The sequence below is a fragment of the Ranitomeya variabilis genome, chromosome 2 (assembly GCF_051348905.1).
Source record: "Ranitomeya variabilis isolate aRanVar5 chromosome 2, aRanVar5.hap1, whole genome shotgun sequence".
In the NCBI taxonomy this organism is placed as follows: domain Eukaryota; kingdom Metazoa; phylum Chordata; class Amphibia; order Anura; family Dendrobatidae; genus Ranitomeya; species Ranitomeya variabilis.
The window spans coordinates 237,285,209-237,351,885 of record NC_135233.1 but is presented as its reverse complement, the minus strand read 5'-3'; the positions used below and the strand labels follow the sequence as shown (position 1 = coordinate 237,351,885).

Here is a 66,677-nt window from a genome sequence, read left to right as displayed (position 1 = left end):
ATGTAATGGTGGCCACATTGTTGTAAAGTTGTAATGGTGGCCATAATGCTGTTGTAATGGTGGCCATATTGTTATAGAGATGTAATGATGGCCATATTGTTGTAGAGATGTAATGGTGGCCATATTGTTGTAGAGATGTAGTGATGGCCATATTGTTGTAAAGTTGTAATGGTGGCTATATTGTTGTAAAGTTGTACTGGTGGCCATATTGTGTTAGAAATGTATTGGTGGCCACATTGTTGTAAAGTTGTAATGGTGGTCATAATGCTGTTGTAATGGTGGCCATATTGTTATAGAGATGTAATGATGGCCATATTGTTGTAGAGATGTAATGGTGGCCATATTGTTGTAGAGATGTAATGATAACCATATTGTTGTAGAGATGTAATGATGGCCAAATTGTACAGTTGTAATGGTGGCCATATTGTTGTAGAGATGTAATGATGGCCAAATTGTTGTACAGTTGTAATGGTAGCCACATTGTTGTAAAGTTGTAATGGTGGCCAAAATGCTGTAAAGATGTAATGGTGGCCATATTGTCGTAGAGATGTAATGGTGGCCACATTGTTGTAAGTTGTAATAGTGGCCATATTGTTATAGAGATGTAATGATGACCATATTGTTGTAGATATCTAATGGTGGCCATATTGTTGTAGAGATGTGTTGGTGGCCATATTGTGGTAAAGTTGTACTGGTGGCCATAATGCTGTAAAGATGCAATGGTGGCCATATTGTTGTAGAGATGTAATGGTGGCCACATTGTTGTATAGATGTATTGCTGGCCATATTGTAGAGATGTAATGATGGCCATATTGTTGTAAAGTTGTAATGGTGGCCATATTGTTGTAGAGATGTAATGATGGCCATATGGTTGAAGAGATGTAATGGTGGACATAATGTTGTAGAGTTGTAATGGTGGCCAAATTGTACAGTTGTAATGGTGGCCATATTGTTGTAGAGAAGTAATGTAGGCCATATTGTTGTAGAGATGTAACGGTGGTCAAATTGTTGTAGAGATGTAATGATGGCCATATTATTGTAAAGTTGTAATGGTGGCCATATTGTTGTAGAGCTGTAATGGTGGCCATATGGTTGAAGAGATGTAATGGTGGACATAATGTTGTAGAGTTGTAATGGTGGCCAATATCTTCATGGCTGATTTTGAATCCAAATTTGTATATACACACCCTCTCTTCCAACAGTATTGTATGCTGTGGAAGAGCTATATAGATGACATTTTTCTTATATGGTGTGGAGACATAGAATCCCTATTGTCTATTCATGAGTTTATTAATCAGTGTGTTGGGAAATTAACATCCACAATACAATATGACCATGAATCGATTTAGTTTTTGGACACTCAAATCATTATCAATGAGGACGGATCATTATCTACTGAGTTATATGTCAAACCGACCGATAAAAACATTTTATTGCTTTTTACAAGTTGCCATCCTCATCACATCAAAAGGGCTCTTTCCTTATCACAATTTCAGAGGATAAACCGCATAGTGTCTGACTGTTCTCAACGTTCTTTGAGATTAAATGATATGGCCTCTAAATTTCGCAATCGAGGTTACCCAGATATTCTTCTTTATTATTCATCTGATGTCTTACCTCCCAAGCCATCATGTTCTAACACACGGAGGATGGCATTTGTGAGTACTCACCACCCTTTTATGCGGTTATTCCATAGGATCATACACAAACATTGGCCATTACTTGGTTTATCATATCCAGATATTCCAGAATTTCTTACTTCCCCACTTATGTGCCATAAAAAAACGCCCAACCTATGCAATCTCCTTGTCTCAGCTGATGTTGGTAGCTCCAAAAATGAAATGAGACAATCTCTTCTTGGCTCAGTACGGAAGGGAACATTTCCCTGCTTACATTGTCTCCAATGTTCAAACATTATTAGAGGAGATACAGTCACTCATCCGAGATCTGGTAACCGTTTTTCGATTCGCAATTACTACAGTTGTGATTCTACTTATGTCATTTATTTCATTAAGTGTCCCTGCGGTCTCGGATATGTTGGGGAGACTACCCAGCATGTCCGAGACCGCATATCTCAGCACAAATCAACCATTCGGTGCAAAAGGACAATGTTGCCCATCCCAGCCCATTTCATTTTGCACAACCACAATGTTTCACAGCTTCGATACCAGGTTATCGATAGTATACCTATAGCAAGAAGAGGTGGTAACAGAATATTGAAATTAAAGGAGAAAGAAGCCTACTGGATTCATACCCTTCAAACCTTAGAACCCAATGGCTTAAATAGGGAGTATGAATTATTCTATTGATATTTCCTTTTTAATAGGGCCCAACAGGTACTCTTGTGTATTACAGCATATTGTCTGTTTCCAGTCTTATTGTATTCACATTATATATTCCTATACAGATGGGCACTCACATCGCATCTTATATGGTCAAACTTTTTAATAATTAGTTACATGATTTGATATCATTTACATGTATTATTATGATTTTAACTCTATTTTTCTGTTTCTCTTTATCCTATAGACATAGTCCGGTGGATCTTCACATACTTGGTGCATGTTATTTTTCTACAGGTTTGTGGGTTCTGTCCTTCTTTTCTCCTTTTCTACAGTCCCCTTATTTTGTGTCCTTTTATAGTGGAGTAGCCATGTCATCATTATTGTGAACCTATTGCCCCGTATTACAACAGCTGACTTCTCAAGAGCCCCTTATATATTATTATATAATTATAATATTTCCTCCCTTTTTTAATCTATTTTTTATATTAAATGTAGTGGTTCTTGCTCCGACCATCATTTGGATATATCGTATTCTTCCTTCGTTCGGTTTTTCCTTTTCTTTTTACACCATTTACATGGCTACACCTTCTAGCGCTGTTGCCCCACTTCCGTCTGCTTTATCACTATAGCGCATGCGCGCTCTGATGGATTGGCGCGTGCGCAATGGCTCTTCTAGCCTTTTTCCCATCTTCCGGTTTTTATTTTCCTTCCGGTTTGCGCTCGGCGTTCCCACTATAAAAAGATGCCAATACCTATATGCGCCACACCTTTCTCCTATGGCGGCTGTATCCTGGATCCCGCGTTTCTCAAGTCACTAGGTATTATTACTCTATATTCTCACGGTTGTACCTTTTAGGCTATCTTTGTTTATTCAATCTCCTCTATATCACTCATTCTTATATACCTTTATTTTATTGTTTCAGTTTCCTTTCCTGTACCACCATACAGGTAATTTTCTTAGACTTCCACTTCCCCTGGTTCATTAGATCCACTTTAAACCTGTTATATATGTTCCATTGCTGAGGTTAATATACCTATTATTCTTATTGCTGCTTGATGGCTTATAAGAGATCATTATAAGACTATAATATGTTTATTATTGTTTTTTATTTATGCTGATTGTGAAGTCACCTTCTGTATAGTTTTGATAGTATCTATATGGATACACTATGCGCTATTCATTGTTTTGAGTCATTAAGTGCTGGATACACTATGCGCTATTCATTGTTTTGAGTCAGTAAGTGCTGGATACACTATGCGCAATTCATTATTTTGAGTCATCAAGTGCTTATACTTTTTTTATTTCCTTCTGAAATATTATTTTTGACCAGCATATTTATACGGATATTGTATGCAATTTTGTTTATGTCTCTGATGCATGTATTAATTTTTATTATTTCTTATTATTGTACTTTCATAGATTATCGCCTTGATAAAGGCCAATTGTGGCCGAAACGTAGGCTTACTGTATGTCTGGTCTTCTACAATAAAGAAATATATTTATTGGCAAACGGACTTTTTGATGTCCTCAGATTGATCTTTATTATTATCAAATTGTACAGTTGTAATGGTGGCCATATTGTTGTAGAGAAGTAATGTAGGCCATATTGTTGTAGATATGTAACGGTGGTCAAATTGTTGTAGAGATGTAATGGTGGCCATATTGTTGTAGAGTTGTAATGGTGGCCATATTGTTATAGAGATGTAATGATGGCCAAATTTTTGTAGAGATGTTATGGTGGCCATATTCTTGTAGAGATGTAATGATGACCATATTTTTGTTGAGATATAATGGAGACCATTTTGTTGTAGATATGTATTGGTGGTCATATTGTTGTAAAGTTGTAATGGTGGCCATAATACTGTAAAGTTGTAATGGTTGCAATATTGTTGTAGAAATGTAATGGTGGCCACATTGTTGTAAAGTTGTAAAGGTGGCCATATTGTTATAGAGATGTAATGATGGCCAAATTGTTGTAGAGATGTAATGGTGGCCACATTGTTGTAGACATGTATTGGTGGCCATATTGTTGTAGAGATGTAATGGTGTCCATATTGCTGTAAAGTTGTAATGGTGGCTAAATTGTTATAGACATGTAGTTGGTGACCATATTGTAATTGCCACTCTACCCTGTGCCAGTCATTTCACTGGTTACCCATCAACTCCAGAGTTCAATATAAACTTATCACTCTCCCCACAAAGTGTTCCACACTTCAGCACCACCCTACATCTCCTCCCTCGTCTCAGTCTACCGCCCTATCTGTGCACCTTCTGTTCTGCTAATGACCTACGATTAGCATCCACAATAAGCCAAACCTCGCACTCCCGTCTTTAAGACATTGCAACTGCGCCAATTCTTTGAAATGCATTACCCAGAACACTTCAATTAATTGCCAATACAGTTTTAAGCATGCCCTAAAACGCATTTCTTCACACTAGTGTACCCCTTCACTACACTTGTCTAACTATCCCTGTTTCCCCCTGTTGTGCAGTGGGGATGGTGCAGTGCGACAGACAGGCAGTGACCCAGAAAAGTTCAAAACAAAGTCTCTTTTAATGGTCAGCGTACTCACAGATAGAAAGCAAAATAGTATCCTCCGGATCGCAGCCAGGAAATAAAGCAGCCCGCAACCAATACCAGTTACCGTGGGCGACTGCACCACTATGCACGCTGAGGGGTGCCAGGCCTTTTTGCTCCACTTGGCTCCTTGTTGCCTCACACAATCTGAGCTCTACAGAGCCCCCTGCTCTGCATGCTTGTAAACAAAACAGCTTCCGTGCTTTCTGCCGCAGCTCACCCAGGCCAGGTTAGTGGCGGAGAAAATGCTGTACCACCAGGTTCAGGACGTGAGCCATGCAAGACATGTGTGAGCTTGCCTCTTCGTGGGGCCGCCAACCGGTTCACACCATTATCGGACACAGTCTTCCCTGGATGTAGGTTCAGCGGAGACAGCCATTGCTCAAACTTGGCCTTGAGAGCTGTCCACAACTCTTCAGATGTATGAGTGCGATCTCCAAGACATATCAATTTTCACACTGCCTGATTGCGGTGAGCTCTGGCTGCGCTGTACGGAGGTGGTGGGGGTTAGCTTTGCACTGTTGGAATGCATGTCTCATTAAGGCAGAGGTTGAGGGTGCAGGTGGAGGCTCTATAGGAGGTAGAGGAGGAGGCAGAAGCAGTGGAGGAAGTGTGAAATATAGAGGTTTATCCTGCAAGCCTTGGGGATTCCAAGACTTGTGGAGCAGCACCTGTCCCCACAGCCACCAGAGTCACCCAGTGCCCAGTCAGAGAGATGTAGCGCCTTTGGCCATGCTTACTCGTCCAAGTGTCTGTAGTGAAATGCACCCTGGCGGACATAAATATAGTCAAGGAACGGGTGATGTTATCTGTGACATGCTGGTGTAGCACAGGCACAGCTTCTTCTCAGACCCCTTAACCCTTAATTGGCATCAATTCTTCTGCTATTAAACCAGACTACTGAGGATGTTCAATATTATTCCATGTGGTTCATTTATTTCTCATGGCATTTAATTACTATTTATTTTTGTAATTGTTTATTGTGCTCTATATTTAATTTTTGTGTACAATTATACTTTGGTAAAGGCTATTTGCTATTATATTATTATTATCTATGTATGTGAATGGCTAAATACAGCTCTGGCAAAAAATTAAGAGACCACCACATCAAAACCCTGTCATGGGCAACCCAATCTCCAGACCTGAACCCAACTGAAAACCTCTGGAATGTAATCAAGAGGATGATGGATAGTCACAAGCCATCAAACAAAGAAGAACTGCTTACATTTGTGCCAGAAGCAGTGTGAAAAACTGGTGGAAAGCATGCCAAGATGCATGAAAGCTGTGATTAAAAATCATGGTTATTCCACAAAATATTGATTTCTGAACTCTTCCTGAGTTAAAACATTAGTGTTGTTGTTTCTAAATGATTATGGACTTGTTTTCTTTGCATTATTTCAGGTTTGAAAGTCTGTACTGTTTTTTTTTATTTTCACCATTTTTCTTTGTCAGAAAAAAAAAAATACAAAATTTATTGCTTGGAACTTCGGAGACATGTTGTCAGAAGTTTATAGACTAAAAGAACAATTTACATTTTACTCAAAAATATAGCTATAAAAAGAAAAATCAGACAAACCGAACATTTTGTAGTGGTCTCTTAATTTTTGCCAGAGCTGTATATCTTTTGAAGTCTATAATGTGTGCTTCTAAATTACTGAATGCTGGGTATTACTGAATGCTGGGTATTATGTAATTCCTTCCCCTTTTTCTTGGGTGACTAAACTTTTGCCACCCAGTTTAGTAAACAGTCATGTTAATCCCTGTTACAGCGTTTGACGTCATATACCCCCTGTGCAGTTCCCTGCTGCTCATGGGTTCCCTTATTCATTATAGCCTTATACTTCATACATATCTGTTCCTCGTATATTCAGGATGTAGATCCATCCTTGAACTGTTGGTCAATTACTCACGGCAATCTTTAACATGCCATCTCTACATTTCATGCAGATGTGCCACAAGCATGTGCGGCACCTCCGTTGTGGCGTAGCGGGCCTGGTGTTTTGCCATGGTGATGGGGGGGATGACGTACATCTTCTCTCCCAATATTCGTGGAGCGTGCCAGCCCATCCGGACACAGGGCAGTAACACTGCTTCTTGCGCAGATGCGCCCCATGCATGCGCTGCACCCTAGCTGTGGCATCACGGGCCAAGCGTGTTGCCGTGGTGATGGGAGGTGATGACATTTGTCCTCCTTCCCATCACTTGCGTCACCGGAGGGGAGCATCATGCTGGGCTAAGCACCTATTCGCTAGGGGTCCACACTTTTGTACATAAATACTCCCGGCCCTTTTTATTTAACCACGCCTCCTAACGAAGCCAAGGCGGTGAAACGCGCGTCGAGGCTCCAGCGTGTCCCACCTGCACTCCCGCACTTTGATCACATCATGTCTCAAGGTAATATTTCATTGTACCATTTTTATATTTAAATAACTTCTACTTTGCATCTGAAATTTTGATATTTAGCCAGAAACTTGATATACATTCAGCACTTTACTTTTTATGCTCTCCCTTAAGGTCAAAATAGGCTATTATGCCAGAACCTTGCTGCCCAGATCATTAACCAGACCTATTGGTTTACTGGCTAAACTGATTTCTTGCTGGTATTTGTTATACATTGACCTAATCTTTTTCATATGTGTGGTTGTTGCTATGGGACACATGTTTTTCTTCCCAGTGCGCAATTACTTTTTTATACTTATTTGCACTGGTTTTCCTTTAGCTGCTGTTTTTGTCTTCCAAGATCACTAATTTTGTCCGTTACTGTATGTAATAAAATTTATATTGAGTTGCAAAATAAACCCATCTTTTTGGATTTTTTGTTATATACTATTTTTCAGAATTATTCAGATACTATACTAGGATTATTTATTCAGAGATCCTCACTTTGATTTTTCCTGCCCTGACAGCACAATACAGTCCGCGTGAGCCTCAGATATGTGTCTCATCAGGATGAACTACCCCCCCCCCCCCCCCGGGGTTAACGTCTGGTGTTGAGGGTCAATGTACTGCCCGGACCCTACTTAGGGTACCGTCACACATTGAAATTTTCATCGCTGCGACGGCACGATCCGTGACGTCGCAGCGATCGTATGATCATCGCTCCAGCGTCGTAGACTGCGGTCACACGTTGCAATCACGGCGCTGGAGCGATGCCGAAGTCCCCGGGTAACCAGGGTAAACATCGGGTAACTAAGCGCAGGGCCGCGCTTAGTAACCCGATGTTTACCCTGGTTACAAGCGTAAACGTAAAAAAAACAAACCGTACATACTCACCCGTCGGTGTCCTTCAGGTCCCTTGCAGTCTGCTTCCTGCTCTGAGTGCAGCCGTACAGTGAGAGCAGAGCGCAGCACCGCTGTGATCTGCTCTCTCACTTTCCGGCCGGCACTCAGAGCAGGAAGCAGACTGCAAGGGACCTGAAGGACACCGACGGGTGAGTATGTACGGTTTGTTTTTTTACGTTTACGCTTGTAACCAGGGTAAACATCGGGTTACTAAGCGCGGCCCTGCGCTTAGTTACCCGATGTTTACCCTGGTTACAACCGAAGACATCGCTGGATCGCTGTCACACACAACGATCCAGCGATGTCAGCGGGTGATCAAGCGACGAAAGAAAGTTCCAAACGATCTGCTACGACGTACGATTCTCAGCAGGATCCCTGATCGCTGCTGCGTGTCAGACACTGCGATATCGTAACGATATCGCTAGAACGTCACGAATCGTAACGTCGTAGCGATGGAAATTTCAATGTGTGACGGTACCCTTAGTCTTGGGCATCAGTACAGATATCCTCCTCTTGACTCTGTGAAGCTTTTGAGTACACTTCTGATGACCATGGCATAGAATGTGGGAACAACTCTTCAGACTCACCCATCTGTGGTTCAGTACAGACAGTTGTACGGATGGAGAATTGGGACGCAGGGGAAAGCAAGGGTAATTTGGGTGCCACCCACCTCTGTGGACTGTACTTGGTGTGAAGTTGAAATGGAGGAAGAGGAAGAGAGGCCACTTGAAGCTGTGCTTGCCAGCCACTTGAGCACATCCTTTTCTGGGCCTCATCAACAAGGCATACCACTGTGCGTCTGTCAAAGAAAGGTGGTGGAGTAGCCCGTTCAGTACCAGAAGTTGTCAGCTGTCTTTGCATAGGACGTGATGTTGTTGGTTCACTAGTGCTTTCACAAACATTACCACTTACCCCATGTACACCTTGAACTCCAAGCCTAATCCCCCTTCCACCACAGCCTTGCTTTTTCCCAGTCATGTTGCTCAGAGAGTGTGGTAGGAGCACATTATTAGCAACAAAAAAATAGATTTTAAACTTTGCACCAGCTCTGCAAACAGCTGAATTTCAGTGTCAGTAAATGACAAAGTGACATATGGTGTGCTGAATCGCATTAGTCACAGAGGAGAGATTTTTTTGAGTGTGGATGAGGCCTGTATGACAAAGAAGATGTGCTCCAAACAATTTTAAAATTAGATCTCCCCTACTGTATGATGTTAGTAACAGAAAAATGTTTGGGGGCCTGTGGAGGAGACCTCTATAACAGACTAGAGGCTACAAATAATTTGAAAGTGAGATGTCCCCTTCTGTATGACTTTAGTGACAGAATAATTTTGGGGGGGCCTGTGAATGTGACCTCTATAACATATACTAGATGTGACAAACAACTTGTAAGTGAGATATCCCCTACTGTATGACGTTATTACAGAATAATTTTTGGGGGGCCTGTGGATGAGGCCACTATAATATATACTAGATACGACAAACAATTTGAAAGTGAGATGTCACCTACTGTATGATGTTGGTAACAGAAGAATTTTTGGGGGCCTGTGGACGAGGCCTCTATAACATACACTAAATGCTACAAACAATTTGAAATTGAGATGTACCCTACTGTATGATGTTAATAAGGCTTCTTTCACACTAGCGTCGTGTATCGCTCGTCACTATGCGACGTTGCGGCGCACCGACGCTAGCAGTGAAACGACTTCACAATGGGGGCAGCGGATGCAGTTTTACAATGCATCCGCTACCCCATTGTGAGGTGCGGGGAGGCGGGGGTGGAGTTCCGGCCGCGCATGCGCGGTCAGAAAAGACGCTGAGGACGCACAAAAAAAGTTACATGTAACGTTTTTTTGTGCCGACGGTCCGACGCAACCGTCGCATGACAGTTGCTACATGTGGCAATGCATCGCACTGCATTGCTATTTCACGTCTATGGAGAAAAAACGCATCCTGCAAGCAATTTTGCAGGATGCGTTTTTTCTACAGAACGACGCATAGCGACATGCAGTGCATGACGCTAATGTGAAAGAGGCCTAAGAGAAGAATTTTGGGGGCCTGTGGATGAGACCTCTATAACATAGACTAGATGCGACAAACAATTTGAAAGTGAGATGACCCCTACTGTATGACGTTAGTAACTGAACAATTTTTTTAGTGTGGTTGACGCCTGTATAACATAGAAGATATGCTCCAAACATTTTCAAAATTGGCTTTAGCATGCTGTATTACGTTGGTAAAACCCTGAACATTTTTTTTTTCTATTTTCAACAGCTCTGCACACATAACAATTTCACCACCACAAAATTAGAACATGGGATACGGCGGGCTGTATCATGTTTAGCAACACAAATTTTTTTTTTAATGTGCGTGAGGTCTGTAGACAGCTAAATTTTAACTCCAAAAACTTACAATATGGTGTTAGGGTTGGCAGATTGCACTAAATAAAAATAAATAATAAAGTGCAAATTGCAACCCGGGGTCCACTGTGCAGAGATGTATAACTGCTGCTAGTGAGCAATGACAGAACAAAACAGCGAGCGATTACTTGAACACACTGAGTTGACGCCACACAGTGTGAATGGAATGCTGAGTACCAAGCTTCGTTACAGCACAGAGTGGTACAGGCCAAAAGAATACAAAGTGCAATACCCTGTTAAACATCATAGGGATATGGTACGTGGATTAGACTTGCTCTGAAACTAAACATCAATCGTCAATCGCACACATAAGCGAAACAGATGCAAGCTGGAGGAAGGAACTTCTATGATGCTAGATTTCATACCCTGACTAGAGGGTTGAACTTGGCCTTTAGCTTTATTATGCTAGTCGCATACATGTAGGAAACAGGTGCTACGTCAAGAGCTACTTGCCCCCACTGATGCTCTCTGCCTGCCAACGTGTACAGTCCCAGAACTTAGACTGATTCACACAACACGCAGACAGAATGGTAGAGTATCCACACTCATTCATCATAACAATCATGATACTAGCATGCACCACTGAGACTTTTAAATGCAAGGCTCCACCCCAAACACTCATGCCCAGCCAGCTGTGACATCGCCCACAGGCCAATCCGGAGCTGCCACATCACCAGAGCAGCTGACGTCCGACCACCAATGAGAAGACGGCACATCACGGACATGCTCAGTAAGGTGATCACTGCACTTAAGAGTCCGGAGGGCAGGACTGCACCAGAACATCACTGATTCCTATAGACTTGTCTGGAGAATCAGCCATAACCAAGTAAATACCACGAGCCTGAGCAAGACGCTGGGGCTGATGTCTGTGCTGAGCAGCACCGGCCAGGGCTGAATGGGAGACCACAGCACCAGGCAATGCTTGGGATCTATCCTGCACAGTGGGAGAATCCTGACGCCTAACAAATGGGATATAGTGGGCTGTGTAACGTTTACGAACAGAAAATATTGTAATTTTTTCTTCATGTGCATGAGCTATGCAGACTGTGGAATTTCACCGGCACGCAATAACAAGGTGAGATATGGCATGGTAAATCACGGTAGCAACTGCCCAAAAAATAACAAAAAATCAGGCCCAACAGCTCAAATCAAAGAACAATGTCACTATAGCACAAAATGAGAAAGTGGGATATGGCATGCTATTTCACATTTAGCTAGTAAAAAAATAAGATTTAGAACACTATACTTGTGCAAGGAGCAAAATAGAAGCAGTGCACAACACACTTGTATGACATGTGCCCTACTGCCTTTGTCTGTGGACCTCAGTAATGGCAAAAAAAAAAATTGCTGGAAGGTCATTTTCACAGCCACATAGTACACTACCTAGCTAAACTGTCTGAGTAAGAAACAACCACCTAGCTAACTAGCTAAAATCTATCTGCTAACAGGGCCAGCATGAGAAGCAGCCTCTCTGTGCTGTTACAGTGTCATAATGGCGCTAAAACAAGATGTCCACTCTTTATATGGAGAGGGACATATGATTTCAGCATCCAATGACACAAGCCATTGTGTCAGGACATTGTGGATGTTTCCTGCGCCCTGATTGGCTAGCCAAAAAAAGGCTGCTGGAGAAAAGAGGGCAAAAGGGTTTATCCGAGATACAATTGATTAGATAGATCAGATTCTGCTCACCAATTTGAGCCGAAGGAAAGGCTCATAGATATATCCTGCTGCGGCAGATCCACCGGTCCTCGCATGACCAACAGAGGTAAAAACCCAGGGGCGGTCCTGCTGCGGTCCGGTCCGAGGGGCGTCATGGTCCAGGTCCAGCTCCTCCCATCTTCATACCATGTCGTGCTCTTCTTGTCTTCTTGCCGTGGCTCCGGCGCAGGCGTACTTTGTCTGCCCTGTTGAGAGCAGAGCAAAGTACTACAGTGCGCAGGTGCCAGGAAAGGTCAGAGAGGCCCGGCACCTGAGCCCTACAGGACTTTGCTCTGCCCTCAACAGGGCAGACAAAGTACGCCTGCGCCGGAGCCGCAGCGTGAAGACAAGAAGAGGACGTGATCGTATGAAGATGGGAGGCACCGGACCGGACCGCAGCGGGACTGCCCCTGGGTGAGTATAATCTAACCTATTTTTCTTATATTTCAGGATACATCAGGGGGCTTATCTACAGCATTACAGAATGCTGTAGATAAGCCCCTGATGCCGGAGGGCTTAGTTTATAGGCCATTTTTGGGGTGACAGATTCCCTGTAGGAGAGGATAGGAGCTGACCGGACGGTAGGGTTGGTTCATTGTGCATATGCAAGCGCCACTATCTAGACACAGTTCTAAATGTTGATAGGAGGAGGAGGGCTTCTTTAATAATGAGTTAAGAAGAGTTATTTGATTTTTCAAGATGGTATTGTGCTTGGCGGCTTAGATACATGATCTCAACCGGACATATGTACACAAAGAGTTTATTGTCAGTGAAGTGAGGAATTCTTATCTCATTAGAGAAGAATTTTCAGATATTTCAACATGTGAAACATGTGGATGTCGTACAGAATCTGATATTAAAAGTGTAAACAGTATTACATTATTAACCGACACAAGAAGTCTGTAATAGATGCCTGTAGTACAAATATACAGACGGAAGGAGTCGACCCTTCTCAATGAACCAAAGCCTCTTCCTCATATTTTCCAGCACTCCTCATACGACAACTCCACATAACAACGACGCGCTACAAAATATTAGCTACAGATCATCTCAAATCTCTATCATAAGGAAGATGGCAGGATCCTGGATAACACTATGAGTACCAATTCGTGTGGCAATCAAATCTATACCCAGATATTCTAGAATACTCTGGAAATAGGGCTAGGTCAGGTTTGCAGAACATACGGCCCGTGGGCAGCGCCGATAGATGTTGCATGGCCAACGGGCCGTATGTTGTGCAAGACGCCGATCCCTTCTTCCTATAGTTAAATGAATTCACTTCATTCAGATGCGAATACATTTCAGCACTGTGACACTGGGACTAGGGGTGGAGCAGAGCGGCTGTCAACCTCAGCCCCGGCGTGCAGTGGCGCAATGACATCAGCACCTTGTGACCTCACCACACTACTGCCGACTCAGGTTCCGCAGAATGGGTGAAGACATGGCAGGCACTGGTGAGCACTCCGTGGAGGAGCTGAAGATGAAATGTGGAAATATGCTTTCATTTTGATGAGGGGGCTGGTGGGAGGGTTGCGAAAGAGGATTATACAGAGTGTAACGCTCGCGCCGAGACTGGTTGGCGCGGGCGTCTGGGGGTGTGGCCCCACTGGGCCACAGACCAAACTTCCCTGGAAGGGCCGTAACTAAGTAGCTTCCTAGGTGTTCGCTGGAGCCTCTGATGGTGAGGTCAGACTTGTGCAGTAGAAAGCTACCAGGTACCACTCCAGTTTGGAGTCTGACTGTGGATGCTGATCCCACCAGGGACGAGACACAGGCAGGCAGGCACAGCTGTGACAATGGCTGACGGACGGGTATGGCAGAGGCCCTGACGGGCACGGCTGGCACTCTGGCAGACAGGACTGAAACTCTGGTAGGAACTGGTATACAGGCGGGTGTATGGAAACAGATATCGATATATGGAAACAGGTAGGCACCTGTTCAGACTGGAGAATATAAAGAAACAGGTAGAGACCTGTACGGCAAGTTGTTGAACGGAGGAAGAGCAAGAACGGATGCAAAGCAGAGCCACAGGAGGCGGAGTAAGAGCAGGAAGGAGAAGACGGAGCTAAGAGCAGAGAAGGAGAAGGCAGAGTTAAGAGCAGAGAAGGAGAAGGCAGAGCTAAGAGCAGGGAAGGAGAAGGTAGAGGAGGAGGCGGAGCCAAGGACGGGGCAGCTGGAGGAGGAGCCAAGAACGGAGACGCTGGAGGCGGAGCTGAGATGCTGGAGGCGGAGCCAAGAGCAGAGACGCTGGAGGCGGAGCCAACAGCGGAGACACTAGAGGCGGAGCCAAGAGCGGAGATGCTGGAGGCGGAGCCAAGAGCAAACCACAGGAGACAACGCCAAGAGCCTGAACCGCAGGAGACAAAGCCAAGAGCCAGAGGGTGCAGGACCACAGGTTGTGGCGAGCAAAGCTGAGAGGCACAGAACCACAGGTTGTGGCAGAACTGAGCAGGGAAGCACAGAGCCACAGGTAGTGGCGAACAGAGTAGAGAGATGCAGAGCCACTGATAGTGGCAAGCAGAGCAGAGAGGTAATGCAGAGGTAAACACAGCAGAGTGAGAATGGTAAACAAAGAAGGAACAGGTACGGACATAGACCAGAGTTCAGACACAGAAGTAACAGAACACAGATTCAGACCAGGGTACAACGCACCACTGGGTAGCATGCACAGAGACACAAACAGAACACAGATAAAGGCCTGTGTATTGCAGCCCTCAGAGACAGGAAACAGACACGACCTGGCAGCTCAGTAGCAAATGCTAACTGAGGGAAATAGTTTGCTCAGGCATCCTCCAATGGGTGAGGATGCCTTAAGTATCAGAGGCCACTAGGCTATTGGCCAGGGACACCTTAGGGAGGTGCACACAGTCTCAATAACAATCCAGAGTTGCTGGCGCTGCCCCCCTATGCACACAGCCAGGAAGTGTACACAGAGCAAGCGGCCATGGAGCACATGGCATGGAGATAGCAGCAGACAGATCTCACAGCATGGCACTGGGTGAGTGAGTAGATGTAACAGGCAGGTGGGGAATGGAAGGCCATGCAGTGATGCCGGCAGGGTTATTACACAGAGTTTGTAATCAAACAGCCCCCCCTTGAAGAAGCCCACGCGAAACGCGCGTAGGGGTACACGTGCGGCCGACCTGACACGGAATGGGTGAGAACTAATCACTTTATTGAATTTTCATGTATGCCTACCATAGGAGAGCATTGATAGCATAGCTTGAGACTAATAGTCATTATGACTTTTTCTATGGCTATCCTTGGTATTAGCACGCTGAAATATTAACTATTTAATTGCACGAGCACTTTATTTACGTATCGTTAAATGTTGTTTTTTACCGCGGTGTCTGGTCGGTCCGCATGTGGTGCTGCATCTGAGTCTCTGCTCTAACACAGCTTAGGTCCTTTTATATGATTTTATATGATGTTATGTATATTTAATGCCACATATGTAATTGTTTATTCAAATAAAATTCATTTGGATTTTACTCAATTTTGGTGGATTTTATCACTCCAATTTTTTCTTCTTTTTGTTAAACATTCATGTACTGACAGTGGTTCTGGCGCTGCATTCATGTACTGATGGTGGTTCTGTCACTGCATTCATGTACTGATGGTTTTTCTGGCCCTATCAGCGGATTCGGTCAGGCACCACTACACATTCATGTATTGACATTGGTTCTGATGCTGTTTTCGTGTACTGACAATGGTTCTGATTCAGCATTCGTGTACTAATGGTTGTTCTGGCGCCACACTCATGGGCTGACAATGGTTCTGATCTCGTACACATGTAGCAATCCATAACGCGCTTCATACCTATGTTAAAATGTATAAATCCTCAAAAGTTAGAAATTTGAGATTATGAAGAGGATTTCACGATTTTCTCCTCCCAAAATTCAGCTTAAAATAGTGTGTGTTCACACTGATTTATTTGAAGCAAAAACTCTTAGGAGCAAAAACTCTTCTAATCCTAAAATGGCTGTTGCACCATATAACCACACTGGAATATGTGCCCCAATTGTACTACTTGATATGGCACACCAACGAAATGAAAAAGCATTAAATAATAAATTGTTTAATAGTAATAATAATAGTCTGGTGCATCTAAATGATAATCCAACTATATCCTGCTAATTCATACACTCAATGTGTTTCAGAGGATATACTAGTTCTCATAGGTAAATTATTTTGCCCATTCTGATCTAACTGCTTTCAGCATATCATGAACAGATTAAAAATATTAATAAATATCAATTAATTTGTATTTATATTAGCCATGAAGTTGGCGGTTCCCACGGGATATTTTTGAGCTATGGGGAGACATATTCTTATTCAGTCAGTATTTACTGCAGTCACTTCTGATTCCGGCATACAATGTGTTAATATGGCATGAGATCTCATTCGGCTAGCTTATATCATGGGAGCAACAGGATGGGGCTGTAACGCTGACGAAGATGGACGTGATCTTTCAAAATGTGTTGGTTTTTGGCCCCAGCCAGGCTCCTTAGCTTGGTGACGTCACACTCTGCCGAACGCTGTCGGCCATTTTTTCCGAGCATCCAGCAACGACGCCGGCCGGGGCACCTCTGGCTCTGCACAGCTCTCGTGCTTATCTCGGTTAGACACAGGAGTGTCAAACACCACCACTTACCCATCACCTTTATTTTCTGGACGATATCTGATGACCGGGTATTCAATCTAAAGCTAGGTAAGCGCCCGGATAATTTATATAGCAGGTTGAAACCTGCTTCATTGCACACTAGTGCTAGCACTGTGGCTAAGTGTTTTTATCCTCTGAAACACATTGAGTGTATGAATAAGCGGGATATAGTTGGATTATCATTTAGATGCACCAGATTATTATTATTACTATTAATCGATTTATTATTTAATGCTTTGTCATTGCGTTGGTGTGCCATATCAAGTAGTGCAATTGGGGCTCATATTCCTGTGTAGTTATATGGTGCAACCGTCGCTTTAGTACTGGCCTTTTACCTTTAGCGCGATATATACTTTTATCCATTGAATTTTAAATTTTTGACAGAGTCGGCACAGTATTTGTCTTGATATCAGCGGCTTCAAGGCTTCTTTTAATTAGCGCCAGTCTGTTTCGTATTTTTGACTCTTCTAATCCTCCTCAAATACTCAAAACTTGATTCTGGTGATACACTAATGTAGTGATTTTGGTTCTAGTAATGTATTCATGTAAGTACCCCTTAAATTATTTTTCGGCCCTTGGGATTGGTTCAGTATAGCAATGTGGCCTTTGGACAAAAAAATGTTGAAACAACTTAAAAAAACAAGAACTTACAGTAAGAGCTCACTTAGTTCCATGTTAAAATGAGTAAACCTAGTTAGCATAGTTGACTCCCTGGGAACCCCTGTATTAAGAGCTGTGGAATATTTTTGCTAAACAATGTTACCTTACCATAGTGTGAAGAACTTAAGGAATACTTTGGTTTTGAGCCTAAAGGTACCTTCACACGAAACGACATCGCTAGCGATCCGTGACATTGCAGCGTCCTCGCTAGCGATATCGTTTAGTTTGACACGCAGCAGCGATCAGTATCTTGCTGTGATGTCGCTGGTCGCTGAATAAAGTCCAGAACTTTATTTGGTCGTCCGATCGCCGTGTATCGTTGTGTTTGACAGCAAAAGCAACGATACCAGCGATGTTTTACACTGGTAACCAGGGTAAACATCGGGTTACCAAGCGCAGGGCCGCGCTTAGTAACCCGATGTTTACCCTGGTTACCAGCGTAAAAGTAAAAAAAACAAACAGTACATGCTCACCTGCGCGTCCCCCAGCGTCTGCTTCCTGACACTTACTGAGCGCCGGCCCTAAAGTGAAAGTGAAAGCACAGCGGTGACGTCACCGCTGTGCTGTTAGGGCCGGAGCTCAGTCAGTGTCAGGAAGCAGACGCTGGGGGACGCGCAGGTGAGTATGCAGTGTTTGTTTTTTTTACTTTTACGCTGGTAACCAGGGTAAACATCGGGTTACTAAGCGCGGCCCTGCGCTTAGCAACCCGATGTTTACCCTGGTTACCCGGGGACCTCGGCATCGTTGGTCGCTGGAGAGCGGTCTGTGTGACAGCTCCCCAGCGATCAAACAGCGACGCTGCAGCGATCGGCATCGTTGTCGCTATCGCTGCAGCGTCGCTTCGTGTGAAGGTACCTTAAGACAACATTCTCTTGACAGCCCCTTTAGGCTTTTTTAATGGACAGTCCATTTTGTTAGAAGGTTTCCCTATGGATAAGAAGAGTATGAGTTGTGACTTCCAGACATCAGCTTTGATCTCTCAGGGAAAGTCACTTGCAAGATTTACATTTCCCTGGAGAATTGAAGCATTACAAGAAAAATATTAGGCTGGCCATGGATAGTAAGGATTCAAAGTAAAAGCTGCTATTTCTAGTTGATCTATACTCTCACTGATAGTTGAGGGATTGGAACATGAACCAAGAACATGAATCGCCTATAAGAAAAATAAATCAGACGGCCACTTTAAGGCCTCTTTCACATTTCCGTCGGTACAAGGCTGTCACAAACCGTCGGCCTGACGTACCAACGGACGTTGGGCAAATAGTGCACAACGTGGCAGCGGATGCAGTTTTCAGACGCATCCGCTGCCCATTATGAATTCCGGGGAGGAGGGGGCGGAGTTCCGGCCTCGCATGGGAGGTCAGAAATGGCGGTTTTGACAGACGAAAAAACGTTACATTGAACGTTTTTTCGTCACGACGGGCCGCAAAATCACGACGCATCCGTTGCACGATGGATGCGATGTGTGCCCATTCGTCGCAATCCGTCGTCAATAAAAGTGAATGGCAAAAAAACGCATCCTGCGGGCACATTTGCAGGATCCGTTTTTTTGCCAAAACGACGGATTGAGAGGGATGGCAAAAAACGGAAGTGTGAAAGAGGCCTACGAAAGCATAAAAGAGGACTAATAGAAAATTGGTCTGATGAAATCTTTTACAAGTTCTAGGAATGACAATTGTTTTTTATACCTTGAGATAGGCACTAGTCTGGCGCAGAAACACTTTAGTATTAAGAAATTATTTGGAATCGCAAGGTTTAGAATTTTCTCATCTCTAATAAACAAACAAGGAGTTACAATGAAATTAATTGGGGAGATATTTATTTTGGGTGGAGATACCTTTACACGGTCACTTATTAGGCGCTTTGGTCCTGTCATATAGCAAATACTATAGTAAGGTGTACGACCTCACAATCACATTGTGCCTCCGGTCTGTATTGAGTAACAGGACAAAGCTCAGTTAGAAGAAAGTAGATCAGCAACCATCATGAGGACGTCTGTCGGGATCGCACTTTATTCTCTCCTCTGCTCCGCTGTGTTCTCTACAGAAATCCCATGTCCAGGTCAGATCATTTCACCCTCCGATTCTTATATTAATCTGTGATTAGAATACGATGTACAGAACTATGACAACTACTCATTATTTTACTTCCAAAAACAGAGGTTGTCACGCTGAGATAAATAAGAGATAAATAATGATTTACGATGGTTCCATTGTTTTGTTTTGGTTTTCTTTGGACCAGATGTTCCAACTATTGCAGACAGATGGAAAAGTAGTCTGGACCTTTTGCAAGGATGTCAAGGCATTGATGGGGAACCAGGACCAGATGGACAATCAGGAGTGCGCGGACCATTAGGTACTCTTGTGAGAAAAGTTTTACTTCTATATATCAGATATAAATGAGGAGTACATGAGACCAACACTACAGTGAAAATGGTCTTTTAACATACGTATATTGGGTCGACATATATACATTAGGATATCACACAATTGGTGGTCATTTCAAAGACGTGACACATTTTTCGCCATGTAGCAGAAGTAACATGGTAGTCCGATGGTAAGGATGGTTACTCTATACTCTTGACATCCTGGGATTATATGAAATCTTCTTGTTCATTTTATTATCACAGGTGACATAGGAAGTCCAGGAACAACAGGTCTCCCAGGTCCAACAGGTAAGAGACACTTGGGATTAGAATCATCTACCATTGACCGTGAGAGGCGAGATTCTCCATTTGGGATAATCACAGTACAACGAAGGGTATTTATCATTAAAGATGTCTGCGCTGAGAGAAGGAGCCTTCAGTGTTCATCCTTGGCTCACCTGATTGGTAGGAAGGATGCAAAATAGTTGGTGTTAGCAGCGGGTTAATCAGCGTGATGTCCACAACGAGCAACAGAGAATGTTCATTTATTAAGAACTAAGAACATTCAGCATACAACATGAGAACAGGATCAATCTGGTTTCTGAGAGAGAGATATGCTGTTACTTTCAGTTTCAGTTGCAGACACTAGAAATTAGTGATGTGTCGTTTGTGAACGAGCCGACACAAAGAGCCGGCTCCCTGCTGTGAACGATGGGAGCCGGCACACCAGTGAGAGCCACTAAAATTCCTGAATGGCTCTCACTGGGCGTAAAATCCCGGACTTCGGAAGGCGTAACTCCGCCCACCTGAGCAAAACCCCGCCCACTCTTCAATTTAACTGGCTGCTGAGAAGTGGGCGGAGTTTCTGCGGTGGGTGGGCGGAGTTTCGGACGCCCGAACATATAGTCAATAGGGATCCAAAAAGAGCCGATTCGTGAGCCGAAAGAGCCGGCTCTTTTTGGTGAGCGGAGCCATGAGAGCCGGATCACCAAAAAGAGCCGGACTGCCCATCACTACTAGAAATTTGCTCACAGGGAAGGAGGAGGAGCATCCTGTGGACTCCTTTTTTTTTTTTTCTTTTAAACTTTGTTAACAGATGAACAATATGCATGCAGACATAAAAATCACATCATATTAAACAGACAATAGTTGTTGCAATACATACAGATCAATATGCATTAGGCCAACATCCCCACTCAACAACTACTTATTCTGTCAGTCCCATAGTGGTTCTCAATTCTTGGAACCTAGGTTGTGGCAATGGCTTGGTCAAAATATCAGCTAACATTTTATCAGTTTCACAATAAACAAACTGAATTACGCCACGATCTATCAAATCACGTATATGATGACATCTGACGTCGATGTGCTTAGTTCTAGCACTGATTTTTTCACTGCATGCAAGTTTAATGCATCCTTGGTTGTCCTCATACATCACTGTTGGCTGAGTTAACGGTTTACCAAGATCATCCATCAGTTGTCTTAGCCAAATGATCTCCTGACTTGCATAGGCTGCAGCTTCTGTAGATGACAAAGCAACAGATACTTTTTTTCTACTAGACCAGGAGATTGAACTTTCTCCAAGTTTAAATACGTATCCGCTTGTGGATTTACGATCTTGCGAATCACCAGTCCAATCTGAGTCAACATAGCCAGTGAGTTTTAGATTTCCTGCTGCAGATATTTTAAAATTTACACCTTGTGTCCCTTTTAAATATTGGAGAACTCTTTTAATGGCATTCCAGTCCTTTTGGCGCGGTTTCTCCACATATCTGCACAATATTCCAACTGCTGTTGTAATATCCGGTTGAGTCATAGTTGAGATATATAGAAGTGCCCCCACTGCCTGTCGATATTTCTCATTGTTAGGCAACAGGTCACCTTCTTCCAGTTTCAGGTAGGATGATTCCATTGGCGTTGATACACCTTTGGCCTCCGTCATTCCGAACTGATCCAAAATTGAATTAACCCCTTCACCCCCAAGGGTGGTTTGCACGTTAATGACCGGGCCAATTTTTACAATTCTGACCACTGTCCCTTTATGAGGTTATAACTCTGGAACGCTTCAACTGATCTTGGCGATTCAGACACTGTTTTCTCGTGACATATTGTACTTCATGATAGTGGTAAAATTTCTTCGATATAACTTGTGTTTATTTGTGAAAAAAACGAATATTTGGTGAAAATTTTGAAAATTTCGCAATTTTCCAACTTTGAATTTTTATGCCCTTAAATCACAGACATACAGTGGGGCAAAAAAGTGTTTAGTCATTCAGCAATAGTGCAAGTTCCACCACTTAAAAAGATGAGAGGCGTCTGTAATTTACATCATAGTTAGACCTCAACTATGGGAGACAAACTGAGAAAAAAAATCCAGAAAATCACATTGTCTGTTTTTTTATCATTTTATTTGCATATTATGGTGGAAAATAAGTATTTGGTCAGAAACAAAATTTCATCTCAATACTTTGTAATATATCCTTTGTTGGCAATGACAGAGGTCAAACGTTTTCTGTAAGTCTTCACAAGGTTGCCACACACTGTTGTTGGTATGTTGTTGGCCCATTCCTCCATGCAGATCTCCTCTAGAGCAGTGATGTTTTTGGCTTTTCGCTTGGCAACACAGACTTTCAACTCCCTCCAAAGGTTTTCTATAGGGTTGAGATCTGGAGACTGGCTAGGCCACTCCAGGACCTTGAAATGCTTCTTACGAAGCCACTCCTTCGTTGCCCTGGCGGTGTGCTTTGGATCATTGTCATGTTGAAAGACCCAGCCACGTTTCATCTTCAATGCCCTTGCTGATGGAAGGAGGTTTGCACTCAAAATCTCACGATACATGGCCCCATTCATTCTTTCATGTACCCGGATCAGTCGTCCTGGCCCCTTTGCAGAGAAACAGTCCCAAAGCATGATGTTTCCACCACCATGCTTTACAGTAGGTATGGTGTTTGATGGATGCAACTCAGTATTTTTTTTCCTCCAAACACGACAAGTTGTGTTTCTACCAAACAATTCCAGTTTGGTTTCATCAGACCATAGGACATTCTCCCAAAACTCCTCTGGATCATCCAAATGCTCTCTAGCAAACTTCAGACGGGCCCGGACATGTACTGGCTTAAGCAGTGGGACACGTCTGGCACTGCAGGATCTGAGTCCATGGTGGCGTAGTGTGTTACTTATGGTAGGCCTTGTTACATTGGTCCCAGCTCTCTGCAGTTCATTCACTAGGTCCCCCCGCGTGGTTGTGGGATTTTTGCTCACCGTTCTTGTGATCATTCTGACCCCACGGGGTTGGATTTTGCGTGGAACCCCAGATCGAGGGAGATTATCAGTGGTCTTGAATGTCTTCCATTTTCTAATTATTGCTCCCACTGTTGATTTCTTCGCTCCAAGCTGGTTGGCTATTGCAGATTCAGTCTTCCCAGCCTGGTGCAGGGCTACAATTTTGTTTCTGGTGTCCTTTGACAGCTCTTTGGTCTTCACCATAGTGGAGTTTGGAGTCAGACTGTTTGAGGGTGTGCACAGGTGTCTTTTTATACTGATAACAAGTTTAAACAGGTGCCATTACTACAGGTAATGAGTGGAGGAAAGAGGAGACTCTTAAAGAAGACGTTACAGGTCTGTGAGAGCCCGAAATCTTGATTGTTTGTTTCTGACCAAATACTTACTTTCCACCATAATATGCAAATAAAATGATAAAAAAAACAGACAATGTGATTTTCTGGATTTTTTTTTCTCAGTTTGTCTCCCATAGTTGAGGTCTACCTATGATGTAAATTACAGACGCCTCTCATCTTTTTAAGTGGTGGAACTTGCACTATTGCTGAATGACTAAATACTTTTTTGCCCCACTGTATGTCACGCAAAATACTTAATAAGTAACATGTCCCACATGTCTACTTTACATCAGCACAATTTTGGAACCAAAATGTTTTTTTGTGACGGAGTTATAAGGGTTAAAAGTTGACCAGCAATTTCTCATTTTTACAACACCATTTTTTTTTAGGGACCACATCTCATTTGAAGTCATTTTGAGGGGTCTATATGATAGAAAATACCCAAGTGTGACACCATTCTAAAAACTGCACCCCTCAAGGTACTCAAAACCACTTTCAAAAAGTTTATTAACCCTTCAGGTGTTTCACAGGAATTTTTGGAATGTTTAAATAAAAATAAACATTTAACTTTTTTTCACACAAAATTTATTTCAGCTCCAATTTGTTTTATTTTACCAAGGGTAACAGGAGAAAATAGACCCCAAAATTTGTTGTACAATTTGTCCTGAGTACGCTGATACCCCATATGTGGGGGTAAACCACTGTTTGGGCGCATGGCAGAGCTCGGAAGGAAAGGAGCGCCATTTGACTTTTCAATGCAAAATTGACTGGAATTGAGATGGGATGCCATGTTGCATTTGGAGAGCCCCTGATGTGCCTAAACATTGAAACCCCCCACAAGTGACACCATTTTGGAAAGTAGACCCCCTAAGGATCTTATCTAGATGTGTGGTGAGCACTTTGACCCAACAAGTGCTTCACAGAAGTTTATAATGCAGAGCCGTAAAAATAAAAAATCATAATTTTTCACAAAAATGATCTTTTTGCCCCCAATTTTTTATTTTCCCAAGGGTAAGAGAAGAAATTGGACCCGAAAAATTGTTGTGCAATTTGTCCTGAGTACGCTGATACCCCATATGTGGGTGTAAACCATTGTTTGGGGCGCAGGGCAGAGCTCGGAAGGGAAGGAGCGCCATTTGACTTTTCAATGCAAAATTGACTGGAATTGAGATGGGACGCCATGTTGCGTTTGGAGAGCCCCTGATGTGCCTAAACATTGAAACCCTGTACAAGTGACACCATTTTGGAAAGTAGACCCGTTAAGGAACTTATCTAGATGTGTGTTGAGCACTTTGACCCAACAAGTGCTTCACAGAAGTTTATAATGCAGAGCCGTAAAAATAGAAAATCATATTTTTTCACAAAAATGATCTTTTCACCCCCATTTTTTTATTTCCCCAAGGGTAAGAGAAGAAATTAGACCACAAAAGTTGTTGTGCAATTTGTCCTGAGTACGACGATACCCCATATGTGGGGGTAAACCACTGTTTGGGCGCATAGCAGAGCTCGGAAGGGAAGGAGCGCCATTTGGAATGCAGACTTAAATGGATTGGTCTGCAGGCGTCACGTTGCATTTGCAGAGCCCCTGATGTACCCAAACAGTACAAACCCCCCACAAGTGACCCCATATCGGAAACTAGACCCCCCAAGGAACTTATCTAGATGTGTTGTGAGAACTTTGAACCCCCAAGTGTTTCACTACAGTTTACAACGCAGAGCCGTGTAAATAAAAAATCTTTTTTTTCCCACAAAACTTATTTTTTGGCCCCCAGTTTTGTATTTTCCCAAGGGTAGCAGGAGAACTTGGACCCCAAAAGATGATGTCCAATTTGTCCTGAGTACGCTGATACCCCATATGTTGGGGTAAACCCCTGTTTGGGCACACGGGAGAGCTCTGAAGGGAAGGAGCACTGTTTTCCTTTTTCAACGCAGAATTGGCTGGAATTCAGATCGGATGCCATGTCCCGTTTGGAGAGCCCCTGATGTGCCTAAACAGTGGAAACCCCCCAATTATAACTGAAACCCTAATCCAAACACACCCCTTACCCTAATCCCAACAGTAACCCTAACCACTCCTCTAACCCAGACACACCCAACCCTATTCCCAACCGTAAATGTAATCCAAACCCTAACCCTATCTTTAGCCCCAACCCTAACTGTAGCCCCAACCCTAGCCCCAACCCTAGCCCTAACCCTAGCCCTAACCCTAGCAATAACCCTAGCCCTATCACTAGCCCTAACACTAGCCGTAACACTAGCCCTAACCCTAGCCCCAACCCTAGCCCCAACCCTAGCCCTAACCCTAGCCCTAACCCTAGCCCCAACCTTAGCCCTAACCCTAACCCTAGCCCCAACCCTAGCCCCAACCCTAACCCTAGCCCCAACCCTAACCCTTGCCCTAGCCCTAACCCTAGCCCTAACCCTAGCCCTAACTCTAGTCCTAACTCTAGTCCTAACTCTAGCCCTAACCCTAACCCTAACCGGAAAATGGAAATAAATACATTTTTTAATTTTTTTATTTTTCCCTAACTAAGGGGGTGATGAAGGGGGGTTTGATTTACTTTTATAGCGGGTTTTTTAATCGGATTTTTATGATTGGCAGCCGTCACACACTGAAAGATGCTTTTCATTGCAAAAAATATTTTTTGCGTTACCACATTTTGAGAGCTGTAATTTTTCCATATTTGAGTCCACAGAGTCATGTGAGATCTTGTTTTTTGTGGGACGAGTTGACGTTTTTATTGGTAACATTTTCGGACACGTGACATTTTTTGATCGCTTTTTATTCCGATTTTTGTGAGGCAGAGTGATCGAAAACCAGCTATTCATGAATTTCTTTTGGGGGAGGCGTTTATACCGTTCTGCGTTTCGTAAAATTGATAAAGCAGTTTTATTCGTCGGGTCAGTACGATTACAGCGATATCTCATTTATATCATTTTTTTATGTTTTGGCGCTTTTATACGATAAAAACTATTTTATAGAAAAAATAATTATTTTGGTATCGCTTTATTCTCAGGACTATAACTTTTTTATTTTTTGCTGATGATGCTGTATGGCAGCTCGTTTTTTGCGGGACAAGATGACATTTTCAGCGGTACCATGGTTATTTATATCAGTCTTTTTGATCGCGTGTTATTCCACTTTTTGTTCGGCGGTATGATAATAAAGCGTTGTTTTTTGCCTCGTTTTTTTTTTTTTTTTCTTACGGTGTTTACTGAAGGGGTTAACTAGTGGGGCAGTTTTATAGGTTGGGTCGTTACGGACGCAGCGATACTAAATATGTGTACTTTTATTGTTTTTTTTTATTTTATTTAGCAAAAGAAATGTATTTATGGGAATAATATATATATATTTTTTCTTTATTTAGGATATTTTTTTTTTTATTTTTTTTTACACATGTGGGGAATTTTTTTTTTACTTTTTTACTTTGTCCCAGGGGGGGACATCACAGATCATTGATCTGGCAGTGTGCACAGCACTCTGCCAGATCTGCGATCTGCTGTGCAGGGCTGCAGGCTTACCAAGTGTCTGCTCTGAGCAGGCACTCGGTAAGCCACCTCCCTCCCTGCAGGACCCGGATGCCGCGGCCATCTTGGATCCGGGACCTGCGGCGAGGAGGGAGGTAGGAGACCTTCGGAGCAACGCAATCACATCGCGTTGCTCCGGGGGTCTCAGGGAAGCCCGCAGGGAGCCCCCTCCCTGCGCGATGCTTCCCTATACCGCCGGTACACCGCGATCATGTTTGATCGCGGTGTGCCGGGGGTTAATGTGCCGGGGGCGGTCCGTGACCGCTCCTGGCACATAGTGCCGGATGTCAGCTGCGATATGCAGCTGACACCCGGCCGCGATCGGCCGCGCTCCCCCCGTGAGCGCGGCCGATCGCGTATGACGTACTATCCCGTCGGTGGTCATACGGGCCCACCCCACTTCGACGGGATAGTACGTCAGATGTCAGGAAGGGGTTAATCTTTGCACTTTGATTTAAAAGAAAACTTCCATCTTCCTCTCTCTGGATGTGGATTCCTAGATAATATGTCACATTTCCTAGGTCTTTCGTTTCAAAATGCTGGTTCAAAATTTTAGTAATTTTCCCAATTTCAGCTTCTTCTTGATGAACTACAATTACATAGTCCACATATAAGAGAATATACATCCATTTTCCATCTGTATATCTCGTGTACAGGCATGGATCCGCTTGACCTCTTTTAAATCCTTCTTCTAACAAGACTTTGTTCATTTTAGTATTCCATGCTCTCGCTGATTGCTTAAGACCATAAAGAGATTTTTGTAGTTTGCAAACAAGGTTCTGTTCACCTTCCTTTATATAACCTTCAGGTTGAGTCATGTATAAGTCCTCCTCAATGTCACCATTTAAAAATGCGGTTTTGATATCCAAATGTCTGACAAACATCCTTTGTACTGCAGCTACCGCCAGCAATGCTCTAAATGTTGTCTGCTTAGCGACCGGGGAAAAAGTAGCATCATAGTCTTCGCCATATTTTTGAGAATATCCTTTTGCGACCAATCTCGCTTTAAATCTGTGGATTTTACCTTCACAATCATATTTGGTTTTAAATACCCACTTGCACTTAATTGCCTTTTTACCTTGTGGTAACTCAGTGAGTTTCCAAGTTTGAAGTTGATGAAGCGAGTTCATTTCTTCATTCGCGGCATTGATCCACTTTGTTCTTTCATGGGCGGGTAGTTTCTGCATTTCATCCCATGACTGTGGCTCTGACTCAGGCAGTGTCTTCACAACATAGGATAAACGTTTAGCTGGTATTCCTTTGTTTGATCTTGACGAACCGTCTGATTTCAGGTTCACTTAGGCCTTTTGTTGTTTCTTCAGTGGTTGAAGAGTCCAGCCAGACTTCTACATTCTTTTCTTCATTGTCTTGTAATTGTGACTGAGATTGTTCTTGTTGCTTCATCTGGACTGCTGGCATAATGTCATAAAACTTGGGGGACACGAAGTTTTCATCAAACACTACATCTTTACTTATTGTGACCTTGTTTGTCTCTGGGTGTAGAATTCTATAACCTTTCTGGGTTTCACTGTAGCCTACCAGGATGCCTTCCTTGGCATGAGATTCCCACTTAGTTCGTTTTTCTTTGGGAACATGTGCAAATGCTTTACTTCCGAAAATCCTTATGTGTTGTAGTTTTGGTTTTGTACCATTCCATTGCTCAAATGGAGTCTTCCCTGTCGCTTTACTTGGTAGTCTGTTCTGAAGATAACAAGCCGTCATAATAGCTTCGCCCCAATATACTGTAGGCAAATTTGCATCAAATAACATACTCCTTGCGCTTTCACAGAGTGTCCGGTTTCTTCTTTCTGCTACACCATTTTGCTCAGGGTTGTATGGTACAGTAGTTTGAAATATGATTCCATTTTTCTTTAAAATGCTCTGTGTTTCATTACTTGTATACTCAGTTCCATTATCTGCACGTAAAGTTTTTGGCATTCTTCCAAACTTGTTATGTACTTCAGCTAGATATATTCCAAGTTTCTCTGGAACTTCATTTTTGCTGTGAAGTAAATAGACAACTGTATATCTTGAATTGTCATCAATAAATGTAAGAAAATATCTCTTCTTTCCAGGGGTCTGAGTACGCATTGGACCACAGATATCCGTGTGTACTAAATCTAGTGGTTGTTCTGTTCTTGTAGTACTTTTCTTAGGAAAGGCCTTTCTGGACATTTTCCCTTTGATACAGCTGGAACACTTCATTGTCTGATTACATGAATCAATTGTAATATTGTCAGCTAATTGTTCTTGAAATAACTTTCTTATTGCTTCTGGGTCTCTATGCGCAAGCCGCCTGTGCCATACATGAATACAGTTCTTGTGCAGTTCTTGCTTAGCTGTGCATGCACACTCTTTACATTTCAACTGATACAGTTCATCTCTGATTTTTCCTTTTGCTAATGTGTGACCCTCTTTTGAGATGATGCAGCTATCTTCCTTAAATGTAACTTCATTACCCTGTTTTGTGAGCTTTTTCACAGATAACAGATTACTTTCAAGACTAGGCACATATAGTACATCTTTTACATGAATCCTTCTACTTTGTGTTGCAGAGATGTTACAATCAATATAACCGTCTCCTATGCCTTCTGAGTTCATGCACTGACCGTTCGCCATTATCACTTTATCTGACTTACTTTGGTTAAGTTTAGTAAAGAAGTCTCTGTCATTGGTCATGTGACTAGTTGCACCAGAATCTATGCACCATGCATGCTTTGATTTAAATGCATTGACTGATGTGAATGCAGCTTCAGTATTCACTGAATCATTGCTTTCAGATACAGCACTCTTAACTCTCTGTTGACTGTTTTGCTTTTTCAGCTGATTCATTTTAGCTTTCCAGACTCTGCATTCAGCCTTTAAATGACCTGGCTTCTTGCATACAAAACATTCACGTGTCTCTTTAGGGTGGTTTCTGCTGGTGGGCACACCCTGTGTTTGTAAAGCAGTTTCCTTGTTACATGTTTTGCTGCTCACATTTTCAGCTTTTCTCTTATATTCATCTACAAGCTTTCCTCTGACGTACTCCAATGTAAGCTCATCATCTGGGCGTGCATCTAGTGCAGTTACAAGCGTATCATAGCTTTCTGGGAGACCACTAAGTAATAGTGCTGCTACATGGAAGTCCTTCATATCTTCCCCAATGCCCTGCAGGCGCTCTACAGTCTCCAGAGTATTTCTAATGTAGTCCTGCATGTCCTGGTCATTGTGCAGCTTAGACTGGTACAGCTTTCTCATTAGATAGAGTTTATTACTTAAATTTATTCTCTCATGTACTTTCTGCAGCTGCTTCCACATTTCCTTTGCAGATTCACACTTGCACACATGCACAATCTGATCATCCTCTATACTGAGTGATATGGTGCTCTGTGCTTTCTGATCCATTTCTAGCCATTCCTGTGGTACTGGGTCAGGCTTAGGGTCCTGAGTGTATTTCCACGTACCTTCTCTTATCAGCAGCATCTTCACCTTGAATTTCCAGGTAGTTGGTAGTTCTGGTTATTCAGGCTTGGCACTGTAAACTTTGTTGAGTTGCTGCTGGCGGCCATTTTACTTCTTCTCAGTTTGCTGTTGTCTTTCTATCTCTGTGCTCTGCAGGTTTGGGATTGCCTTGACTTCTGGGCCGATAACCTGTTAGCAGCGGGTTAATCAGCGTGATGTCCACAACGAGCAACAGAGAATGTTCCTTTATTAAGAACTAAGAACATTCAGCATACAACATGAGAACAGGATCAATCTGGTTTCTGAGAGAGAGATATGCTGTTACTTTCAGTTTCAGTTGCAGACACTAGAAATTTGCTCACAGGGAAGGAGGAGGAGGAGCATCCTGTCTGTACATGAGGACTCCTTTTTTTTTTTTTAAACTTTGTTAACAGATGAACAATATGCATGCAGACATAAAAAATCACATCATATTAATCAATATGCATTAGGCCAACAGTTGGCAGCCGATGTGATACAATGATTAAAGGAAATAAATAGTTCTACGTGTTTTCTATCAAGTAGAATCGGGACCAATATTGTAGAAGCAAATACCAGGCTTCTGGATATAGACACGGGAAGTCACTGGACATGTCGCCAAAGGTGCAGATTATAGAGTCAGGGTGTTAGGTGTGGGCTCCACAGACTGCTGAGATATAAGGAATAACATCATCTTGATTTTGTTAGGAAGCACCGACTTTACAGAGTTCTCCCAATTGATCATTTTATCATTGTGTTGAATGAATGATGTCCACAGCTTTTTTATTATTATTTATTTTTTAGGAGTTGTTGGTTTGGCTGGAAGTCCTGGAGAAGCCGGCTTTCCCGGTGCACCCGGTAATGTCTACTAAATGGATAAATATCTTTTGTACTTTTATAATTATTGTGATTAAACTGAAATATGATTGTTTCTTTTATAGGAGAAATAGGAAAAGATGGGCCACAGGGGCCCAAAGGTAAGATACTGATTATCATATATCATAAATATAATACCAGGCTTTATGTGCAGGGTTCATCTACTGTTACATCTCACCCAACACATATTTACTGCTTGAATTTCTTATTTGCTCATTACAGGAGAAAGAGGTGACACCGCAGAAGGTAAATTTAAAGAATCTATTTATTTATCTTTCTACCTGAGAAAGGTCCTCAATTGGACTGAAATGTTACCATCACTGTCGGCTATTATATCTATCTATCTACCTATCCATCTATCTATCTATCTATCTATCTATCTATCTATCTATCTATCTATCTATCCATCTATCATCTATCTATCCATCTATCTATCTATCTATCTATCATCTATCTATCATCTACAGGCGCTTCTCACAAAATTAGAATATAATAAAAAAGTTAATTTGTTTCAGTTCTTCAATACAAAAAGTGAAACCCATATATTATATAGAGTCATTACAAACAGAGTGATCTATTTCAAGTGTTTATTTGTGTTAATGTTGACGATTATAACTTACAGCCAATGAAAACCCAAAAGTCATTTTCTCAGTAAGTTTGAATACTTAACAAAAAACACCTGCAAAGGCTTCCTAAGCATTTAAAAAGGTCCCTTAGTCTGCTTCAGTAGGCTCCACAATCATGGGGAAGACTGCTGACTTGACAGATGTTAAGAAGGCAGTCATTGACACACTCCGCAAGGAAAATAAATTTTGCATTTCATTTGGAAATCAAGGTCCCAGAGTCGGGAGGAAGAGTGAAGAGGCACACAATCCAAGCTGCTTGACGTCTAGTGTGAAATTTCCACAATCAGTGATGGTTTGGGGAACCATGTCATCTGCTGGTGTTGGTCCACTGTGTTTTATCAAGACCAAAGTCAGTGCAGCCGTCTACCAGGAAATTTTAGAGCACTTCATGCTTCCCTCTGCCGACAAGCTTTTTGGAGATGGAAATTTCATTCTCCAGCAGTTCTTGGCACCTGTCCACACTGCCAAAAGTACCAATACCTGGTTTAAAAATAACAGTTTCTGACTCCACTGTAGGTAACATGACTCATGTCTGGTGGTCTTGCCCCCGAATATCTAAATTGTGGACAGGATTATTTGATCTCTTCAATAAATTATTCAGCACTAAGTTCCTTAACTCTCCAGAAACAGCTTTACTATCAATATTCCCTATATTGATTTTTAAGGGGTGCACAAGGACTAGCTGTGCCCACTTTCCCTGGCCCGTGTTTTACATCCCTGATGAACTGATATGTTTGACATGCAATGCTGCTAGATTGTATGTAACTGTTGAACTATATGTGTATTATAAGATTATTAATGCGATGTACTAGGGGAAGAGTAGTATCCAAAGTAGCCCACTAGAGGGGAGCACGATAGTAAAAGACAGCATTAGGATAGGATGATATGAACTAGTTAAATTAGGAGGGGCCAACTGCGTAAGGGATAGAGAACTTCCTGCTTATAATCAGAATGGCCAGGGAGCCCGGGCAGTGCAGAAGGGCCTCAGAGCCCATGCAGGGCAGTTGAGCCATGTAACGTTCTACAAGTGAAGGAGCCCAACTCGTCCTGGGCCTAAAGATAACATTTGCTAAGAAGCAGAGGAATGCGGACAGCTGTTTCATGATGGCGGTCAGCTTCTTAGGAAGACGCCTGTGTGTCTGTGGCGAAACAGACCGGGAACTCCTACAGTTAGTTAGACTGGTCAGACAAAGAGCTGTGTTATCGGGGACAAGGATGTGACCCGAGGTGTTCCTAAAGAAGAGAGGGATAGCATATGGGCAGAAAATGATGTGTCTTGTGAAATAACCTGTGCTGTACGTAATTGTGAACTGGACGAGCTGAGAATGGAACTAAGTAAAATCAATGGTTTGCAGTTGGGACCTGACTCTGTCTCACTTTATCAGGACTCTAAAGAAGGAAATTCCCAGTGAAACAGAGAAGACCCAGAGGGACAGGAAAGTAGACAAAAGGGTACGCTACTGATGGGACATTGTATGCATGTGATGGAGGGCCATGGTGCGCTGAAGCAGCCACCTTTTAGAGCCATGACGACAGCCCTGGCTCCCCTCATACATTTATACCATAAAAAATTGACTATTTACAGTATTTTTAGCTGCAATGAGACAGATTATCCCCAGACATTGGAGATCAATCACCATTCCTTCTAAATTGCAATCGATTGAGGTGATAGATAACCTTATTCACATGGAAGAGCTCATAGTCTCTGACAGTTGGCTGAACTTGGACTCATATGAATATATGAGAGCTTGGTTACCCTGGACATCATTCAGAAATTCATCTCAATTTAAAACTTGGTTAACATCGCCATTCTAGTGATGTTGAGCCATTAATATCACACTCAAAACATGCAAAATTCCCCTCTCTATACCTCCCTCCTGTGTTGGCCTTTGTGTTCCCCCCGATTCTTCCCTATGGTGTCTTGTCATTTGAATGCAACAATTTATTCACATAACATGGTACAATGTTTCAATACTAATTGTTGCACAATACATTCCATTTTCAAATAAGTATACTCTGGTTAATATACTTACATTTTGTTGATTGTACCTGTTGTGCAACCTGAATTTGATTTTGATGTATGTTGAAATATCAATTGTTAATTATAACTTCAACAAAAATATATTGAACCATAAAAACAACAGTATCACTGTGCTCTATGGGGTATTGTCAAGAGGAAGATGAGAGACACCAGACCCAACAATGCAGACGAGCTGAAGGCTGCTATCAAAGCAACCTGGGCTTCCATAACACCTCAGCAGTGGCAGGGGCTGATCGCCTTCATGCCATGCAGCATTGATGCAGTAATTGATGCAAAAAGAGTCCCGACCAAGTATTGAGTGCATTTATTGAACATACATTTCAGTAGGCCAACATTTCAGATTTTAAAATCATTTTTCAAGCTGGTGGTGTAAAGTATTCTAATTTACTGAGATAATGACTTTTGGGTTTTCATTGGCTGTAAGCCATAATCATCAACATTAACAGAAATAAACACTTGAAATAGATCAGTCTGTAATGACTCTATATAATATATGAGTTTCACTTTTTGTATTGATGAACTGAAATAAATTAACTTTTTGATGATATTCTAATTTTTCTTTTGGCAGACCTTGCACTGTGTGCAGAGCTCTTATGAGTGTAGTTGTACCAAAATTACACTTTGTTCACAATATTTGAATGAGGCACTACAGTTGGTGCCTTCAAGAGTGTATGGATGACCCTGCTTGTAATTATTGGCAGTCTTTGCACTTAGTGCATAGCCTTTATGAGTCTAGGAGTACCACTAAATGACAATTTGAACATAACGTGTATGAGGCACTCCTTTATGTCTAATACAGGGTACCTCTTGGGTACCTAATTTTTGCCACTTCTTGCTTTCTTCATAAATTACACTGAAATTTCCTATTTTTTAATTAAAAATTCAATTTTGGTTTACTTAAATTAATTTTTTTAAATCCTTTTTAAATTTTACCTTCTATACAATTGATTATAAAAGGAAAGAATATTTCTTAACATTTGTTTTCCTGTATACACCACTTTCTCGATTCGATTTTGAATGTTTTATTGTCAGTCCTTAAAATGGAGTAAAAGAGTGACACGATTGTTCTCAACAGTGCTCTGGGAGTCAGCGATGTTTCCAGGAGTCTTCCCCATGCTGTTCTCCTTCCATTCAGCATTTTTTCCATTCATTTCAACATTTTCACTGCCCCCTCCTTGTAGGGTTTGCCTAAAAAATGCTCTAATTTCCCATTAACTCCCATTATACTTCTTGCTTTACAAGCATCTGAGCATTAGGAATTGCTTGGTTTGAGTAACGAGCATTCCAGCATTTTATTGATTGCTCATCCCTATTCAGCACACGTCTCCTCTTGTAGGTAATTCAAACTCTGCTCTGCACGTTAGGAGCAACGTGAAGCTACTTGACGGACGTTTAGGAAGTTTAGGTCCCAGTTACCATCTAATAGTTCTTTGGTTAGGGCTATCTCTGTAGTCTCAGGCACCACTAGTGATCTCAGTGTCAGGATATCTAGTCTGTACAGGAACCAGCAGGCTTAGTTGGGTTTTTTAGTGTCTAACCTATTAATCCCGAGTGAGTTGCTACACAGGCAGAACGTAAGCTATGCCTCCTGCTAATACCGTATCAGATGGTGGTGCTGAATGTTGCGAAGTGCTGAATAGGGTTTTACATATTTCTGATATGCTAACCATCCCTTCCGTGGTGGTGACGGTGCCATCGCTGCGTTGGCGACTTCCTCCTCTGCTTTGTGATTCCACTGAGTCAGTTGAGGGTGCCTTCAGTAGTGCATCTATCAGAGTGTGCTTGTATTTCCACATTTTCCAATCTCGTTCTAGTGACTGAAGTAAGGATGACATATTGTGCTCTTAGTGGGGATCCAGCAAGGTGGCCATCTTGTAATCAGCACGTAACAATCCCACCAACTCAGCGGTCATTGCGCAAGCACAGCAACATGTATTGCCTCATGTGTGCCAGGCTGCCCAGAGGCAACAACAGGCTGTCCTTGGTGGGAGGTGTATCGTCTGGGTCCTCTGCATCCCCCCAGCCATGCTTCAGTGAAGTCCATGCGCTGCTTAGGGTGTTATCCTGCTGTGAACATGGTTGTTCCTTCTTCTCCTCCTCATCCTCCAAAACTGTCTCCTGTGTACCTTGCTGCTGTTGGTACAGGAAACCAACCTCCAAGACATGTGTGGATGCCTGGCCTGATAATGGCGTGAATGGCCCGAGCTCCTCCTCCTCTTCCTCCTGTGCCACCATCTCATCCATAATTGCCTCATCAACAATTATTATAATACTTAACTAGATAGACTGAAAATTGTTTTCCTGCTTTGTCAGCAATTATTAATATTATTAATCTGTCAAAGTTAAAGATGATTTCATTTTTGTTTTAGGTCCTAGGAACTGTAGAGACTTAAAAGATCTAGGATTGACTCTTACTGGATGGTATTACATATATCCAGATGGCAGTCCAATGAGAGTCATGTGTGACATGGAAACCGATGGTGGGGGATGGATTGTAAGTGCAAGCAGCGAAAAGGGAAAAAGAATGACATAAAAAAATGAGGTTTTGCTGTATATAGAGCTGTTAGAGGAACTTAGCAAACACAGCATAATACAATAAGAATGTGTAGCATACATTACAAGTGTTGCCATACACAGTAAATGCTCATGAAACATAACAAAAAAGAAGGGTCACATAAGTCCCGTGTGGAGGAGGGGCAAACGAGGGTCTCCGCCACCTCCTTACACAGGAGGAGGAGGAGATGAGCTGTGACATCACCTATTGTGAATGGTAGTTCTTATGTTATCTAATGTATGTAGAGGTGTTATCAGTCATTGTACAGGAGGAGGAGGTGAGCTGTGACATCACTTATTGTGAATGGTGGATCCTGTGTTATCTACTGTATATAGAGGTGTTATCAGTCATTGTACAGGAGGAGGAGGAGGTGAGCTGTGACATCACTTATTGTGAATGGTAGTTCTTATGTTATCTAATGTATGTAGAGGTGTTATCAGTCATTGTACAGGAGGAGTAGGTGAGCTGTGACATCACCTATTGTGAATGGTAGTTCTTATGTTATCTAATGTATGTAGAGGTGTTATCAGTCATTGTACAGGAGGAGGAGGTGAGCTGTGACATCACTTATTGTGAATGGTGGATCCTGTGTTATCTAATGTATGTAGAGATGTTATCAGTCATTGTACAGGAGGAGGAGGTGAGCTGCAACATCACCTATTGTGAATGGTAGTTCTTATGTTATCTAATGTATGTAGAGGTGTTATCAGTCATTGTAAAGGAGGAGGAGGTGAGCTGTGACATCACTTATTGTGAATGGTGGATCCTGTGTTATCTACTGTATATAGAGGTGTTATCAATGATTGTACAGGAGGAGGAGGAGGTGAGCTGTGACATCACTTATTGTGAATGGTGGATCTTGTGTTATCTAATGTATGTAGAGGTGTTATCAATGATTGTACAGGAGGAGGAGGTGAGCTGTGACATCACCTATTGTGAATGGTGGATCCTGTGTTATCTAATGTATATAGAGGTGTTATCAATCATTGTACAGGAGGAGGAGGTGAGCTGTGACATTGCCTATTGTGAATGGTGAATCCTGTGTTATCTACTGTATATAGAGGTGTTACCAGTCATTGTACAGGAGGAGGAGGTGAGCTGTGACATCACCTATTGTGAATGGTGGATCCTGTGTTATCTAATGTATGTAGAGATGTTATCAGTAGAGATGGGTTGAGAAGTGGATGTTCGGGTTCAGCCGAACAGTTACAAAAACTTTGGGTTTGGGTACCAGAACAGTACCCGGACCCAAATCCAAACCCGAACCCCATTCACTTGAATGGGGGGCCCGAACATCCAGCGTTTGCCACGCTGTCATGTGCATGATAGCGCAGCAAACACCGCTTCTGATTGCCGGTTGCTAGGTTTGTTATCAAGAATAGATTTATTTAAATAAATAATTTTAAAAAAATGGCGTGGGTCCCCCCATTTTTGACAACCAGCCTTTATAAATCAGACACCTGGGGGCTGGTATTCTCAGGCTGGTAAAGGGCTATGGATATTGGTCCTCCAGCCTAAAAATAGCAGCCCGCATCCTCCCAGAAAAGGCACATCTATTAGATGCGCCAATTCTGGCGCTTTGCCTGGCTCTTCCCACTTGCCCTGTAGCGGTGGCAAGTGAGGTTCATATTTGTGGGGTTGATGTCACCTTTGTATTGTCAGGTGACATCAAGTCCATGGGTTAGTAATGGAGAGGCGTCAATAAGACAACTATCCATTACTAATCCTACATCACAGCTCACCTCCTCCTCCTTTACAATAACTGATAACACCTCTATATACAGCAGATAACACAGGATTTGGCATTCACAATAGGTGTCACAGCTCTCCTCCACTATCTCCCTTCACAGTGACATTTCCTCTATTAGAGCATGATCATCAAATAAATACTTCAGTAACTGCTGTGGGATCCGAGTCAGTCTATTGCTATATTGCGGAAGAACAGGAGGTATGAGTCCAGTATTCAGCCTGGTGGAAAATGTATAAATTGCTATTTCTTTGTATAGATGATTTAGAAGAAAGATAAGATAAAAAAAAATATTTTGGTATAAAAACTGCTTGGGACAATAGGTCATTTTCTGATTATATCTTACCTTCTATCCAGGACTAGGTGGGAGCACACCACACAACCTCACTACCAAATGAAACGCCATCTCATGGAACTTCACCAGGGAATCTAATCCACGTCTTATCTTTGCAGGTCTTCCAGAGGCGCTGGGATGGTTCTGTAGATTTTAATAAAAACTGGGACTCCTATAAGAAAGGATTTGGGAATCAGTGGAGTGAATTTTGGCTGGGAAATGATAACATCCATTTATTGACATCCACAGGTAGAGCTCCATTTATAATCCTTGTATGGATATAAGCATAAAGATTTATCTATTACCTTACACCCACAAACCTTCAAAGATCTCATTTTTGGAAACCAAGTGTAGAGGATAATTGAGACTGAAGTAACACTGCCCTAAAACTGCTCCAAAACAGATCCACATTGTGTCCAAATAATACCAGTATATAGTGTAAAATAGCAGAATAATATAATGCATTGTTTAGTGGGTAAACATTCTTTGTTAGGGAGATAAAATATAATACTGCCATAATAATGCTCTACGTGGTGCCTAAATAAAACTACCAATCAGCAATCATATAACATTCCTATGAAGAGCCAAGATAATGTTGCTATGTAATGTTGGCACTATATGTATTGCTATATAATACCCTGACCCTATCACTAACCATGTACATAGCCCTAACCCTACCCCAAATGGTAACCCTATTCCAAACATAGCCCTAACGCTGCCCCTAGCCATAAACCTAGCTCTAACCCTAGTTAGGATTAGAAAAAGTGCAAAAATGTTGAAGCATCTTCTAGTGATGAATGAAGACAGTATACAATTATATTCAGTGAAAATGATTCAATACAGTTTTCATTCATTATCTTCAACCATCTCGATAGCTGTGTATGCAGAGCAGAGTTGTGGATGACAAACTCATCTAGACTGCTGCGCACTGCATAGGCAGCAGCAGGGGCACTCATTGTGCCTTTCCAAGATGTAGCAGCACTTGCTGATGCTGCTCATTTGACAATGGGAGGGGAGGACAAAAATTAGCATCCCTATAGACTTTAGCAGCTGCCCCTTTGACCCTTCCCCCACCCATGTGCTATGCCATTGCCATTGTCAATTAAAAGGGGAGCCTAAAACCATATTCAATAAAAGGTAAGGTATTGCGTAGACGCCACATTACTCAATGTTAGACATGTGCCAGGGACAGACATTATTTGACAGTGAAATGTCTGCTGACGTTCTGTTGTAACACATACGTGTAAATTCACAGGTAAATTCCAACTTCGAGTCGACTTAGAAGACTTTGATAAAAATTGTGTCTATGCCGCATACAGCGACTTCCGAATAGGAGGAGAATCAGATCAATATCCTTTATATGTGGGGAATTACACTGAAGGAACTGCAGGTAATATTCTTATACTCCGGCATCTGATAATCTAAAAATCAAGATATTTGGAAACCCACAATATGATAAGGAGAGAGCCCTAATCCCAAGGCTTCTCTGCTCAGTAACTACCTAACACTAGTAATCTGTCCTCTATTTTTCCATCTCTTCACAGGGGATTCTCTGTCCTCGCACAGAAACAAAAAGTTTTCTACCATCGACAATGATAATGACTCCAGTAGAGCAGTCAATTGTGCCAAATTATATTCTGCTCCCTGGTGGCATACTGCTTGCTTTGATTCCTCCCTGAATGGGGAGTATCTACGAGGGGAGCACAATAAAAAGGGGGGGATCGCTTGGTCAACCTTTAAGAAAATTAATTACTCACTTAAGTTCTCAGAAATGAAATTTCGGCAAGATATTGAGTAAAGAATGATGAAGGAGACCATGTGAGAAGACAGACAATGTCAGGCCAGTCTGCATTATAACTGGACGCTCGGACCCCGCCTGATTCCACCAAAGACCCCAATTGAGATCTGAGCATGGTTCAGGAGAATGGCGGAAGGTGTTATATATAAGAAAACAAAACGGTGGTCACATTAGGATCTTAATATTAAAAGCATTATTCTTAATAATAAAAATACATACTGTGTGGCAATTCTGCAGAGTATTTAAGGGGGACGTATGGGATTGGAAAGACAGCCAAGTCTTTCCAATCCCATACGTCCCCCTTAAATCTGGTCTGCTCTGGTCCAATAATGATTGTAATTTATCTGAGTCGTCAATTGTCATTAAATGTAACAAAATAAAACACAACAAACGGTGATCATTGGAAAAGCAGTGATGTTAACATTAAATTCAACATAAAAGAACCACATTTTGAGGGTAAGGAAAATCTGGATATATTTAAATAAAAAGAAAAAAATATAAGTATACAGAATACAGACACTGCAGTATACAAAAAGTGCTGGGTTCCTCTCTAATGATTGGATAAGAGCGATCACCTGGTCTCCTCTATCGCACATTAACAAGAAAAGGACTGGGACTGTGACCACGTGATCTATCTGATCAGTCATCTCAGGGGGGGCTCAGTATATGTATCATACACTTTTTCCAGCGACCCCCAGAAGCTGACACATGAAAGAGGTCGCTAATGGGACCTTTGATGGAACGAAAATGTGAAGTACATGCTCTATTATATCTATTATTCCTACCTAAGGCTGCAATTCAATTCCCAAATAATGGCACCCTTCAACACTGGGAGCTGCAGGACTCATTTCAGTTTATGGTAGTGAAGTTCCTGGTGTTCTGGGGCACTGTGGTGGATTATTGCAGTTATGACCCAGTAAATCCATAATCACGCACACTTCTCATAAAATTAGAATATCATCAAAAAGTTAATTTATTTCAGTTCTTCAACACAAAAAGTGAAACTCGTATATTATATAGAGTCATTACACACAGAGTGATCTATTTTACGTGTTTATTTCTGTTAATGTTGATGATTATGGCTTACAGCCAATGAAAACCCAAAAGTCATTATCTCAGTAAATTAGAATACTTTATAACACCAGCTTGAAAAATGATTTTAAAATCCGAAATGTTGAAGCACCTGTATGTGGTAAACATTACTCCTACCACTAGGTGCCCATACGCTACACTCCATACATTGTGCGCTCAGTGTTGCGTATTGACATGGTGAATAGTTGTGACCAGTTGTTGTACTACAAGAAAACTATCCATGAAACTCGAAGAATGACTAAAAGGTTTTCATAATTCGGCTTGGACTGGCCCATAGGGGAACAGGTAAATTCCTCGGTGGGCCTCTGTGCAGGAGTTTCATCACACCTTTATCTTCTTCATTGCTGTGCTGTTTCATATTATCTGTACCTATCTCTATGGCTAACCTGTGAGCTGTGATGTCGTCTTACAATCCAGATATGCCATAAAATGGTTGCTACGTTCCCTGTCTAGGCATTTATACATGCAAAGTTAGCCCCTCCAGATTGGCAGTACTATTCTATGTGATGTGATTTGTAAAAGACATATTATTCAAATTTACTGGGTTCAGTGAATTCCTAAAAAAATCAAGATGACTTGGATTCCCATCGAATCGATTCATTCATCTCCAGTTTTTAGGAACCTCTCAGTCTTGCCAACTCAGCAGCAATTAGTTCCAGACCCTTCATTATCCTGGAGCTACTAATAAGTATTATTCAATGAGTAAACACGACTTCCACTGATGTCCCCAAGGAACTCTTCCTCAGACAGTACTGCTGGGACGTCTTCTTGTTTTCAAACCAATTAATTATTTTCTATGTTTGATGCAAGCACAGGGCACAGTGCATCATTCTCAAGTGGACGCAATAATCTCAGTACAATAATAGTTGCAGTTTCAACTTACTATCAATTAACCTTATGACACAATGCCACAAGAGGCTGTTAAGGTATTCTGTTTTCGTACATCATGCAGACTAAGAAAAGGGACCTCAACCCCCTCCATCATCACCACCAACAACATTATGGTGCCAGAATTTGCCACCCAGGGCTAAGGACCTGGTGTTTGTGCCTCCTCCACACCCTTTACATGAACCTTGGGTCAAGGCCATCAGTGCAGATAACTCAGAGATAGAATTGCTGCACTTGTGTACTCTACCAAATAGTACAGAGGATCGGACCATCCAGAAATGGTCCCAATTATCAAATGTGCACCATGGCCCGTCTGCAGAATCCATTTGCCCTTTTGTATAACCTTCTGAGTTTTAGAATAGAGACAAAAGAATGTCTAACCTCCTGTTACAGTTTCCATGCCGGGTAGTACAATGTACTGCTTTTGTGATGAGACTCTGCATTTTGAAAGTTTTGAATCAAATTAAAAGTTTCTAAAGTTTAATGAAAATGTTACTACAATATAAATAACCATCAAAATATTGAAATAGAGGTTAACCCCTTTACCCCCAAGGGTGGTTTGCACGTTAATGACCGGGCCAATTCTTACAATTCTGACCACTGTCCCTTTATGAGGTTATAACTCTGCAACGCTTCAACGGATCCCGGTGATTCTGACATTGTTTTCTCATGACATATTGTACTTCATGATAGAGGTAAAATTTCTTTGATATTACCTGTGTTTATTTGTGAAAAAAATGGAAATTTGGCAAAAATGTTGAAAATTTCGCAATTTTCCAACTTTGAATTTTTATACATTTAAATCACAGAGACATGACACACAAAATACTTAATAAGTAACATTTCCCACATGTCTACTTTACATCAACACAATATTGGAACCAACATTTTTTTTGGTTAGGGAGTTATAAGGGTTAAAAGTTGACCAGCAATTTCTCATTTTTACAACACCATTTTTTTTAGGGACCACATCTCAGTTGAAGTCATTTTGAGGGGTCTATATGATGGAAAATGCCCAAGTGTGACACCATTCTAAAAACTGCACCCCTCAAGGTGCTCAAAACCACATTCAAGAAGTTTATTAACCCTTCAGGTGTTTCACAGGAATTTTTGGAATGTTTAAATAAAAATGAACATTTAACTTTTTTACACAAAAAATTTACTTCAGCTCCAATTTGTTTTATTGTACCAAGGGTAACAGGAGAAAATGGACCGCAAAAGTTGTTGTACAATTTGTCCTGAGTACGCTGATACCCCATATTTGGGGGTAAACCACTGTTTGGACGCATGCCAGAGCTTGGAAGCGAAGGAGCGCCATTTGACTTTTCAATGCAAAATTGACTGGAATTCAGATGGGACGCCATGTTGCGTTTGGAGAGCTTCTGATGTGCCTAAACATTGAAACCCCCCACAAGTGACACCATTTTAGAAAGTAGACCCCCTAAGGAACTTATCTAGATGTGTGGTGAGCACTTTGACCTATTAAGTGATTCACAGAAGTTTATAATGCAGAGCCGTAAAAATAATAAATCATATTTTTTCACAAAAATGATCTTTTCGCCCCCAATTTTTTATTTTCCCAAGGGTAAGAGAAGAAATTGGACTCCAAAAGTTGTTGTCCAATTTGTCCCGAGTACGCTGATACCCCATATGTGGGGGTAAACCACTGTTTGGGCGCAAGGGAGAGCTCGGAAGGGAAGGAGCGCCGTTTGACTTTTCAATGCAAAATTGACTGGAATTGAGATGGGACGCCATGTTGTGTTTGGAGAGCCCCTGATGTGCCTAAACATTGAAACCCCCCACAAGTGACACCATTTTGGAAAGCAGACCCCCTAAGGAACTTATCTAGATGTGTGGTGAGCACTTTGACCCACCAAGTGCTTCACAGAAGTTTATAATGCAGAGCCGTAAAAATAAAAAATCATATTTTTTCACAAAAAATATTTTTTCGCCCCCAATTTTTTTTTTCCAAGGGTAAGAGAAGAAATTGGACCCCAAAAGTTGTTGTCCAATTTGTCCCGAGTACGCTGATACCCCATATGTGGGGGTAAACTACTGTTTGGGCGCATGGCAGAGCTCGGAAGGGAAGGAGCGCCATTTGACTTTCCAATGCAAAATTGACTGGAATTGAGATGGGACGCCATGTTGCGTTTGGAGAGCCACTGATGTGCCTAAACATTGAAACCCCCCACAAGTGACACCATTTTGAAAAGTAGACCCTCTAAGGAACTCATCTAGATGTGTTGTGAGAGCTTTGAACCCCCCAAGTGTTTCACTACAGTTTATAACGCAGAGCCGTGAAAATAAAAATTCTTTTTTTTCCCCACAAAAATTATATTTTAGCCCTCAGTTTTGTATTTACCCAAGGGTAATAGGAGAAATTGGACCCCAAAAGTTGTTGTCCAATTTGTCCTGAGTACGCTGATACCCCATTTGTGGGGGGAACCACCGTTTGGGTGCATGGGAGAGCTGGGAAGGGAAGGAGCGCCATTTGGAATGCAGACTTAGATGGAATGGTCTGCAGGTGTCACGTTGCATTTGCAGAGCCCCTAATGTACCTAAACCATAGAAAACCCCCACAAGTGACCCCATATTGGAAACTAGACCCCCCAAGGAACTTATCTAGATGTGATGTGAGAACTTTGAACCCCCAAGTGTTTCACTACAGTTTATAACGCAGATCCGTGAAAATAAAAAATCCTTTTTTTTCCACAAAAATTATTTTTTAGGCCCCAGTTTTGTATTTTTCCAAGGGAAACAGTGTAAATTGAACTCCAAAAGTTGTTGTCCAATTTGTCCTGAGTACGCTGATACCCCATATGTGGGGGGAACCACTGTTTGGGTGCATGGGAGAGCTGGGAAGGGAAGGAGCGCCATTTGGAATGCAGACTTAGATGGAATGGTCTGCAGGCGTCATGTTGCATTTGCAGAGCCCCTGATGTAACTAAACAGTAGAAACCCCCCATAAGTGACCCTATATTGGAAACTAGACCCCCCCCAAGGAACTTATCTAGATGTGTTGTGAGAACTTTGAAACCCCAAGTGTTTCACTACAGTTTATAACGCAGAGCCGAGAAAATAAAAATTCTTTTTTTTCCCACAAAAATAATATTTTAGCCCCCAGTTTTGTATTTTCCCAAGGGTAACAGGAGAAATTGGACCCCAAAAGTTGCTGTCCAATGTGTCCTGAGTATGCTGATACCCCATATGTTGGGATAAACCCCTGTTTGTGCGCACGGGAGAGCTCGGAAGGGAAGGAGCACTATTTTACTTTTTCAACGCAGAATTGGCTGGAATTGAGATCGGACGCAATGTCGCATTTGGAGAGCCCCTGATGTGCCTAAACAGTGGAAACCCCCTAATTATAACTGAAACCCTAATCCAAACACACCCCTAACCCTAATCTCAACTGTAACCCTAACCACACCCCTAACCCTGACACACCCCTAACCCTAATCCCAACCCTATTCCCAACCATAAATGTAATCCAAACCCTAACTTTAGCCCCAACCCTAACTTTAGCCCCAACCCTAACCCTAGCCCTAGCCCTAACCCTAGCCCTAACCCAAGCCCTAACCCTAACCCTAGCCCTATCCCTAGCCCTAACCCTAGCCCTAACCCTAACCCTAACCCTAGCCCTAACCCTAGCCCTAACCCTAATGGGAAAATGGAAATAAATAAATTTTTTAATTTTTCGTAACTAAGGGGGTGATGAAGGGGGGTTTGATTTACTATTTATAGCGCGTTTTCTAGCGGATTTTTGATTGGCAGCCGTCACACACTAAAAGACGCTTTTTATTGCAAAAAATGTTTTTTGCGTTACCACATTTTGAGTGCTATAATTTTTCCATATTTTGGTCCACAGAGTCATGTGAGGTCTTGTTTTTTGCGGGACACGTTGACGCTTTTATTGGTAACATTTTCGGGCACGTGACATTTTTTTATCGCTCTTTATTCCGATTTTTGTGAGGCAGAATGACCAAAAACCAGCTATTCATGAATTTCTTTTGGGGGGGCGTTCATACAGTTCCGCGTTTGGTAAAATGGATAAAGCAGTTTTATTCTTCGGGTCAGTATGATTACAGCGATATCTCATTTATATCTTTTTTTACGTTTTGGCGCTTTAATACGATAAAAACTATTTTATTGAAAAAATTAATTATTTTTCCATCGCTTTATTCTGAGGACTATAACTTTTTTATTTTTTGCTGATGATGCTGTATGGCAGCTCGTTTTTTGAGGGACAAGATGATGTTTTCAGCGGTACCATGGATACTTATTTCTGTCTGTTTGATCGCATGTTATTCCACTTTTTGTTCGGCGGTATGATAATAAAGCGTTGTTTTTTGCCTCGGTTTTTTTTTACGGTGTTCACTGAAAGGGGTTAACTAGTGGGACAGTTTTATAGGTTGGGTCGTTACGGACGTGGCGATACTAAATATGTGTACTTTTATTGTTTGTTTGTTTTTATTTAGCTACAGGAAAATATTTATTGGAACAATATATTTTTTTTTATTATTTATTTAGGAATTTTTTTTTTTACAGATGTAATTTTTTTTTTTTAACATTTTTACTTTGCCCCAGGGGGGGCATCACAGTAAAGTGACAGATCGCCGATCTGACACTTTGCTGTGCACTGTGTCAGATCAGCGATCTAAAGTGCACAGAAGGGAGGCTTCCCGGCGCCTGCTCTGAGCAGGCGCTGTGACGTCACCTCCCTGCAGGACCCTGATGCAGCCCCGCGGCCATTTTGGATCCGGGGCTTGCAGGGAGGAGACGCTCGGTACAAGGTGAGCACATCGCCTTGTACCGATCGTCTCAGGGAAGCCCGCAGGGAGCCCCTCCCTGCGCGATGCTTCCCTGTACCACCGGAACACTGCGATCATGTTTGATCATTACAATGATATACAGTACAATCCAAATCTGGAGGTGCTAAGGGGAGCTGCCCGGAAATTCCAACCTTTACTACAAAAAGATGCAGCTTACAATCCATTTTTCCAGACCCCCCACTAATGTGTTTTAGGAAGTATCATTGTCAGAAGCTCCCTGTCCTCTCCAACAGATTCAGGAACCTTTCCTTGCAACCAGAAAAAATGTAAAACCTGTCCATTCATAATGATCACAGACAAGATAAAGATCCCCAACTCACATCAGGACTACAAGATACCAGATACTTTCAGCTGCATCACATCTAATGTTGTGTACCTAATTATTTGTACTAAATGTCCAACTGGGGGTCTGTATGTAGGGGAGACAGGGCAAAAAATGAGAACAAGGATGAACTCTCATCGCCACACAATAAGAGAAAAAAGAATGGATCTACCTGTGGCAATACATTTTTGTCTCCCTGATCATAGCACCAACGACATGAGATTACTTGTATAAAGGGTAATTTCAAATCTCAAAGAGACAGAAGAATCTGGGAATATAAACTGATGACGACCTTTGACACACTCAGTGCAGGAATTAATGTGTCACATGGATTTATGTCTTTTTACAGTACATCATTTAAGGAATTTGCTCCTCAGACCACATGGGGGCATCAGAACACAGAACCAGACCCCAATCAGAGGACAACAAAACATTCACACTCCTTATCTATGAACTGTTCCAATATTTATGGACACAACTGTTTATCACTCTCACATAATGGTAGTTCTGCTTCACGTCACCTGTCTTATCTATGGCATTATTTCTGGGCTGTATTGTGCATAAATATGTGATTTTTCAGAATTTGTATTAGTCTCCGCCTGATGAAGGGACCTGCGTAGTCTCGAAAGCTTGCAATTTGTTACCACCTTTTCAGTTAGCTATTAAAAGGTATCAACCACTGAGGACTCTCAATTCTAAATATTTTTCTATGATATAGTTCCTAATTATCTTTATATTGGGAGAACAAAAATATTCTCCAACTAAAATTGAGGTCAACAGAAAATTCAGGAACATTTACCCATCACCAGTAATCTAATACATGCAACGTAATTATTATATATTCATATATTAGACACATGCAGGCCTTGCATGAACTCTTCCAAAAAATCAACCATCAAAACATATTGGGGCAGAAAGCTCCATAGTCTCACTGCTCTTACAGTAGAGAGCTCTATAGTCTCCCTGCTCTTACAGTAGAGAGCTCTATAGTCTCCCTGCTCTTACAGTAGAGAATTCTATAGTCTCCCTGCTCTTACAGTAGAGAGCTCTGTAGTCTCCCTGCTCTTACAGTAGAGAGATCTATAGTCTCCCTGCTCTTACTGTAAATAACTCCATAGTCTCATTGCTCTTACAATAGAAAACTCCATAGTTTCACTGCTCTTACAGTAGAGAGCTCTATAGTCTCACTGCTCTTACAGTAGAGAGCTCCATAGTCTCACTGCTCTTACAGTAGAGAGCTCTATAGTCTCCCTGCTCTTACAGTAGAGAGCTCCATAGTCTCCCTGCTCTTACAGTAAAGAGTTCTATAGTCTCCCTGCTCTCACTGTAAATAACTCCATAGTCTCATTGCTCTTACAATAGAAAACTCCACAGTCTCACTGCTTACAGTAGAGAGCTCCATAGTCTCACTGCTCTTACAGTAGAGAGCTCTATAGTCTCACTGCTCTTACAGTAGAGAGCTTTATAGTCTCCCTGCTCTTACAGTAGAGAGCACCATAGTCTCCCTGCTCTTACAGTAGAGAGCTCTATAGTCTCCCTGCTCTTACAGTAGAGAGCTCTATAGTCTCCCTACTCTTACAGTGGAGAGCTCTATAGTCTCCCTGCTCTTACAGTAGAAAGCTCTATAGTCTCCCTGCTGTTACAGTAGAGAGCTCTATAGTCTCCCTGCTCTTTCAGTAGAGAGCTCAATAGTCTCCCTGCTCTTACAGAAGAGAGCTCTATAGTCTCCCTGCTCTTACAGTAGAGAGCTCCGTAGTCTCCCTGCTCTTACAGTAGAGAGCTCTATAGTCTCACTGCTCTTACAGTACAGCGCTCTATAGTCTCACTGCTCTTACAATAGAGAGCTCCATAGTCTTCCTGCTCTTACAGTAGAGAGCTCTACAGTCTCCCTGCTCTTACAGTATAGAGCTCCATAGTCTCCCTGCTCTTACAGTAGAGAGCTCTATAGTCTCACTGCTCTTACAGTAGAGAGCTCTATAGTCTCCCTGCTCTTACAGTAGAGAGCTCTATAGTCTCCCTGCTCTTACAGTAGAGAGTTCTATAGTCTCCCTGCTCTTACTGTAAATAACTCCATAGTCTCATTGCTCTTACAATAGAAAACTCCATAGTCTCAGTGCTCTTACAGTAGAGAGCTCTATAGTCTCACTGCTCTTACAGTAGAGAGCTCTATAGTCTCACTGCTCTTACAGTAGAGAGCTCTATAGTCTCACTGCTCTTACAGTTCAGCGCTCTATAGTCTCACTGCTCTTACAGTACAGCGCTCTATAGTCTCACTGCTCTTACAATAGAGAGCTCCATAGTCTTCCTGCTCTTACAGTAGAGAGCTCTACAGTCTCCCTGCTCTTACAGTATAGAGCTCCATAGTCTCCCTGCTCTTACAGTAGAGAGCTCTATAGTCTCCATACTCTTACAGTAGAGAGCTCTATAGTCTCCATGCTCTTACAGTAGAGATGTTATGATCCTAGTGGTAGAGGATCTCAGAAGTTCCAGCTAAGTCCGCAAACACAAAAACCAGCTCATAGGCAGGTGGTAACTTGGCTGACCGTATATCTAATCCTAGCACAACAACTAGAAGTAGCCGGGGAACGTACCTACGTTGATTCTAGACGTCTCGCACCAGCCGGAGAACTAACTAACCCTTTCAGAGAAAATAAGACCTCACTTGCCTCAAGAGAAAGGACCCCAAAGTTATAATACAAGCCCCCAACAAATAATAACGGTGAGGTAAGAAGAAAAGACAAACGTAAGAATGAACTAGATTTAGCAAAGAGAGGCCCACTAATTAATAGCAGAAAATAGGAAGGAGACTTATACGGTCAGCAAAAACCCTACAAAAATATCCACGCTGAAAATCCAAGAACCCCCACACCGACTAACGGTGTGGGGGGAGAATATCAGCCCCCTAGAGCTTCCAGCAAAAATCAGGAATCACATTATGAACAAGCTGGAACAAAATAGAAGCAAAGCGAATAAACAAAAATAAGAAAGCAGGACTTAGCTTATCTTGCAAAGAACAGGAGACCAGGAGTCAGGAGCAAACAGACATAGACTGACTACATCGATTCCAGGCACTAGACTGAGTTTCCAGGAAGTCTAAATAGGAACACCCAAGGCCTAACGAACCAGGTGTGTACCAACCTGGAGAAAGATGATCCAAGTGTAATACCGCCAGTGACCACAAGAGGTAGCCAAGAAACACAGTTCACAACAGTACCCCCCCTTTAAGGAGGGGTCACCGAACCCTCACCAAGACCACCAGGGCGATCAGGATGAGCAGCGTGAAAGGCACGCACCAAATCGGCCGCATGAACATCAGAGGCGACCACCCAGGAATTATCCTCCTGACCATAGCCCTTCCATTTGACCAGATACTGAAGCCTCTGTCTAGAGAGACAAGAATCCAAGATCTTCTCCACCACGTACTCCAACTCGCCCTCAACCAAGACCGGAGCCGGAGGGTCAACAGCAGGAACCACAGGCACAACGTACCACCGTAACAGAGACCTATGGAACACATTGTGAATGGCAAATGACACCGGAAGATCCAAACGAAAAGACACCGGATTAAGGACTTCCAAAATTTTATAAGGACCAATAAAGCGAGGCTTAAACTTAGGAGAGGAAACCTTCAGAGGGACATACCGAGAAGATAACCAAACCAAATCCCCAACACGAAGTCGGGGACCCACACCGCGGCAGCGGTTGGCAAAACGCTGAGCCTTCTCCTGTGACAACTTCAAGTTGTCCACCACATGATTCCAAATCCGCTGCAACCTATCCACCACGGAATCCACCCCAGGACAGTCAGAAGGTTCAACATGACCCGAGGAAAAACGAGGATGAAAACCAGAGTTGCAGAAAAATGGCGAAACCAAAGTAGCGGAACTAGCCCGATTATTGAGAGCAAACTCAGCCAATGGCAAGAAGGTCACCCAATCATCCTGATCCGCAGAAACAAAACATCTCAAATAAGCCTCCAGCGTCTGATTGGTTCGCTCCGTTTGGCCATTAGTCTGAGGATGAAAGGCAGATGAAAACGACAAATCAATGCCCATCTTAGCACAAAAAGATCGCCAGAATCTGGACACAATCTGGGATCCTCTGTCAGACACGATATTCTCAGGAATGCCATGCAAGCGAACCACATTCTGAAAGAACAAAGGAACCAGATCAGAAGAGGAAGGCAACTTAGGCAAGGGCACCAAATGGACCATCTTGGAAAAGCGATCACACACCACCCAGATGACAGACATACCTTGAGACACCGGAAGATCTGAAATGAAATCCATGGAAATGTGTGTCCAGGGCCTCTTCGGGACGGGCAAGGGCAAAAGTGCAGCGCTCCAGAGTCCTTGTCGTTGCAGTACTGTGGCTCCGCCGCTAAGGGGGGCTATGGTACGTCTGATGGCACTGAAGGAGTTCATCTGACCAGGTATCACATACACCAATACATTTCACAGTCGGGCCTCCAGGGGGAGTTAAGGGTGCTATTTATTAGGCCACTCCTCACCACTGTGGGAAAACTGGGGGTCAGGCAGGAAGTTAGACAGAAAGCTGACTGGGTTGGAACCAGGCAACACCTTGTGGCAGAGGGTGTTGTGGGGGAAGATTCGGTAGGGTCCCTGTCAGGTTTGGGACCCTGACAGAGGCCTGGTTACAAGAAAGAACGTCACGGGACCGTGCCTGCTCAGCATAGCGGCGGTGCCCTAAGAAAGGATCAGAAGCTAGATATATTGTGCTGAGTGAGAAACGAGATCGAAGCAAGAGGAGAAATACCAGTAGGAGTCGTGCTGTAAGACCGAGGCAACATCCTACTGAGGCGCACAACCGGCGGCCGGAACGCCGAGGAAGTATTTATATATCTAGCTCCAAGCAATACTTCAAACCAACGGCAGGACAGTCAGTCTCAGGCGGGCTGTCTCACATTGTTCTGCCCTTCCTAATGAAGGACAGGGCTTCGTTTCAAGCATTAAAAGGTTAACTATTGTCATAGTTTAGTTTTGCTGTGTTATAGCACCACCCAGTGGTGGATAAATTTATAACCTGTGTTTTTCATGTAATAATAGAGTGTTGCATTGTGGGTTTCAGCAAGGCATTCTGGGATGGGGAAATTCCCCATTCTCTCTCTGTGCTTCTCCCTGGACACACGCGTTATCTGCTGTTGGAACTACCTCACTTACTTCTAATCCTTGTTAAGTTTATCCGGTAAGATCATTATCCTTGTTCCTGCGATGTAGTGTTTACAGAGTGTGATTAACTGTATAGCAGCCAGTACACAGGAAATGTGGTTACCAGGAACCTGCTGTATGTAGTTATGTAGAGGTTGCATCATACTGTATGTTTCCTGTTAGTTGCAGTTGTGTTGTTGTTTAGCCCAATACTTATACATATCGTTTGTATTCTTCTAGTTTTACCGCGCTCATGTTTACCAATAAACAAGTTAGACTACAGAGAACAGTCCGCTTATTTGGGAGACAGAAGTGGTTTATGCCGTATGTCGGATCACACACCGTATCAACGTGTATGAAGACAGAACAGTAAAACGGGTGCTTAATACCAGCGGAGGCTAGTAAAACGGATGCTAGGCGCCGGGATTACAGTAAAGGGAGGCTAGACGCCAGCGATAGCAAATACCACCTACGCAGCCGCTTGTACCACACCGCACTACCTGCAGATACCGCAGCGGCCGCCATACAGTCACAAGTACCGAGAGTGCAGCCCACCAAGCACCACACGTCTCAGTCCACGCTGAAGTCACCCCTACCCGCTCCGAGACGTCCTACAGCCTGCAAACGGACATAAAATGTCTGCAAGTCAAACACCTTCACTCAGGACGAGGTCCCAAACAAGCCGCTCTAGCAAGTCTTCCTCGAAAAGGTCTGCCACCCTCGCCCGAGCAGAAGCTGAGACGGCGAAAGTGAGATCCTCCTTCGCTGCACAAGAGATGCAGTTAAAGTTAAGACAAGCAGACCAAGAAGCAGAAAGAGCCCGCCAAGAAGCAGAAAGAGCCCGCCTGCAAGCAGAGCAAGAAGCAGAAAGAGCCCGCCAAGAAGCAGAGCAAGAAGCAGAAAGAGCCCGCCTGCAAGCGACCTTAGAAAGGCTTTCCGCTGAAAAAGAAGCAGCAGCCGCAATAGCCAAAGCTGAGTTTTTAGAAGCCGTGGAGTTTCCTGAATCCGAGCGAGGCAGCGACATACGCGGACCAGACCTTGATCATCAGGACCCTGCTCAACGCGTCTCAGAATATGTCCGCCAACATTCCAAAGTGGAAGACAACTCTGATCCGTTACACCAACCAGCCTATACAGATTACCAGAGATCCTTCCTCCGAACACCGTACTGGAAGCAGGAAAGTATACTGCGAAACGACATTGATCACCACTACCGTCCTACGGAACAGAAGGTACGGCCTCCACCCAGACTGACAGGGACACCCTTCGCCACTGAACGGGTTTATACAGACTTTCCTATGCCAGAAGCTCCTACCAGGTATGAGGATGCACCACAAACACCGCATAACAACAGCACACCAGCTCACGTCGGCACAGACTCAGCCACTATGAACTTTGCAAGGTTCTTTACCCGCCGGGAGCTGGTGACCAAGGGACTTGTAAAGTTCACTGATCGAGCTGAAAGCTACAGAGCATGGCGAGCCTCTTTTCAGAATGCCATCAGAGACTTGCATCTTTCCAGTAGTGAAGAGTTAGATCTTCTGGTTAAGTGGCTTGGGAGCGAGTCAGCTGAACACGCCAAAAGAATCAGGAACATTAACATAAAGTACCCACACACAGGACTTCGTATGGTGTGGGAGAGACTCGAAGAATGTTATGGGTCAATAGAAGCTATAGAAAATGCTTTGTATAAAAGAATTGATGATTTCCCCAAGATAGCAAATAAGGGTTATCAAAAGCTCAGGGAACTGAGCGACTTGTTAATGGAGGTACATGCTGCTCAGGCAGAAGGTGATCTACCAGGGTTGGCATTTCTGGACACTGCCAGAGGTGTCAACCCGATTGTCCAAAAGCTCCCTTACAACTTACAAGAAAAGTGGGTCAGTCACGGGTCCCGTTACAAACAGGCTCATAAGGTACCATTTCCTCCTTTCAGGGTGTTTGTAGACTTTGTTGCTCAGCAGGCTAAAGTTAGAAATGACCCTAGTTTCGATTTCACTATGTCATGTACCGCTGCCTCTGGTGTAAAACCCAGTAAAACACCAGTGGCAGTCCACAAAACTAATGTTACCTCCACAGGTTTTCCTTACAGGGCAAGTAAGTCTTCTCCAGAAGAGGACAAACCGCAGGATCTCAGCAAACACTGCCCCCTACACAAGAAACCTCATCCTCTCCTAAAATGTAGAGCCTTCAGGGAGAAGTCTCTAGAAGACCGTAAGAGTTTCCTAAAGGAAAACAAGATATGCTTCAGATGCTGCGCGACAACCTCACACTTCGCCAAGAACTGTGAAACCAGTGTGAAATGCACAGAATGTAGTAGTGTGGAGCACAACACGGCCTTACATCCTGGATCACCCTCAGGGGTATCGTCACGAGTAGAAGAGTCTGCCGAAAAACAGACGGACCCCGACGTGGACACCCCAGTGGTCACTTCTCGGTGCACAGAAATCTGCAAGGAACTCGTAGCAGGAAGATCCTGCTCAAAGATCTGTCTTGTCAGAGTATTCCCAGCGAGCCAACGGGATAAGGCGATCAAGGTATATGCAATCTTGGATGATCAGAGCAACAGGTCTCTAGCTAAGTCCTTTCTCTTCGACACCTTCAACATTGCTGGTCCCGGCTCTCCGTACTCCTTGAAGACATGTGCAGGTACTGTCGAGACGAGGGAGGAGAGCAACTGGATTCAAAGTAGAGTCTATAGATGGTCAAACCTGCTTATCCTTGCCATCAATACTGGAGTGCAACCAGATTCCAGACAACAGGTCTGAGATACCTACACCAGAGGTAGCAGCTCATCACACCCACTTGAGATGTATAGCTCACCTGATACCAGAGCTCGACCAAGGATCTCCTATCGTCTTACTTCTCGGAAGAGACATACTACGGGTCCACAAGGCTAGAAGACAGATCAACGGCCCACAAAACGCCCCATATGCTCAGAGACTTGACCTAGGATGGGTCATTGTGGGAGATGTCTGTTTGGGTGGAGCACACAGGCCGACATCAGTCAACAGCATGCTCACCAATACCCTCGAGAATGGACGCCCGTCTCTCTTCCAGCCATGTGAGAGCAGTTTCCTGATTAAAGAATTGCCACACCACACCCCTCCACCTTGTCCGTTAGCTGATCCTTCCTGTGAAGACCATGCATGCGACGGTGAGCAAGATCATATAGGGTGCACAGTTTTCCACAGGAAAAGAGAAGACAACCAGGTAGCAATGTCCATAGAGGACAGACTGTTCTTGGACATCATGGAGCGAGAGATAGTAAGAGATGAATCAAAGAGTTGGGTCGCACCTTTACCATTCAAACCACAGAGGCAACGCTTACCCAACAACAGAGAACTTGTCTACAGTCGATTTGTCTCCCTTACGCGCAAACTGCAGAAGGCACCAGAAACAAAACAACACTTCTTTACCTTCATGGAGAGAATATTCCAGAGTGGCCATGCGGAAATTGCACCTGTACTTCAAGATTCCGAGGAATGTTGGTACTTACCTATTTTCGGCGTGTATCATCCGAAGAAACCAGGTCAGATAAGAGTGGTATTTGACTCAAGTGCCAGATACGAAGGTGTTTCTTTAAACGACGTCTTCCTGTCTTGTCCAGACCTCAACAACAGACTTCTGGGAGTACTTCTTCGTTTCCGCAAAGACGCAGTAGCATTTATGGCCGACATACAACAGATGTTTCACTGCTTCCTTGTTAAAGAAGAACACAGAAACTACTTGAGGTTCTTCTGGTACCGCAATAATGACCCATACAAGGACATCGTGGAATATCGTATGAAGGTTCACATCTTCGGGAACAGCCCTTCCCCTGCTGTTGCTATCTATGGCCTTAGACATTCGGCCAGAGAGGGTGAAGCAAAGTATGGATCGGATGTAAGATCTTTTGTGGAAAAGGATTTCTACGTAGATGACTGCCTGAAATCCACACTCTCAGAGGAGTCGGCAGTCAGTCTCCTGAAAAGGGCACAAGAAATGCTCGCTTCATCCAATTTGAGGTTGCACAAAATTGCTTCCAACAGCCAGAAACTAATGGCAGCCTTTCCCTCTCAAGATTACTCAACCGATTTAAAAGACTTGGATTTAAGCACGGACTCCCTTCCCATGCAGCGGAGCCTGGGTCTACTCTGGGATTTGAAAAAGGATGCATTCACCTTCCAGATCAGCGAAGAAGAGAAACCCTTCACGCGTAGAGGCGTCCTGTCCGTTGTGAACAGCTTGTACGATCCTCTGGGATTTGTAACCCCTGTAACTATCCAAGGTAAAATGATGTTGAGAGACTTCACCCAAGAGACATCCGATTGGGATGATCCGCTTCCCAGCGATAAAAAAGAATTGTGGGAAAGATGGAAAAATTCTTTAGAAACCCTGTCAAGTCTCTACGTGGCACGACCATATGCTTCTGTGCCTTCATCAGAAATCAAGGTGCAAAGGCTTTATATCTTCTGCGATGCTTCAACCAAAGCAATTGCAGCAGTGGCGTATTCGAAAACAACTGACATCAATGAACAATGCCACATAAGGCTTGTTATGAGCCGGACAAAATTGGCCCCACTCCGTGAACACACAGTACCCAGACTGGAACTCTGTGCAGCTGTGCTGGCAGTAGTTAGCTGAGCTTATCTCGACAGAAATGGACCTGGAAATCAAAGAAGTCGAGTTCTACACTGACAGCAAGGTAGTGCTGGGATACATTTGTAATGAAACTCGTCGCTTCTATGTCTATGTCAGCAATCGGGTGCTAAGGATCAGGAGATCCACCGAACCTAAACAGTGGCACTATGTGTCCACGCACCAAAATCCGGCGGACCACGCAACCAGATCCGTTGAAGCAAGACAACTTAAGGACACAACCTGGTTCACCGGCCCTACATTCTTATACCGTTCGACGCCATATGTGGACGAGTCAAACATCTTTGAATTGGTGGATCCAGAGGCAGATGAGGAAATCCGCCCTCAGGTATCCGTTCTACGTACTGTGACTAAAGACAATCACCTCAAATCCCACCGCTTCAACAGGTTCTCAACTTGGGACTCACTTGTTCGTGCCCTCGTTTGTTTAATTCATGTGGCTCGATCCTACAAGTCAACGTCACCCGCCATCCAGAAACCTTGCAAAGGTTGGCACCACTGCAAGCTTGCTTTTACCGTTCCAAGCAAAGATGGGAAGATCCGTAAGGTCGAGGTCAAAGTAGGCAAGTCCGGGGAAGGCAAACTATTCCTCAGACCAGTGGCGGAACTCGTCTTACTGTTTTCGCCAAAAGAACCTGTAGGTGGCATCGGTTGATGCCAAGCGGGGAGTGTTCTGCCCTTCCTAATGAAGGACAGGGCTTCGTTTCAAGCATTAAAAGGTTAACTATTGTCATAGTTTAGTTTTGCTGTGTTATAGCACCACCCAGTGGTGGATAAATTTATAACCTGTGTTTTTCATGTAATAATAGAGTGTTGCATTGTGGGTTTCAGCAAGGCATTCTGGGATGGGGAAATTCCCCATTCTCTCTGTGCTTCTCCCTGGACACACGCGTTATCTGCTGTTGGAACTACCTCACTTACTTCTAATCCTTGTTAAGTTTATCCGGTAAGATCATTATCCTTGTTCCTGCGATGTAGTGTTTACAGAGTGTGATTAACTGTATAGCAGCCAGTACACAGGAAATGTGGTTACCAGGAACCTACTGTATGTAGTTATGTAGAGGTTGCATCATACTGTATGTTTCCTGTTAGTTGCAGTTGTGTTGTTGTTTAGCCCAATACTTATACATATCGTTTGTATTCTTCTAGTTTTACCGCGCTCATGTTTACCAATAAACAAGTTAGACTACAGAGAACAGTCCGCTTATTTGGGAGACAGAAGTGGTTTATGCCGTATGTCGGATCACACACCGTATCAACGTGTATGAAGACAGAACACACATACATCACCTATGAAGACATGGGGGGCGCACTAGGAGAGGGGCGACTCTAGGGTCCCGGAAGAGCTCCGAGCCTACTCGTCATACGGGTGCCGTCCTAACCAGAACATCAGGGAGGGACGGAGGAGAAGAACATCATCCGAACGAGTTGTGAGGGAACATCAGAAACAGACACAACAGTTGTGGGGTACTATCCCGTAAGCACAGCAGGGGAGGACCACAACACATAGCGCTAGCAGGAAGGCACAGATTTCCACCTGCAAAGGGAACTCTGGAGGTGCCATATGACCGGCCGGACTTGCGCAGCCTGGTGAACCGTATTCCGGACTGAGGACCCAGAGATCTTCAGTAAAGAGGTAAAGAGACTGCAACCTGGTGTCCTCGTTATTTACTGCACCGCACCACCACCACCACTACCATCATCCATCATATCTATCACTGTACGCCCCTGGGCAGGGTCACGGACCGGGCCTAGCCACCGTGACAACCCCAGAGCAGAGACTCAGAGGCCCAGTACCGGGTACCCCTCGGCCCTGCGGCAGTGGGGGCGCTACAACTTGGCGTCACGAACAGGATCTACTTAAGCCTGAAGAATCAGGTCATGTGTGCCTTGGAATTGTGATTTATTGTGATTGGACTGTGACTTATCGCAAAGACTGTGTGTTGCCAATTGCCGCCAGAAGTTCCCGCCAAAACCGCCGCCATTACAGCGCTAAGGAGAGCGCGGAAGAAGAAGAAGGGCGTGGAGTGGGCGTAGACAAGCTGGAGAACGCGAAAGACAATGGCCGCCCAGTCTAAATATATCTGCCCCTTGAGGATGTGTCCGTCAGCAGCCGAGATCCGCCTACTGATCCTCAATGGGGGGCGGAGACAACGAAAGCGAAACCGCCCACGAAGGAGAGCGCGGGAAAAGGATCAGGAAGAAGAATTCAGCGACATGGAGGACGCCATGGCCAGCCGCCCGGAGCCGGAGCGTGGGGTCGGAGCCGAGGACTCCCCCAGCTACCCGGAGAGGCACCGCAGCCAGACCTCCACAGTTGACGGTGACCTCCTGCAGACCGGAGCGGACGAGCTGATCCACCAACTCCTGCAGACGCAGCTGAGCACTGAGGCCGGGTGGAAGAAGACCAACATCGGGAGCCTCAACAGACATCTGTCGGCAGCCTCATCTGGTCCGGAGCAAGAAAGAAGTTCCAGCGCTCCGAAGCCAGAAAGCAAGGCCCTACCGGAAAGCGAGATGCTGCAAACGGAGATGATGACGCCGCAGCGCAAGGCCCTGCAACCAGCGCTCCAGACACCAGTGGAGATGGAGCAGACTGGCACCGGAGGGACCGCATCTGAAGCAGGTATGAAGGACGACCCTGCCCTGACAACCGACATCACTCCAGTGACTGCTAGTGCCACAGCTGCTGACTCCGTTCCAGTGACTGATCTTGCAGCAGCCCCTACCTCTGCTGCAGCAAATGTCCATACTCAAGATGCGCAGACCTCCATTGCTGCACATGATTTTACCGTACATGAAAGACGGATTAACGGCGTTTGTCCAGCACTGGGTGTAACCCTGGACCTCACTTTTCCCAGGCCAAGAAGGGTTAAGTGCCAGGTGCAGCCCTGGAAGCCGTCCAACTAAACCTCGGAAACCTGAATATGTAAATAGTTAACTGTTTGTTTCCCTGCTTTTTGCTGCTTTAAACCCGTCCAGGGTTAACTCTTAAAGGGATCCCTTTGTTGACCCGGGATCCCTATTGCTTATTGTTTGTTTTTCTACCTTTTGCTCCGTTACTAAGAAACTGCTGAATCATGAACAATGCATGATACAAACTTCTTGTACATAGTTGCACCTTCTTAAAGGTGCTCCCTACTGGTTTTATTTAAAGAAGGACTCCTTGTGAAGATACCGCACCGGAGCCTTTGCTGAGTATGGACTGGTAGCTTGAGAAGATGTGCTACCTCATAAAGACTTGGTCCCCTCTTAAAGGGGATGTTCACTTGTTGCACTTAAAGAATGGTATTGCTTTAAGACTGATAGATAGCAATAATGTCTTGACAAAAAGGAAAGTGATGATGATGCTTACATGTAAAAGTTATATGTATTCAACTAGTTGACTGTAAGAAATGTTTGATAATGTTGATAGAAGAATGAGGACAGAAAAGTGAACCCGTATGGGGTTAGTCAGTGAGTCCTCTTGGGAGCTATGTAAGGATGGCTCAATGATTTCAAACTGAAAGTAAATGTTATGTTCTATACTGTGTATAGTAGTTGAAGAGGCAGTAAGTCTGGAGCAGGACAGGCGGTCCTGCAGATTTAAAGAAGGAGTATGAAGTTAATTGCCTTATAATGTGTTATAAGAAGGTCTTTAGTGGATTTAGAGTGTACATCCTTAAAGGCAATGTTAAATTATTGTTCAACAATTTTGCACTTAGTAGAATACCCGGTTGGGTAAAAGAAAGTTAGTTATAGCATGTTGCTATAATATTTAACCATGTTTTGTAACGTTCAAGTGCCCTCACCTCCCATAAAGGGAAGCCTGTTTAAATATGCTTACTGTTATTGCACTCACAAAAATTGTATGTCTTTTTGCTAACCTGTATTGTTGTTTTCTTCCCAGTCCCGGAGTACTGAATTTAACCGGGGGGGAGTGCAGCGCCCCAGAGTCCTGGTCGTTGCAGTACTGTGGCACCGCCGCTAAGGGGGGCTATGGTACGTCTGATGGCACTGAAGGAGTTCATCTGACCAGGTATCACATACACCAATACATTTCACAGTCGGGCCTCCAGGGGGAGCTAAGGGTGCTATTTATTAGGCTACTCCTCACCACTGTGGGAAAACTGGGGGTCAGGCAGGAAGTTAGACAGAAAGCTGACTGGGTTGGAACCAGGCAACACCTTGTGGCAGAGGGTGTTGTGGGGGAAGATTCGGTAGGGTCCCTGTCAGGTTTGGGACCCTGACAGAGGCCTGGCTACAAGAAAGAACGTCACGGGACCGTGCCTGCTCAGCATAGCGGCGGTGCCCTAAGAAAGGATCAGAAGCGAGATATATTGTGCTGAGTGAGAAACGAGATCGAAGCAAGAGGAGAAATACCAGTAGGAGTCGTGCTGTAAGACCGAGGCAACATCCTACTGAGGCACACAACCGGCGGCCGGAACGCCGAGGAAGTATTTATATATCTAGCTCCAAGCAATACTTCAAACCAACGGCAGGACGGTCAGTCTCAGGCTGGCTGTCTCACATACATCACCTATGAAGACATGGGGGGCGCACTAGGAGAGGGGCGACTCTAGGGTCCCGGAAGAGCTCCGAGCCTACTCGTCATACGGGTGCCGTCCTAACCAGAACATCAGGGAGGGACGGAGGAGAAGAACATCATCCGAACGAGTTGTGAGGGAACATCAGAAACAGACACAACAGTTGTGGGGTACTATCCCGTAAGCACAGCAGGGGAGGACCACAACACATAGCGCTAGCAGGAAGGCACAGATTTCCACCTGCAAAGGGAACTCTGGAGGTGCCATTGGACCGGCCGGACTTGCGCAGCCTGGTGAACCGTATTCCGGACTGAGGACCCAGAGATCTTCAGTAAAGAGGTAAAGAGACTGCAACCTGGTGTCCTCGTTATTTACTGCACCGCACCACCACCACCACTACCATCATCCATCATATCTATCACTGTACGCCCCTCGGCAGGGTCACGGACCGGGCCTAGCCACCGTGACAACCCCAGAGCAGAGACTCAGAGGCCCGGTACCGGGTACCCCTCGGCCCTGCGGCAGTGGGGGCGCTACAACTGCAACCCGCTGGCACGAGAACAGCGAGGCTTAGCCCGAGCACAAATCCCACAGGACTGCACAAAAGAACGCACATCCCGCGACAAGGAAGGCCACCAAAAGGACCTAGCCACCAAATCTCTGGTACCAAAAATCCCAGGATGCCCCTCCAACACTGAGGAATGAACCTCGGAGATAACTCTGCTGGTCCATTTATCAGGAACAGTCTATCAGGTGGGCAAGGGTCAGGTCTACCAGCCTGAAATCTCTGCAACACACGACGCAAATCAGGAGAAATGGCCGACAAGATTACTCCCTCTTTAAGAATACCAGCTGGCTCTGAGACTCCCGGAGAGTCAGGCACAAAACTCCTAGAAAGAGCATCGGCCTTCACATTCTTCGAACCAGGCAGGTACGAGACCACAAAGTCAAAACGGGAGAAAAACAACGACCAACGAGCCTGTCTAGGATTCAGGCGCTTAGCAGACTCGAGATACATCAAATTTTTGTGATCCGTCAAGACCACCACACGATGCTTAGCTCCCTCGAGCCAATGACGCCACTACTCAAATGCCCACTTCATGGCCAACAACTCCCGATTACCAACATCATAGTTCCGCTCCGCAGGCGAAAATTTCCTAGAAAAAAAAGCACAAGGTCTCATCACAGAGCAACCAGAGCCTTTCTGCGACAAAACAGCCCCTGCACCGATCTCAGAAGCGTCCACTTCAACCTGAAAGGGAAGTGAGACATCAGGCTGGCACAAAACAGGCGCCGAAGTAAACCGGCGCTTCAGCTCCCGGAAAGCCTCCACGGCTGCCAGAGCCCAATTAGCCACATCAGAACCTTTCTTGGTCATATCCGTCAAAGGTTTAACAACGCTAGAGAAATTAGCAATAAAACAACGGTAGAAATTAGCAAAACCCAAGAACTTCTGAAGACTCTTAACAGACGTGGGTTGAGTCCAATCATGAATAGCTCGGACCTTGACTGGGTCCATCTCTACTGTAGAAGGGGAGAAAATGAAACCCAGAAAGGAAACCTTCTGCACTCCAAAGAGACACTTTGAGCCCTTCACAAACAAAGCATTATCACGCAAAACCTGAAACACCATCCTGACCTGCTTTACATGAGAATCCCAATCATCAGAAAAAACCAGAATATCATCCAGATAAACAATCATAAATTTATCTAGATACTTCCGGAAGATGTCATGCATAAAAGACTGAAACACTGAAGGAGCATTAGAAAGCCCAAAAGGCATCACCAAGTACTCAAAATGACCTTCGGGCGTATTAAACGCAGTTTTCCATTCATCTCCCTGCTTAATGCGCACAAGGTTGTACGCACCACGAAGATCTATCTTGGTGAACCACTTGGCACCCTTAATCCGAGCAAACAAGTCCGACAATAGTGGCAAAGGATACTGAAATTTGACCGTGATTTTATTCAGAAGCCGATAGTCTATACAAGGTCTCAAAGACCCGTCTTTCTTGGCTACAAAAAAAGAATCCCGCACCAAGAGGGGAAGAGGATGGACGAATATGTCCCTTCTCCAAAGACTCCTTTATATAAGAACGCATTGCGGCATGCTCAGGTACAGATAAATTAAATAATCGTCCCTTAGGAAATTTACTACCAGGAATCAAATCTATAGCGCAGTCACAGTCCCTATGAGGAGGAAGGGCACTGGACCTGGACTCACTGAATACATCCTGATAGTCCAACAAATACTCCGGAACTTCAGAAGGAGTAGAAGAAGCAATAGACACCGACGGGGAATCGCCATGAATTCCCTGACAACCCCAACTTGACACAGACATTGCCTTCCAATCCAAAACTGGATTATGGGTCTGTAACCATGGCAGACCTAAAACGACCAAATCATGCATATTATGCAGAACAAGAAAACGAATCACCTCCCGATGTTCAGGAGTCATACACATGGTCACTTGTGTCCAATACTGCGGTTTATTCTCCGCCAATGGCGTAGCATCAATTCCTCTAAGAGGAATAGGATTTTTCAAAGGCTCCAGGACAAAACCACAGCGCTTGGCGAACGACAAGTCCATAAGACTCAGGGCAGCACCTGAATCCACAAATGCCATTACAGGGTAGGAAAACAATGAGCAAATTAGAGTTACAGACAAAATAAACTTAGGATGCAAATTACCAATGGCGACAGGACTAACCATCTTTGTTAGGCATTTAGAGCATGCTGAGATAACATGTGTAGAATCACCACAGTAAAAACACAACCCATTCTGACGTCTATGATTTTGTCGATCAGTTCTAGTCTGAATTCTATCACATAGCATTGAGTCAGGTGTCCGTTCAGACAACACTGCCAGAGAATTAGCAGATTTACGCTCCCGCAAACGCCGATCTATCTGAATGGCCAGAGCCATAGAATCACTCATTCCATTGAGTAAGCACAGACCATTTCCGAAATTTTTGGCAATACACTTCAGCCTCATCTTGGCCCTGAGAGATAGCCAGCAATGCTTTTTCTGCCTGAATTTCAAGATTGGGCTCCTTATAAAGCAATCCGAGCGCCAGAAAAAACGCATCAATATTTGCCAATGCCGGATCTCCTGGCGCCAATGAAAAAGCCCAATCCTGAGGGTCGCCACGCAAGAAAGAGATAACAATTTTAACTTGATGAGCTGAGTCTCCAGACGAACGCGGTCTCAAAGATAGAAACAATTTACAATTATTCCTAAAATTCCCAAATTTAAATCGATCACCAGAGAAAAGCTCAGGAATAGGTATCTTAGGCTCTGACATAGGACTACTAATAACAAAATCCTGAATGCCCTGCACTCGTGCAGCAAGCTGATCCACACTAGTAATCAGAGTCTGAACATTCATGTCTGCAGCAGAGCTTCAAGCCACTCAGAGGAAAAAGGGGAAGAAGAAAAAAAAACAAACAAAAAACTCAGAACTTCTTTTCTTTTAATCCCGCTTCTGCAATGCAATAAATATTCACTTTCGGCCTGGAATACTGTTATGATCCTAGTGGTAGAGGATCTCAGAAGTTCCAGCTAAGTCCGCAAACACAAAAACCAGCTCATAGGCAGGTGGTAACTTGGCTGACCGTATATCTAATCCTAGCACAACAACTAGAAGTAGCCGGGGAACGTACCTACGTTGATTCTAGACGTCTCGCACCAGCCGGAGAACTAACTAACCCTTTCAGAGAAAATAAGACCTCACTTGCCTCAAGAGAAAGGACCCCAAAGTTATAATACAAGCCCCCAACAAATAATAACGGTGAGGTAAGAAGAAAAGACAAACGTAAGAATGAACTAGATTTAGCAAAGAGAGGCCCACTAATTAATAGCAGAAAATAGGAAGGAGACTTATACGGTCAGCAAAAACCCTACAAAAATATCCACGCTGAAAATCCAAGAACCCCCGCACCGACTAACGGTGTGGGGGGAGAATATCAGCCCCCTAGAGCTTCCAGCAAAAATCAGGAATCACATTATGAACAAGCTGGAACAAAATAGAAGCAAAGCGAATAAACAAAAATAAGAAAGCAGGACTTAGCTTATCTTGCAAAGAACAGGAGACCAGGAGTCAGGAGCAAACAGACATAGACTGACTACATCGATTCCAGGCACTAGACTGAGTTTCCAGGAAGTCTAAATAGGAACACCCAAGGCCTAACGAACCAGGTGGGTACCTGTTGTGAACTGTTTCTGGGCTCCCTCTGGTGGTCACTAACGGTATTGTGTTAGGTATGTCTTGTTGCAGGCCTGAGCTCCAGCTGTGTCTCCAGCGGGTGTTTCCTATTTGAGTCTCCTCTGGACTCAGTCTCTTGCCTGGCATCGTTGTATCCAGACCTATTTGGTCTCCTCCGGATTCCTTTCAGTCTGCCTCATGCAAGAAAAGCTAAGTCTGTTTTGTACAATTTGGATCGTTTGCATTATTCAGTGTTTTTGTCCAGCTTGCTTTACATTTGATTTTTGACTCGCTGGAAGCTCTAGGGGGCTGATATTCTCCCTCCACACCGTCAGTTGATGTGGGGGTTCTTGAATGTTCAGCGTGGATGTTTTGTAGGGTTTTCTGCTAACCGCATAGTCCACTATCTATTTTCTGCTATCTAGACTATTGGGCCTCACTTTGCTGAATCTAGTTCATCTCTACGT

The 66,677-nt window shown here is 43.6% G+C and overlaps 1 protein-coding gene across 2 annotated transcripts; it reads left to right on the top strand.

The window, feature by feature from the left end:
• The first annotated feature begins 11,471 nt into the window (after positions 1 to 11,471).
• LOC143805193 (ficolin-1-B-like) lies at positions 11,472 to 40,803 on the top strand. Of its 2 annotated transcripts, none has more exons than XM_077284168.1 (11): positions 11,472 to 11,641; positions 19,537 to 19,651; positions 19,832 to 19,945; positions 20,220 to 20,264; positions 31,367 to 31,420; positions 31,504 to 31,539; positions 31,661 to 31,684; positions 36,475 to 36,599; positions 38,860 to 38,989; positions 39,996 to 40,130; positions 40,285 to 40,803. In XM_077284168.1, the coding sequence occupies exons 1-11, from the start codon at positions 11,591 to 11,593 to the stop codon at positions 40,536 to 40,538; spliced, it is 1,083 nt and encodes a 360-aa protein (XP_077140283.1). In that variant the 5' UTR covers positions 11,472 to 11,590; the 3' UTR covers positions 40,539 to 40,803. The 2 variants fall into 2 exon arrangements, with proteins under 2 accessions (XP_077140283.1, XP_077140284.1); XM_077284169.1 differs by lacking the exon at positions 11,472 to 11,641 and adding an exon at positions 16,842 to 16,978.
• Positions 40,804 to 66,677: the final 25,874 nt, after the last annotated feature.

What these genes read in the sequence shown, in the direction of transcription:
- LOC143805193 (XM_077284168.1), top strand. Translation starts at nt 11,591, where the DNA reads ATGTGCATGAGCTATGCAGACTGTGGAATTTCACCGGCACGCAATAAC. An exon ending in AGGTCTCCCAGGTCCAACAG is followed by an intron (nt 20,265 to 31,366) that starts GTAAGAGACACT and finishes TTTATTTTTTAG; the next exon opens with GAGTTGTTGGTTTGGCTGGA. An exon ending in CGGCTTTCCCGGTGCACCCG is followed by an intron (nt 31,421 to 31,503) that starts GTAATGTCTACT and finishes TTTCTTTTATAG; the next exon opens with GAGAAATAGGAAAAGATGGG.